The following is a 72089-nucleotide window of genomic DNA, read 5'->3' as shown; positions in this document are numbered from 1 at the left end:
TTCGAGGCAAAAAGTCAACTTTTGAAGTTAACAATTTGAAAAAAATAATAACGGATTTCAATTGCCAACACTCTGAATCACTAAAAATAAAATAATAAATCAATCTGATAACATCACATAGCGACATTCTGATCTGGCAATGGTGACATATTTTCTTATGCATCATTTTCCGACATTCATTATAAATAAGTAGTGAAAGCATTTTAGGCGCCAAAAGGAACATTTCAACATTTTTATATATTTTAAACATGGAAAGCTCTTCAATGGGTATGTAAAATAAGATAGTGTTAACAAATAATAAAAATGTTATGTGTGGTAAATGTATTTTTGAGTTAAGATGCTATGTCTTTTTTGGAGTATTTTGCTTTGTTATCCATGTGTTCTCTGGAGTATAACTTTTGAGATCTAGGTAGATCTAGGATATTATATATATGTGGTGAAAGGTATTAATGTGTACTATCATTTTGTGAAAAAATTAGCTGCGCCTAGCTGCGCCTTTTCATAAAAACCTGATTTCAGATGTCGTAATAGTTAAAAATATGGACATTTTTGTTTTGGTTGGAGAATAATCGGAAACCCATTAATGTTATCAATTGGATTTCGGAAAAATTTAATAGATGTATATAATAATAATATATAATTTCCAAGACATCGCAGACAAACTTTGGCTTTTGTAGCGGAATCTTAGCCGATTTTACTAAATTTGGAACCTTGTTTTATTAACTTATAACAAACCACAGACAAAACCATGAAATTTGAACATATGTATATAGGGGAGCTATTTCTATATCTGAACCGATTTCAATATAACTTGAAAAACTTATTTGTAGTCCGAATTCCGTAACATTTTCCAAATATTATTGTAATTTGATGGAATTTGCATGCTTGGTCAATCATTTGCCTGAAATCGGGCGAACATATATATGGGAGCTATATCCAATTCTGAACCGTTTTCAATATGATTTGCCAAAAATGTTTCTATACCAAAATCCGTCACACATTTCAAATTTCATCAAGATTGGACATACATAGCGGTATTGGTGACCAAATACCTAAAATCGGGCGAAAATATATATGGGAGCAATATCAAAATCTGAACCGATTTCAATATAACTTGGCAAACTTATTTGTAGTCCTAATTCCCTGGTATTTCCCAAATCGCATAAAAATTGGGCAGAATTTGCGTGTTTGGTAAATCAATTGCTTGAAATCGGACGAACATATATACGGGAGCTATATGTATATATGAACCGATATGAACCAAATTTGGCATATTAGTTTCTAAGCCCATTATAAACATCTGTACAAAATTTGGAAGGTCTAGCTTGCCCCAGTGATTTGTTGCCTCGAAAACCTGTCATTGGCCCCATCGTGCATTGCGTGGAATACCTTTGATCGGAGGGGACTGTCGAATGCTGCTTTATAATCGACAAAAAGGTGAAATATGTCGATCTGCATCTCTTGGGTCTTCTCTAGGATTTGCCGCAGGGTAAATATCTGGTCAATGGTGGACTTGCCAGGTCTAAAGCCACATTGGTATGGTCCAATTATTTCGTTGACCATTGGCTTTAGTCGTTCGCACAATATCCCTGACACTATCTTATATCTTACAGTCTTATCTCCTTTCTTGTGGACGGGACATAGGATGCTCAGGTTCCAATCGTCGGGTACGCGTTCTTCCTGCCAGATGGTGCTAACTAGCTGATGCATACACCGTATCAGCGCGTCGCCTTCGGTTTTAAACAGCTCGGCTGGTAAGCCATCGGCTCCTGCTGCTTTATTATTCTTCAGCCGATTTATTGCTGTCTTTACCTCATCTTGGCCGGGCGGTATACATTCTATACCATCTTCTGGGATTGGATCTGTGGTATCATCGTCTTCGTTACTATTGGATACCAGCAGATTGGAGAAATGTTCCTTCCATATCCTGAGCACGCTATCTGTATCTGTTACCAGATTACCTTGCTGGTCTCTACAGGAGGATGTGCCTGTACCAAAGCCATCTGTTTGATGTTTCACTCTTTGGTAAAATTTTCGGACTTCATTCTGGCTCCTGTACATCTCGATTTTTTCACACTCCCGCTTTTCCATTTCTCTATTTTTCTTGCGGAAAAGACGTTTCTTTTCTCTCCTTTTCTCATGATATCTCTCTCGCGCGCTACGCGTTGCTACTGATTGCAAAGTAGCTCTATATGCCGCATTTTTCTCTTCGGTAGCAGCACGACACTCCTGGTCATACCATGAATTCCTTTGTGGAGGTCTCTGGAATCCAAGTATGGATTTTGCGGCTGTTTGCATGGAGTGGGCAATATGTTGCCATTGTGTTGTTATGTTATCGGGACAAGGAGTGCTCGCGTTAAGCAATTGGGCTAGTTGAGTGGAATATGCTGTGGCTATCTGTTGTGTTCGCAGCCTATCGATATCCAACTTCCGCGTTGAGTCTGTTCGTGCTTTATTTGCAACGTTTAGACGGGTACGTACCTTTGCTGCAACAAGGTAGTGGTCCGAATCAATGTTTGCGCCTCGGAACGATCGTACATCCAACACGCTGGATGAATGTCTTCCATCTATTACAACTTGATCAATTTGATTACTTGTTCTTTGATCTGGAGACAGCCAGGTGCCCTTATGAATATCGGGATGATTAAATCTGGTACTGCTAACTACAATGTTTTTTGCAGCTGCAAAGTCTATCAGCCTCATACCATTGTCCGATGTTTCACTGTGGAGACTGAATTTCCCGACTGTTGGGCCAAAGATATTCTCCTTCCAATTTTGGCAGTAAAATCGCCTACAATGATTTTAATATCATGGGCAGGGCAACGGTCATATGTTTCTTCTAAGCGCTCGTAAAATATATCTTTGGTCTGTTCGTCCTTTTCTTCAGTGGGAGCATGAGCACAAATAAAGCTGATGTTGAAGAATTTAGCTTTTATTCGAATTGCAGCAAGTCTTTCATTCACTGGGGTGAAGCTGGATACCAGATGTTTTAGTCTCCGACTAACTACGAATCCGCAACCAAACTCATGCTTTACGTCATGACAGCTATAATACAGTGCGTCACCTTTAGGTGTTGTTTGACGCCTTTCCCAATCCATCGTATTTCCTGTATGGCAGTAATATCGGCCTTGTACTTTTCAAGTATGTCTGCCAATGCGAAGACTGCACCTTCTCTATAAAGAGTGCGAACATTCCAGGTGCAGATTCGCAGATCATGGTCCTTAAAACGTTTGCGGGGTTCATCAAATTTAGAGGGGTTTGTTTCTTTTCTTTCGTTTTTTCATAGTAGGATGTTTTTTTCTAGGGGAGGGTTACTAATTTTTTTTAAATTTTTGAAAAAGAAATTTGATTTTTTTTTGTTTTTAGTAATTTTATTGTTTATTTGTTGGTCTCTGACCACATTTTATACATAGGAAGATATAAAAAACACAAAACAACTCAAAAGTTTAAGTTTGACCTTGAATTTCACCGCTAATAAATCGTCTGAAAGCTGATTGTGTTATCTGTCTAACAAAAAAGAAAGAATTATGAAAATATCTCTACTGTGCGTCGTTCAGATGCTATTTTCGGTGAGATTTGTTGCAACCTTTTCCTCAATGAGATTGAGGAGTCTTTGTCTACAAGAACTTGAGCAGCTGGATTCGCTGTCATTGTCCATATTTGTAATAGTCAGGGGGACTGAAGTTAATGTTATTGCATCCACACCTATGTACTCGTACATCAGTAGAAGATTTATTCTTTTATGTGGGTCGTACCAAGGTGTACTGAGGAATATTCAGTTCACCTCCTTGGCTCGTGTCAGAATTTCTCCTCGTTTCTCAACCAGCCTGGAGACCGACCTCTGCGGAACTTAATGTAAGTTTAGATGGATTGTTAGATGTTGCCAATCCAAGTAAAATGTACACCTTGGGATCTACAACACAGACCTATGTATATCACTCATAGGAACTGATAGATTTTTCAGAATTCCACGTTCACTGAGCAACATAATTTTGTATTGTTCTTTGTTTATTGTACTCCTTGAGTCCTGCTATAAATCTTTAAATATTTCTCTACTTGGGTTCTGCATAAATCTTTAAAAAGGCCACGACTATTGTAATCTTGAATTCTGTTAAACATCTTTAAACAAATCCGAATTCATTGTTCTTCATAATAAAAAATCTTCAAACAAAATGCTTCATCTTTGGCCTTATTTGATCCTAGTAAAAAGTCATGAACATATAACTACTCTAAATCTCTTCGGCATACAGCTAAAAATTCTTAAATCAATTAATCCACTTCCATTAACGCCCATTTACTAATCCTATTTACATACGTTTTGACATTTATTTTTACATAACCTTTAAGTCGTATATTCATACCCCAAGATTATTTAAAACTTCTTCTTAAATCTTCTTCTTGTTTAGTTGTTTGTGTTATTCTTAGTGTGCGAATATAAATAAAGTTGTTGTGATAAAATATAAACAATATGGCCTTTAGTGTTGCTGCAGCTGTGGTGGCATAACTTGATTGTATAGACAATAGTTGCAGCATCAGACTGTAGGACGTATACAATACACATAATATATAATGTTCATATAAACATTATGCCTTGCCTCTCTGTGCTCAAATGTGAATATGCGTTGCATAAATAAGTTACGAAAATAGTTGTGGTTTGTTACTTTTGTGAACAGAGACATTAACTTGAAGCTTGGTTGCATGATATTCGCGATTGTGGCATGAAGGAGAAAGGAAGAAGCGCTGACTATCCTCCACATTCGCACAAACATACTCGTATGTACATATGTATTTCAGGGAAATTTTATTTGGCATGTTTGTATGCTTGCAACACATAGAGTAACGCAGTTGTACAAGAATCACAAAAAATGCAAACATGCGTGGTATTTACGTGTGAAGGTTTAACCGTTTATTTACATAGTACATATTGTACACTACACAAGTATTAAGTATTACAAAATTTACTGACTGATAACTACAACTGCGAGTTCTTACATAGACTACATATCAAGGGAATGCGTTAAGTATCTACCCATAGATGTGATTGTTTCTTTACTATACGAAGCAACAAGAACAAAAGTACAATCGGCTTTGCCGAAAGAGATATATCATCAGTCTGTTTGAATGGTAACACTCTATTCCCAAAAACAAAGCTTATGTATTTAGGGGGTTTTCAAAATTTTTTGGTGTATGAACTTGAAGCTCAAAAGTTTTGCGGGGGTGGTACATACCTAATGAATGGACCGACATAGTCCATTTCGGAAGTGGGTTTAATTTTGAGAGTCATTCCTTTCGATTGCGCCCACCAGTAATTTCAGACGTCACAATATAATTTAGAGCATATGGACCATTATATCAGCAAACATGGACTTTCTCACGAAAAACATAACATCACTGTAAACGGGACTACCTAGAGATTTCCAAACTAAAATGTTGAACATTTGTATGGACCCACTTCTGAACATAAACTAAGTTTGGCCAAAATATTTCGAGATACAAAGTTTGGACCAAATCTGTTTCTTGTACCATTTTAGCGAATATTTTCGTACTTTTGTGGGAAAGGTACCGGAAGGAGTGGACGAATTTCATCTAATATTCGAAGAAATGTGACATAGGGGATGGAAGATACCAAGGAACGGTCCTGACCGGCTTTAACATGACAAAGTCCAAAATTTATCTTGGTAACTCTTTCATCTCAAGTGGACACTGACCTCCCCGTGGTGTCACCTGGGTAAGCTGTCTTTAACACCCGTTCAAGGTAGTGAGCTAAAATGTGACGCGCGTTCACCCATAAGAACGTTAAAAGCATGGGTTTGTGCGCAGGGTTACCCTCCCCTAGAGAAAGCAGTCTACTATGAAAAAACAAAAGATCGTAATCTTTTCATCAGCATTTGACCCATGCAAAGGAAGTCGTGAAAGATCCGATCTTTTCATCAACATTTGAACCCAGTCCATCGATCCAATAGAGATGAATTTTGTGTTTTTATTTATACATAGGTTTCCAAATATATAAGATTAATTATTTACAATAGGCTTGATGTTGTCGGAGACTCGAAATCACAACAAACATTGTTAAAACTCTAGTCGTAATGATAATGTCATTGCAAAGGGTTGGTGAAAATGACATGACAAAGGGTTGGTGAAAATGATATGCCAAAGCATTGGTGAAAATGGCATGTCAAAGCATTGGTGTAAATGACATGCTTTGGATCCAAAAATGAATAGCATCTTTTGGGGTCCACCCTCATATAAAATTCATCGATGAAGATGCTAAAGAGATGACATGCCAGATTACTTTCACCCATGATTGAATGACATCTTTGGCATCGAACATTTTGCTGGGATGGAATGGGAAAGGCGTCACAACAACACCTAAAGGTGACGCACTGTATTATAGTTGCCGTGACATAAAGCATGAGTTTGGTTGCGGATTTGTAGTTGGTCGGAGATTAAAACACCTGTTCTCCAGCTGCACACCAGTGAATGAAAGACTAGCTTCAATTCGAATAAAAGCAAATTCTTCAACATCAGCTTTATTTGCGTTCATGCTCCCACTGAAGACAAAGATTAACTGACCAAAGATATATTTTATGAGCGCTTAGAAGAAACATATGACCGTTGTCCTGCCCATGACATTAAAATTATTCTAGGCGATTTTAATGCCAAAATTGGAAAGGAAAATATATTTTTCCCAACAGTCGGAAAATTCAGTCTGCACAGTGAAACATCTGACAATGTTATGAGGCTGATAGACTTTGCACCTGAAAAGAACATGGTAGTTAGCATTACCAGATTTAATCATCTCGATATTCATAAGGGCACCTGGCTCTCTCCAGATCAAAGAACAAGTAATCAAATTGATCATGTTGTGATAGATGGAAGACATTCATCGAGCGTGTTGGATGTACGATCGTTCCGAGGCGCAAACATTGATTCGGACCACTACCTTGTTGCAGCAAAGGTACGTACCCGTCTAAACGTTGCAAATAAGGCACGAACAGACTCAACGCGGAAGTTGGACATCGATAGGCTGCAAACACAACAGATAGCCACAGCATATTCCACTCAACTAGCCCAATTGCTTAACGCGAGCACTCCTTGTCCCGATAACATAACAACACAATGGCAACATATTGCCCACTCCATGCAAACAGCCGCAAAATCCATACTTGGATTCCAGAGACCTCCACAAAGGAATTCATGGTATGACCAGGAGTGTCGTGCTGCTACCGAAGAGAAAAATGCGGCATATAGAGCTACTTTATAATCAGTAGCAACGCGTAGCGCACGAGAGAGATATCGGGAGAAAAGGAGAGAAGAGAAACGGCTTTTCCGCAAGAAAAAGAGAGAAATGGATAAGCGGGAGTGTGAAAAAATCGAGATGTACAGGAGACAGAATGAAGTCCGAAAATTCTACAAAAGAGTGAAACATCAAACAGATGGCTTTGGTACAGGCACATCCTCCTGTAGAGACCAGCAAGGTAATCTGGTAACAGATACAGATAGCGTGCTCAGGATATGGAAGGAACATTTCTCCAATCTGCTGGTATCCAATAGTAGCGAAGACGATGATACCACAGATCCAATCCCAGAAGATGGTATAGAATGTATACCGCCCGGCCAAGATGAGGTAAAAACAGCAATCAACCGGCTGAAGAATAATAAAGCAGCAGGAGCCGATGGCTTACCAGCCGAGCTGTTTAAAACCGGAGGCGACGCGCTGATAAGGTGTATGCATCAGCTAGTTAGCACCATCTGGCAGGAAGAACGCGTTCCCGATGATTGGAACCTGAGCATCCTATGTCCCGTCCACAAGAAAGGAGATAAGACTGTATGCTCAAACTATAGGGACATACGTCTACTCCCTATTGCCTACAAGATCGTGTCAGGGATATTGTGCGAACGACTAAAGCCTATGGTCAACGAGATAATTGGACCATACTAATGCGGCTTTAGACCTGGCAAGTCCACCATTGACCAGATATTTACCCTGCGGCAAATACTGGAGAAGACCCAAGAGATGCATATCGACATATTTCACCTTTTTGTCGATTATAAAGCAGCATTCGACAGTCCCCTCCGATCAAAGGTATTTCACGCAATGTCTGAATTTGGTATCCCCGCAAAGCTCATCCGGCTTTGTAAGATGACTTTAACTGACACGAGGTCCTCAGTTAAAATAGGAAAGAACCTCTCCGAAGAGTTTTGTATCAAAAAAAGGTTTCAGACAAGGAGACAGCCTTTCGTGTGATCTCTTCAACATGCTGCTGGAAAAGGTTATACGAGAGGCAAACGTCAAAAGAAGTGGCACAATCTACACCAATAGCCACATGTTACTTGCTTATGCTGATGATATAGACATCATGGGACGATCAGTAAAAGAGGTAACTGATATCTTTGTGAAGGTGGAAGGAGAATCAGTGGTTTTGGCGGTAAACGGTGAGAAGATCAAGTTGATGGTGTCGACGCGCAATGCGTCCATTGAGATCGGACCAAATGTTGAAGTTGGTTCCTATAATTTAGAGGTAGTAAAAGACTTCGTATACCTCGGCATCACCGTTAGAGGTGGCAAACTATCGATATCGGTCCCATTCGATTTTTTCGATATTTCCGTTTCAAAATATCGATAAAATCGATACTATCGTAGATTTCCTACTCCTATTTATTTAGAATCCAAAATGGCCGACAAATGTGTTTACATTTCGCATGTCATTGAAATACGAGGCGAATTAGAAAAGTTTGCGGCCTAGGCAACACGCAGTGTCCCCAGTCGTCATTTGACTTATTTTGAAAAGTTTGACAGTTTTTACCCTAGGCGTACTCAGGACAGTTTGACATACGACCATGTGTTGTGTTGTTTACAGTGACTTGAAAAAATCTCTTTGCAAAAAATATGAACGTTTTCGTCCCATAATTTTTTACATCTTTCGACGTGGATAATCACGGCAAAGGACCTATCGCACTATGAAAAACTGGTTTAATGAATTCAATCGTTGCATACATTCGCGAAAAAACGAAGTTCTTGAGGGTCGTGGTGCCAGAAAAAATTAAGCCGTGCGTGAACAAATAATGGAAGATCGCCATGTTATATACCGTGAGATAGAGGCATACTTGGGCATTTATTCCACCTACTAACATTTGATATTGCATGAACACTTGGCGCCAAAAATGGGGTTTTTCATGTCTGATCCCGTGTTGATCGGTGCAAGAAGTATCGAAAAAATACGATCGCGGTGATTTAAAACTCGTTTATAAGAAAATGCAGAAAACAATTTCGACACGATCCGAGAGGACCTCTTAAACTTAACTTTTTCCGAATTTTCTGTGGAAGCTACCCGCAGGAGTAAGCCGATATAATCCATATTCGAAGCCGATCTATATCTGTAAGGAATAATACGATGTGCAAAGTTTAGACCAAATCGATTGGTTTCTTCGATAGTTATCGTTCACACTATTTTACAGAAAAATTTTGAACTTTTGTGGGGTAGGTACTCGAAAAAGTGGACCGATATGGTCCATAATCGAACTTAAACTAAGTTTGGGCAAAATATTACGAAATGCAAAGTTTGGTTCGAATCGCTTGATCCGTTCGAGAGTTATCGTGATGACCAGCTCTAAATGCTAAAACGACTCCAGTCTGAAACGAAATTATTCCAAAAATACTTGAGGTCTAAACCTTTATTTCGATGAGGCACATTTTTGGTCGTATCAAAGTGTATATGCCCTCGTCGTAAAAATGTTTGGCTATTGCTTCTGTGGCTTTCTTTAGTGATGGCCGATAATATCGATATAAAAAACTATTTGTCGATATTGGCGTAAAAAATTAAGTATCGATATTTCCATCGATGGTTTGCCAGCTCTAATCACCGTAAACACAACAAACGACATCAGTTGTGAAATAAAAAGAAGAATTGTATTGGCCAACAGATGCTACTTTGGTTTTAGTAAACAGTTTAAAAGCAAAGCCACATCTCGTCAAACAAAAATAACGCTCTAAAAAACACTGATACTACCCGTGCTGATGTATGGCTCCGAAGCCAGGGTTCTTTCTCAAGCAGACATGGCAGTGCTTGGTGTGTTTGAGAGAAAAATTCTTCGAAAGATCTACGGACCAATCTGCGTTGACGGTGAATATCGACGTCGCATGAACCACGAGCTGTATCTGCTGTACAACGACATCAAAGTATGGACCAACTCAGTATTCGGTTCGAGAGTTATCGTACACAGCAGCCACTACATGTGCTGGTCGTAGGCGCCAGGTACCCCAAGGAGTTGATATACATATCGTCAGCATAAATGCCAAAAGTCGTAACTAACAAAAAAATAATAATTTTACAGTAGAAGCAAAAAAACTTTATAAAATTAAAAACTATTTTATGGAGTATTAATCTTATTAAGGCGAGTATATGGGGTATTATCAATGATATAAGAATGGGAGTACATAATGAAACCAAAACCGCGGAAACGCTTCATTACAACAAAATCTACAATATTTCCCATTTTTCGAAATGCCTCGTCTTGAATAGGATCGTTATTTTTTAACATTGAAGCTTGAACTTTTGCAAGAGCATGTATTTTATTCTTATGTATTAGATTCAATAAAAAAACAAGTAAAAAAGTATCAGTCGGCTTTGCCGACAGAGATATACCCTCAGCCTGTGCAAATTGAAACACTGTTTTCACAAAAAACTTATGTATTTAGGGGGGTTTCAAAATTTTGGTCGTATGAACCGACAAAAATGTTGATTAGGATTAAAGTTCAAACATTTTGCGGAAAATGTACTTAAAGGAATGGACCGACATAGACCATGGTGGTGCCATTGGGGGTTTTTACACCCTTCGGGCTGTTTTCTCAAGAAGTATGGACTTGCTCCTGAAACAAATTTTACCATCGTAATTGAGGCAGCGAATGTAAGTTGATTCAACAAAAATCAAAGTGATTCAATAGCAGGCCTTAAAGTGAACTTGAATGTGTAAAGTATGGACCAAATAGGTCACTCCCATCAAGAGTTATCGTGCGCACAATTTTTCCGAATATTTTTGAACTTTTGTGGGGTAGGTACCTGAAGGAGTGGACCGATATGGCTTATCTACGAACTTAAAGTAAGTTTGGAAACAATATTACGAAGGCCAAATTTTGGCCGGAATCGGAATTTCCGTTCGGGAATTATCTTGCGCTTCCACCCATAAGCATAATGTCATAGGGTTTGTTTTTCAACTTTCAGGCTATTTTTTCAGGAAGTATTGACTTGCCCCTGAGGAAACTTGTACCATCGTATAGGGGACAGTGAATACAAGATGTTGCAACAAAAACCAAGGCGATTCGAGAGCAGGTCCTAAACTGAACTTTTCCGACATTTTGTGTGGGAGGTACTCGAAGGAGTTTACCGATTGAGTCCATATTGGAACCTCATCTAAGTCTGGTAGAAATTTCATAATGTGCTAAGTATGGACCAAATCGGTTACTCCCTTCAAGAATTATCGTACGCACAAATTTTCCGAACATTTTCGAACTTTTGTGGGGGAGGTACCGGAAGGAGTAGACCGATATAATCCATCTTTGAACTTGAACTAAGTTTGGACAAAATATTACGAAAGCCAAATTTGGACCGAATCGGCAGATCCGTTCGAGAGTTATCTTGCGCTCCAACCACTACACATGGTGTCATAGGGTTTTTTGTAACTTTCAGGCTATTTCTCAGGAAGTATGGACTTGCCCCTAATGAAACTTACAGCGTCGTATAGAGGACAGCGAATACAACTTGCGTAAAAAAATCAAAGCGATTCGAGACCAGGTCCTAAACTGAACTTTTCCGAAATTTTGTGTGGGAGGTACTTGAAGGAGTGGACCGATTGACTCCATATTGGAACCAAAACATAAGTTTGGTAGAAATTACACGATGTGCAAAGTATGGACCAAATCGGTTATTCTCTTCGAGAGTTATCGTGCGCACAAGTTTTGCCACAATTTTCGAAATTTCTTACTTAACTTCGAATCTGGACAAAATATTTCGATACCCAAAATTAAAACCGAATCGATTGATCCGTTCGAGAGTTATCGTGCGCACCAGCCTGTCAGACAGACAGACAGACGGACATTGCTAGATCTACTCAAAATTGTCTGAAACGGATATCGTACAAACATACTTGGGGTCTAAAACCATTATTTCGATGAGGCACATTTTTCGTCGTATCAAATTGTAAATACCCTCTTTAGCCTAAAGGCTGACTGTTTTGGAAACACGATATCGGGCATTTATGGTGATGGTATGTTGACAACTTTGGTGGAGAAGTGTTGTGACCTCTAGGAACCTGAAAAGTCAGTTAAAAATTCTAAATAAAATCCTCACAATACCATCTAAAGGTACCGTTATATGGGCCCTATACCAAAACACGGACCTATGTTGAATAAAGTTTAAAGAATATGTTTTGTGAACACTCGGAACCCCAATTGTGTTATTATAGGTAGTTCGGTCAAAAAATGTAACAAAAATCCTCTAAATACCTATAACAAAACGATATAGCACATCTTCGAACTTGACCTGCCTATGGGAAAAAACTCGCATGCAAAAATTTGTGGACGCTAGAGTAATAACAGTAGACGGACGGACATGGCTATATCGACACAGAATTTTATCCTGATTAAAAAAATATATATTTTATAGGGTGACAAATGATTACTTCAAGTATAATGAACTGAACATATGAGATCAGACTACTAATATCATTCCATCACAGTCAATTTAAACATTTTATTAAAATTTAAAATTTCTATCATTACATACTGTAATGAATACAATAATATGCTCTACTCCCTACACATGTTCACTCTTTGAATAGACATTAGCTGACAAAACGAAAACATAAAATATGCTAAGTATACGCTGTGCATTAACACTTGTCACTTTTTTATGAATAATTTACAATATGTACATATTCCCTTGTACTCAGAATTACAACTAAAATGTGTAACTTCATAGGAATAGAATTTGTGAAATGGATATGGAAATGAAAAGCCAAATGAAACAACGAGAGTGTTGAGTAGTTCACGTCAAAAAAATAGAATAATAAATGTGATGAATAAAACTACATTTTAGATAGTATGTCCAGATTCTTTGATGATTACATTTATGGGAATTACGATTTAAACATCAGATACAATTTCTTGAAATCTAAGTATTCTGAGCTAACAACGATCGTATTTTTTAAAATACATACATATATGAGATTAAAATAATGAGGTACTTTCATATTTTGCATCAAAATATGAATGTTTTTGAATTTTGCATATGTGCCAATCTATTTAAAAATAAACAAAAAACTAAAAATTAAAAATCAAAATTTTAAATTTTTAGCGTCAAATTTTGTTTTCAAAAAATTTAAATTTTTTTCAAATATTAAAAAAACTAGTTAAAAGTCATTAGGTTAAGCCGGGCCGAACTTTTTATATACTCCACCCTAAAATATTCTTAATTAAAATTGAGTAATTAGTTTTCAATTAATTGAATTAATCGACCTAACATAACCTAAGGGGTTTTCTTAGATTTCTTTCACAATTTTAGGTGGAATAAATTTTCGACCACGAATATCCCATATGCCTAAAATATCTAATCTAAACAAAAAATGTGCTCAGCCAGATGAAAGGTACCACCTATGGGGCAATATGAAAGTGTGGAACTATCTTTACAATTTGTATACCCTCCACCATAATATGGAGGGTACAATTAAAATTGTCATTCCGTTTATAACACATCGAAATATTCATCGGAGACCTTATAAAGTATATATATTCTTGATCAGGGTAAAATTCTATGCCGATATAGCCATGTCCGTCTCTCCGTCCGCCTGTTGAAATCAAGACACAGTTCGCAATTTTTAAGATGGAGCTTTGTAATTTGGTATAAAAAGTTTCTATTACTCCTCGGATTTTTGGTATTGCAAATGGGCTATATCGGTCCACGTTTATATATAGCCCCCATAAAACATTACCATCCGATTTTCGGTATTTTGAAGGATTTAGCCTCATTATTACTGGAAAAGTACAAGGCCGACATTACAACAACACCTAAAGGTGACGCACTGTATTATAGCTGCCATGACGTAAAGCATGAGTTTGGTTGCGGAGGCTGATAGACTTTGCAGCTGCAAAAAACATGGTAGTTAGCAGTACCAGATTTAATCATCTCGATATTCATAAGGGCAACTGGCTGTCTCCAGATCAAAGAACAAGTAATCAAATTGATCATGTTGTGATAGATGGAAGACATGCATCAAACGTGTTGGATGTACGATCGTTCCGAGGAGCAAACATAGACTCGGACCACTACCTTGTTGCAGCAAAGGTACGTACCAGATTAAACGTAGCAAACAAAGTGCGAACAGACACTACACGGAAGATGGACATCGGTAAGCTGCAATCACAACAGATAGCCACAGTATATTCCACTCAACTGGCCCAACTGCTTAATCAAAGCACTCCTCATCCCGATAACATATCAGGACAATGGCAAAACATTGCCCACTCCATGCAAACAGCCGCAAAATCAGTACTTGGATACCAGAGACCTCCACCAAGGAATCCATGGTATCACCAGGATTGTCGTGCTACTACCGAAGAGAAAAATGCGGCATATAGGGCTAATTTACAATCAGTAGCAACGCGTAGCGCACGAGAGATGTATCGGGAGAAAAGGAGAGAGGAAACACGTCTTTTCCGCAGGAAAAAGAGAGGGATGGAAAAGCGGGAGCGTGAACAAATCGAGATGTACAGGAGACAGAATGAAGTCCAAAATTCTACCAAAAAATCAAGCTTTAAACGGATGGCTTTGGTACAGGTACCTTCTCCTGTAGAGACCAGCAAGGTAATTTGGTAAGTGATACAGATAGTGTGCTCAGGATATGGAAAGATAATTTTTCAAACCTATTGGTATCCAATAGTAGCGAAGTCGACGAAGATACCACAGATCCAATCCCAGAAGATGGTATTGAATGTATACCAGCCGGCCAAGATGAGGTAAAGACAGCAATAAACCGGCTGAAGAATAATAAGGCAGCAGGAGCTGATGACCTACCAGCCGAGCTGTTTAAAACCGGAGGCGATAAGATGTATGCATCAGCTAGTTAGCTCCATCTGGCAGGAAGAACGCGTACCCGACGATTGGAAACTGAGCTTCCTGTGTCCCGTCCATAAGAAAGGATATAAGACTTTATGCTCCAACTATAGGGGCATAAGTCTTCTCCCTATCGCCTACAAGATAGTATCAGGGATATTGTGCGAACGACTAAAGCGCATGGTCAACGAAATAATTGGACCATACCAATGCGGCTTTAGACCTGACAAGTCCACCATTAACCAGATATTTACCATACTGCAAATCCTGGAGAAGACCCAAGAGATGCAAATCGACACCTACCACCTTTTTGTCGATTATAAAGCAGCCTTCGACAGCCCGCTACGTTCAAAGATATTCCAAGCAATGTCTGAATTTGGTATCCCCGCAAAGCTCATTCGGCTTTGTAAAATGACTCTAACTGACACAAGATCTTCAGTTAAAATAGAAAAGAACCTATCCGAAGAGTTTTGTACCAAAAGAGGTTTCAGGCAAGGAGACAGCCTTTCGTGTGATCTCTTCAACATCTTGCTGGAAAAGGTTATACGAGAGGCAAACGTCAAAAGAAGTGGTACAATCTACACCAATAGCCACATGTTACTTGATTATGCTTATGATATAGACATCATGGGACGATCAGTAAAAGAAGTAACCGACATCTTTATGAAGGTCGAAGGAGAATCCGCTAAAGTGGGTCTCGCGGTAAACGGCGAGAAGACCAAGCTGATGGTGTCGACGCGCAATGCGTCCATTGAGATCGGACCAACTGTTGAAGTTGGTTCCTATAATTTTGAGGTAGTAAAAGACTTCGTATACCTCGGCAACGCCGTAAACACAACAAACGACATCAGTTGTGAAATAAAAAAAGAATTGTATTGGCCAACAGATGCTACTTTGGCTTTAGTAAGCACTTTAAAAACAAAGCCACAACTCGTCAAACAAAAATAACGCTTTACAAAACACTGATACTACCCGTGCTGATGTATGGTTCCGAAGCCTGATTTTCATTATTTCCCTTGTATTTTAAATATTTTGAGATTTTTATCAGAACTAGATGTAATTTGCAATTTGAGGTTTTCTGTGGTCACAAACTCATTCACCAAAACTTGTCAACATAGGTCCTCTATATAACGTTTCCTCTGGCCGAATTTATCGCTTTTTTACCTGATTTTTTAGTTTCAAGAGGTCCACCTAAAATTTCAAATAATGTTGCTTCTATCGAATATTTTTTCTTTAGTACAATTTTTAAACAGTTGAGATTCCAAAGCAATCGATTATTTCATGCCATTCTTTGTTTATTATTCTTGCATTTTGCTTGTGCAATGGCACAAATCGACACCTCCAAATAATAGTATGCTAAGTCTAAAAAGTGTGTTTTGCAGGAGAAGCTCTCAAAGTTTGGAAATTTTTTTGAACTTCAGTACTATGCTAAGTCAATATTTGTTTATAACTTCTGTTAGGATTGACCGATCATTACCAAAATTGGACAGAATTTAAGTTAAGGGACGTTCGACACCTCCAAATAATAGTTTGCTAATTCTGAACAGTGAGTTTTCCAGGACAAGCTCTTAAAGTTTGGAAATTTCTTTGACCTTCAGTACTATGCTAAGTAAATATTTGTTTATAACTTCTGTTCGGATTGTCCGATCATTACCAAAATTTGACAGAATTTAAGTTAAAGGACGTTAAATATAAAAATGTAAAGAACTTGAAAACATGCTAAGTCGACTTAGCATACTATTGTTTGGAGGCGTCGAAATATACGTATCTGGAAATAAGATTTACTATCTGTCAAATATAAGGGTGTTAAATTCCATTGGGGTAGAGACAAAAAGGGGGAAAATACCAAAATCAAAATTAAACAATATATGTACCACTTGAACACATAATGGCTTTGTCTGTGTACATTATTTACATTCATTGCTTTATAAATATAAAATTTATTTATCCAACAAACACTGACTGACTGCATGAGTTTGTAAATATATGTGTGAGAGAAACTCTTCTCATGCCATGGGTAACAGACAACATAAAAATCAATTGGCGAAATAACCCATATAGATTTTGTTGTTGTTGGTATTTTTGTTTTCTTGTAAGTGAAAAATATAACCGCAATAACAGTAACAACAATTGGACAACACCACAAACAAAAACACACAAAAAACAGTGCAAACAGCAACGACCATTGCCGCCGTAGCAAGGACGAAATAAACTGATTTTATAGCTTCACAAAACGAGTCAATGTATGTGATAAATAGTTTTGTGTGTCTGTGTGAATGTTCTACAACAAAATATATTTATTTGTATAAGTTCACTATCGTGTGGCTGTGTATGTGTTTTTGCAAATAATTGCAAAATACAGCAGCAGCAATATTTACTTTTTACCCCTCTCTATTTTTCTCTATATTCCCAGTCAAATACCTTACTCCCAAAAAAACGTTTCTAATGTAATGACGTTACATAGCATGCCTTCACCCAACCCGCTTGGATGCCACTCCCCGCTTTAACATATTCGTATTCCCTTAAATGCTAACCTTTACTTTGCTGGCAAATACTGACTGACCGGACCGCACTTGGTGTCTAAATGTTTTACGTTGGTTTTTTTCTGCTGTTCCTGTTTTACTCTTCTCGACTGAGGTAAATTATGGTACTTTCAAATGGATAGATGTTTGAAACGTGTTAAGAATTTTAATTAAAAACAATGCACTCGAACACCGCAGTGTAAATGAGAATTAGAAGAAGAAGCAGCAGCAGAATATAAAATAACAAGGCAACCAGCTAACTATGGAATCAAGGACTTTTTATACCATCTAAAATGAATAGAATAGAAAAAGCTAACGGGGAAATGAAAAGATCTCAGTTGGATGTTTAAGATAAAAGCAATAAATGCAAGTAGAGGGCATTGCGTTTGCAATCCATAAAGAAATGATGCTAGAGCGTTAATTGATTGCAAATAACATGGCTGGCGGCTTAAAGAAGAAAAGCGGCCGAAGGGAATATTAAAGAAGTATTAAAGGAACTAGGAATTGATAACTATTTTAGACATTACCAAAGCTATTTTAAGAATATAATAGCCTAGAAGCTTTGAATAGTCAAGAGGATAACAACTAACAACCATTGACCGGCATAGACATCGGATCATATCGTCAGGTACTATATTTGATGTTATATGATATGCTGGGGATAAAATATACAAAGGAACGGTAAGCAGCTGCTTTAACATGGCAAAACCCATTATCCTGATTCCTTATCCTGATCTCTCAAGTATACACTGACCTTCCGTGATGTCACCTCAGGAACTACTTTTAATACCCATTCCCCAATAATAACGATAAAAAGTAAAAAAGCGTTAAGTTCGGCCTGGCCGAACTTTTTATACCCTACGCCATGAAATACATATTAGTTAATTTTCCGTCTTGTCCACAATTTTAAATAGAGAGATTTTGTGACCACGGAATCCCAAATGCCTTATAAGGTTAGAAAATGTATCAAACATTTTCTTTGATCGGTAATTCTCCACCAAACTTCTGATAATTGCTAATTTTTGGTGGAGAGGTTTGGTGACCATTTTGAACGTCAAAAAAAATAATTCGGTCAAAAAGCTGTTAAAATTTTCAAAATACTAAAAATCGGAATGTACCGTTACATGGGGGCTATACCAAAACATTGACCTATATCAAAAGGTTTTGTGTCCTCAAATGGCAAATTACGGCAAGTTTGGCTAAAAACAAGTAAAAAAGTATTAGTCGGCTTTGCCGACAGGAATATACACTCAGCCAATGTGAATTGAAACTTTCAGCTACGGACAGATCGAAGGTATTTAGGGTCTTTTCAGAATTTTGAGACCGTTTTTGAACATTGAATTTTCAGACAAAAATGTGGATTAGGATTACAGTTCAAAAGTGTTGCGGAGGAGGCACTTGAAGGAATGGACCGACATGTCCATTATGAAAGTGGATCTTATTTTGAAAGTCTAATCTTTTCGATAGATATCGCACCCTTTAGTTATTTCAGTGGGTCACCTTATTACATTTGGACCAGTAGGCCAGGAAGCTGGAACTTGTCCACGGAAAACATAATATCGAAAAGCATCGGTATACATTTCCAAAGGATCTTCGGACAGACCCTAAACTGCACTTAAACAAAAATTTTGAACTTTTGCAGTGAAGGTACCTTAAGAAGAGAACCAATATGGCTCATTTTTGGAGGTTAAACTAAATTTGGATAAAATATTAGAAGATCAAAAGTTTGGACCAAACGTGCTTACGTGCTATAAAGCCACAATATACGATGCCATGGGGTTTTTTTACAGCTTTTGGACTGTTTTCTCAGGAAGTATTTACTTGCCCCTGAAAAAAACTTGTACCATCGTAAAGGGGTCAGTGAATGCAATTTGCTTCAACAAAAATCAAAGTGATTCGAGAGTATGTCGTAAAGAGAGGAGGTACCCGAAGGAGTGGATAAATATAGTCCATATTCGAACCTGATCTATACCTGGTGGATATATTTTTGGATGTATAAAGTATGGATTAAATCGATCACTCCCTTCAATGGTTATCGTGCACAAAATTTTTCCGAACATTTTTGATCTTTTGTGGATGATGTACCTGAAGGAGTGGACCGATATGGCTTTTATTCGAACTTACACTAAGTTTGGACAAAATATTAGGAAGGCTAATTGTTGGACCGAATCGGCAGATCCGTTCGAGGGTTATTTTGTGCTCCAACAACTACACACGGTGTCATAGGTTTTTTTTTACAACTTTCAGGCTATTTTATCAGGAATTATGTACCATCGTTTGGGGGGCAGTGAGTACAAGTTGTCACAACAAAAGTCAAAGCGATTCGAGAGCTGGTCCTAAAATAAACTTTTAAAACTTTTGTGTGGGAGGTACCCGAAGTTGTGGAACGATTGGGTCCATATTGGAACCTCATCTAAGTCTGGTAGAAATTTCAGGATGTGCAAAGCATGGACTAAATCGGTTACTCCCTTCAAGAGTTATCGTGCGCACAAATTTTTCGAACTTTTGTGGGTGAGGTGCCCGAAGGAGTGGACCGATATGGTCCATCTTCGAACTTAAACTATGTAACGACAGGTTTTTCCCCTTTTTACAACTTTCAGGCTATTTTATCAGGAATTATGTACCATCGTTTGGGGGGCAGTGAGTACAAGTTGTCACAACAAAAATCAAAGCGATTCGAAAGCTGGTCCTAAACTGAACTTTTAAAACTTTTGTGTGGGAGGTACCCGAAGTTGTGGACCGATTGAGTCCATATTGGAACCTCATCTAAGTCTGGTAGAAATTTCAGGATGTACAAAGCATGGACTAAATCGGTTACTCCCTTCAAGAGTTATCGTGCGCACAAATTTTCCGAACGTTTTCGAACTTTTGTGGGTGAAATGCCCGAAGGAGTGGACCGATATGGTCCATCTTCGAACTTAAACTATGTAACGACAGGTTTTTCCCCCTTATGCTCGAGTAAGCTCGCGGGAGGTGTGATTTTGGTTGAATATTTAAAGTTCCTTTATTGACTAAGATGACGAGGTTCATAGGCTAAATATTATAATGATAATGCTTTTGGTAAGAGACTAGTATCTATATGAGTAGGATGTCCGTCCGTAACAACCGTGGTATCTTCGCTCAGTTTGGGAGTGCTCCTCCGAGAATAGAATAAGTACTAGAGCTGGGTGACAGGATACGGGACCGTGGGCTTGTGAGACCTGGATAAGTACTCTTAGCTACGTGGGAGAGGCCTGGATAAGTACTCTTAACTACGTGAGAGAGACCTGGATAAGTACTATTAACAACGTGGGAAAGACCTGGATAAATACTCCACGTCTCGCCTACCAAGACCTGATGGAAGGAGGGATAATGCAAAGGTACTACTATTAACTACGATTACGGCAAGAGACCCAAGTAAGTACTCAAGGATACCAGGGAATACTACTGCAAGAGACCTTAGTAAGTACTCAAGCAAGGATACTAGGGAATACTACTGCGAGAGACCTTAGTAAGTACTCAAGCAAGGATACTAGGGAATGCTACTGCAAGAGACCTTAGTAAGTACTCAATCAAGGATACCAGGGAATACTACTGCAAGAGACCTTAGTAAGTACTCAAGCAAGGATACTAGGGAATACTACTGCGAGAGACCTTAGTAAGTACTCAACCAAGGATACTAAGGAATACTACTGTAAGAGACCTTAGTAAGTACTCAAGCAAGGATACCAGGGAATACTACTGCAATAGACCTTAGTAAGTACTCAAGCAAGGATACTAGGGAATACTACTGCGAGAGACCTTAGTAAGTACTAAAGCAAGCATACCAGGGAATACTACTGCAAGAGACCTTTGTAAGTACTCAAGCAAGGAAACTAGGGAATACTACTGCGAGAGACCTTATTAAGAACTCAAGCTAAGATACTAGGGAATACTACTGCGAGAGACCTTAGTAAGTACTCAATCAAGGATACTAGGGAATACTACTGCGAGAGACCTTATTGAGTACTCAACCAAGGATACTAAGGAATACTACTGCGAGAGACCTTAGTAAGTACTCAAGCAAGGATAGTAGCGAATACTACTGCGAGAGACCTTAGTAAGTACTCAAGTAAGGATACGGGAGAATTCAAGGATCGAGAGATAATCGAAGGATATTTTTAGGATCGAAGGATATCCCAAGGATCGAGGGATATTCTAAGGATACTTTGGAGTCTTAAGGATACTTCAAGGATATCCCAAGGATCAAGGATTATCCGAAGGATATTTCTAGGATCGAAGGATATTCCAAGGATACCTCGGAGTCTTAATGATACTTCAAGGATATCCCAAGGATTATCCGAAGGATAAACTCAAGGATAATATACGAATGTTATGACTTACCCGGATGCCTACAGGACACTAGAAACTTTGTATTTCATGTACCGATGGTCTCGCACTGACTGACCTAATGTGAAAATCGTCCGCCTTTTATATGGTCGTAGACCACGTGTTTCCAATAGGAATAACGGGATCTTGTTTTGATCTAATTTGGCGCTATCTGTCTCTCAGCAACTCCCTTTATGGGAGTTGTGGTTTATCTCAATGGCTGCGTCAAAATCACGTGAGGCTAACGGTATATTGACAGAGACTGATGGGTTTCGTTTAAAATTAAAATAAATCCCTTTATTCATTAGAAACATAACCAAAACAAACAAAATTCCAATAAGCAAGGGTGGTGGCAAAATTGAGGGGATCCGATTTTTGCCGTTACACTTCCTCCTCTCCTGGGATGGAATTGCTCTGACTACGTGGCATCACTATTATTCGTCCCTTGCGGCCAAAAAGGATTCTAAATTTCCTCTCTTCGACACTCACCACTCTCTTGCATTGAATCCCAAGGCGATGTAAGGCCATTGCGGCCCGCAAATGTGGCTGGAGCCCTGCGACTATCTCCGGGGATAACTCGTGTTCGCAAGTGAAGGAAATTTGGGTGTCCACTTTCTTCGGTATCACCACCACACTACGGATCTGGACACGCTCCTGAATGGGCTGTGAAAGTGGCATTGGAAATTGTGGCACCGATTGAGGTAATTGGGTTCGTAGCACGTTTCAGCTTCTGAAGTCCACCGTGCTGGTACTGACGGCGGTGGGTATGGTGGACATTGGTGTTGTGGCTTGGAGTACTTGGCCCGTCGATAACGGATTCTCCTTCAGAATTCCCATTAAATAAGGCACGTCACTCCCAGGACTGCCGACGAGGGTACTACGCACTGATATAACGCCTGGAGAGGGCATAACTGCGGTTCTACCCGGGGTGATTGGCAGGCCATCTGGTTTTGTGGTACCAGGACTGGCGAGCAACCAACTCCAATCATCCTGAATACCCTTATTGGTGCGGGTATCTCTGTCGAATCCTGTCGACTTGATCGGTGATGGTGTTGCTGGTAGTGGTCGAGACTTCTTACGAGGCCTGGGTGGTGTCTCCTTCTCATCCTCCGATGACAATTCAATTGTCGCCACTGGCACTGGTTGGACAATAATACCCCGTTGTCGGAGACTCTGTAGTGTCTCATCAATTTCAGCTTGTGTTGGCGGGGTGGCAGATTCTTGCGGGCTAGTTGTCTTCACAATGCCACGAGTAGTTATATTTTTCACCCGGACTCGGCAAGGCTTTGTGGTTGGCATCGTCTTCCCATGTTTCACGGCCGCTTTGTTTTTGGCCGGGGACATCTTGTCTGGTAGTGTTGAGGGATATCCGGATGGCTACAGGACAATAGAAACTTTGATTACACTTCGACTAAGTTGCCGCAGCTTGATGTTCATGTACCGAAGGTCTCGCACTGACTGACCCAATTTGAAAATCGTCCGCCTTTTATATGGTCGTAGACCACGTGTTTCCCATTGGAATAACGGGATCTTGTTTTGATCTAATTTGGCGCGCGCTCTCTCTCAGCAACTCCCTTTATGGGAGTTGTTGTTTATCTCAACCAAAGGCTGCGTCAAACTCACGTGAGGCTACCGGGATATTGACAGAGACTGATGGGTTTCGTTTAAAATTAAAATAAATACCTTTATTCATTGGAAACATAACCAAAACAAACAACATTCAAATAAGCAAATTAAAAAAAAACCTCAACAATTATTTCCTGTTGCACGAATGGATGGTCTTTTACCTATTAATGACTAAAATAACTTTTATTCCACATACATTTAAAAAAAAAAGTCCCGCACAAACCACTTTTAATTTTTAAGATAAATGAAATAAAGTTATATAATATAAAATTACATATTGGGTATAATACGATGATAAGCTTACTGAGAAACAAACGGTTATATCATTTTGGGAGTGCTCCTCCGAGAATAGAATAAGTACTAGAGCTGGGTGACAGGATACGGGACCGTGGGCTTGTGAGACCTGGATAAGTACTCTTAGCTACGTGGGTGAGGCCTGGATAAGTACTCTTAACTACGTGAGATAGACCTGGATAAGTACTATTAACAACGTGGGAGAGACCTGGATAAATACTCCACGTCTCGCCTACCAAGACCTGATGGAAGGAGGGATAATGCAAAGGTACTACTATTAACTACGATTACGGCAAGAGACCCAAGTAAGTACTCAATCAAGGATACCAGGGAATACTACTGCAAGAGACCTTAGTAAGTACTCAAGCAAGGATACTAGGGAATACTACTGCGAGAGACCTTAGTAAGTACTCAAGCAAGGATACTAGGGAATACTACTGCAAGAGACCTTAGTAAGTACTCAATCAAGGATACCAGGGAATACTACTGCAAGAGACCTTAGTAAGTACTCAAGCAAGGATACTAGGGAATACTACTGCGAGAGACCTTAGTAAGTACTCAAGCAAGGATACTAGGGAATACTACTGTAAGAGACCTTAGTAAGTACTCAAGCAAGGATACCAGGGAATACTACTGCAATAGACCTTAGTAAGTACTCAAGCAAGGATACTAGGGAATACTACTGCGAGAGACCTTAGTAAGTACTAAAGCAAGCATACCAGGGAATACTACTGCAAGAGACCTTTGTAAGTACTCAAGCAAGGAAACTAGGGAATACTACTGCGAGAGACCTTATTAAGAACTCAAGCTAAGATACTAGGGAATACTACTGCGAGAGACCTTAGTAAGTACTCAATCAAGGATACTAGGGAATACTACTGCGAGAGACCTTATTGAGTACTCAACCAAGGATACTAAGAAATACTACTGCGAGAGACCTTAGTAAGTACTCAAGCAAGGATAGTAGCGAATACTACTGCGAGAGACCTTAGTAAGTACTCAAGTAAGGATACGGGAGAATTCAAGGATCGAGAGATAATCGAAGGATATTTTTAGGATCGAAGGATATCCCAAGGATCGAGGGATATTCTAAGGATACTTTGGAGTCTTAAGGATACTTCAAGGATATCCCAAGGATCAAGGATTACCCGAAGGATATTTCTAGGATCGAAGGATATTCCAAGGATACCTCGGAGTCTTAATGATACTTCAAGGATATCCCAAGGATTATCCGAAGGATACACTCAATGATAATATACGAATGTATGACTTACCCGGATGCCTACAGGACACTAGAAACTTTGATTACACTTCGACTAAGTTGCCGCGGCTTGATGTTCATGTACCGATGGTCTCGCATTGACAGACCCAATTTGAGAATCGTCCGCCTTTTATATGGTCGTAGACCACGTGTTTCCCATAGGAATAAAGGGATCTTGTTTTGATCCAATTTGGCGCTCTCTGTCTCTCAGCAACTCCCTTTATGGGAGTTGTGGTTTATCTCAACCAATGGCTGCGTCAAACTCACGTGAGGCTAACGGGATATTGACAGAGACTGATGGGTTTCGTTTAAAATTAAAATAAATCCCTTTATTCATTGGAAACATAACCAAAACAAACAAAATTCCAATAAGCAAGGGTGGTGGCAAAATTGAGGGGATCCGATTTTTGCCGTTACACTTCCTCCTCTCCTGGGATAGAATTGCTCTGACTACGCGGCATCAATATTATTCGTCCCTTGCGGCCAATGAGGATTCTAAATTTCCTCTCTTCGACACTCACCACTCTCTTGTATTGAAGTCCAAGGCGATGTAAGGCCATTGCGGCCCGCAAATGTGGCTGGAGCCCTGCGACTATCTCCGGGGATAACTCGTGTTCGCAAGTGAAGGACATTTGGGTGTCCACTTTCTTCGGTATCACCACCACACTACGGATTTGGACACGCTCCTGAATGGGCTGTGAAAGTGGCATTGTGGCACCGATTGTGGTGATTGGGTTCGTAGCACGGGTTGTGGCACTTGTAGTGTGGATACTAACGTTTCAGCTTCTGAAGTCCACCGTGCTGGTACTGAGGGCGGTGGGTATGGTGGACATTGGCGTTGTGGTTCGGTGGTTTGGAGTACTTGGCCCGTTGTGGTCGATACCGGATTCTCCTTCAGAATTCCCATTAAGTAAGGCACGTCGCTCCCACGACTGCCGACGAGGGTACTACGCACTGATATAACGCCTGGAGTTGGCATAACTGCGGTTCTACCCGGGGTGATTGGCAGGCCATCTGGTTTTGTGGTACCAGGACTGGCGAGCAACCAACTCCAATCATCCTGAATACCCTTATTGGTGCGGGTATCTCTGTCGACTTCATCGGTGATGGTGTTGCTGGTAGTGGTCGAGACTTCTTACGAGGCCTGGGTGGTGTCTCCTTCTCATCCTCCGATGACAATTCAATTGTCGCCTCTGGCACTGGTTGGGCAATAGTACCCCGTTGTCGGAGACTCTGAAGTTGTCTTCACAATGCCACGAGTAGTTATTTTTTTCACCCGGACTCGGCAAGGCTTAGTGGTTGGCATCGTCTTCCCATGTTTCACGGCCGCTTTGGTTTTGGCCGGGGCCATCTTGTCTGGTAGTGTTGAGGGATATCCGGATGGCTACAGGACAATAGAAACTTTGATTACACTTCGACTAAGTTGCCGCGGCTTGATGTTCATGTACCGAAGGTCTCGCACTGACTGACCCAATTTGAAAATCGTCCGCCTTTTATATGGTCGTAGGCCACGTGTTTCCCATTGGAATAACGGGATCTTGTTTTGATCTAATTTGGCGCGCGCTCTCTCTCAGCAACTCCCTTTATGGGAGTTGTTGTTTATCTCAACCAAGGGCTGTGTCAAACTCACGTGAGCCTACCGGGATATTGACAGAGACTGATGGGTTTCGTTTAAAATCAAAATAAACCCCTTTATTAATTGGAAACATAACCAAAATTCAAATAAGCAAGGGGTGTGGCAAAATTGAGGGGCTCCGATTTTTGCCGTTACAACTAAGTTTGCTCAAAATATTACGATACCCAAAATTTGGTTCGAAGCGGTTAATCCGTTCGAGATTTATCTTGCGCACCATAGCTAAAATCCTCAAAATAACGAAAATCGGGAGGTACCGTTATACCAAACCATGGACATATATTGAACATTTTTGGCGGAGAAGACTTGTGAGCACTGGGAACCTCAAATTTCAAATGACAGGTTGTTCGGCAAAAAAAGAGTTGAAATACTCAAAATACCAATAATTAGAAGGTATCAATAATAGGAAGGAAGGGGGCTATATTAAAACATTGACCTATGTTGACAATTTTTGGTGGATAAGTTTTGTGACCACTGGGAAACTCAAATGACAAATTACAGCTAGTTCGGTTAAAAAAGTTAGCTAAATTCCCTAAAAACAACGAAAGTCTGCACAGAAAAAAAAGCCACCCAGAAAATTTTGATTAAAAGCTTTATCATCATATTTTTGTCGAATGGGGATAAAATATTACGAATATATAGGGAAAATGTTTATCAAACATGAAAATGTTACTAAAAAGCGATCAATAAACGATTTCAAACAAATAATTTATTGAAATTTGTTTATGGTTATTAATAAATTTCTGTAGCTAAAATGGTTTTCAACGTTTGTCGCATGTTATCGCTCTCAAGAGCGAAAGAAACAACATTTTTAGGGCATAAAGAGAGCGCTACAAGAATGTGCTGTGTTTTTTTTTTTTCTTGAGATGTGAGTGTCGTTGCTATGTATATTTGAAAGCATGGTCATGGAATTTTTGCGGCATGAAGGGATGGAGCGTTTGTGTGGCATTTGGCTTGTTTATTTATTTGTGCTCGTTTGAAGGCTTGTATGTAAGTTTGTTACTTTTTTTGTTGCTGATTTTTATGAACCTAACAAACGAAAAGGAAAAGAAAAAAACGGTACGAGTTCTCATGTTTTTTTCTGCTTGGTGGTTTAGGAAGGCAGATAACATTTTTTGGTTTATTTTGGCAGTTCCTTTAAAGCAGTCGTTGTATGTGGATCGGTAGTACATAAATCTGTGTTTGTGTGTTTTCTTAAAGTAAAGGTGCTTTTCAAGTAAATTAAATGGCCAATACATTTTATAATTAAATTCACGAATATGAAAAAGGATACTAAGAATATTTTATTGGACAAAGAAGAAACCGCATGTGATATTGGTAATAACATCAAAACATTTTATATATTTGAAATATATATGGATGTACTATTTCTCACATTACAGATACCCATTTTCCGCTGATGATTTTCAATGTTTCACACATTTAATGATTTATTTGTTTTCTTATAGTAAAATAATGTGTGGCGCTAAATAATTATGTACTTCTGTTATTAATTATTCCATTTCGTTTTTCTTTCTTTTATCTGTTATTTTTTATGTACCTATGCGTCTGGTGTTGCTTTTGTTCTTGGCATTTCAAATAATAAATAAATAACCACCACCATTTATAAATGTGTGTATGTATATTTTTTTGTGGCGTTTGGGTTTGTATTAAAAAAAAAAACAACAAAATAATTGTAAATATGAATAAATATGCATTCAAAAAATTTTTTTTAATCGAGAAAATATTTTGTTTTTATCAAGCAAAATGTGGAATATTTTGATAAATATCGTTGTCAATATGTGAAATGTTTTATCAGTTCAAAATAAAACAATCGATAAATATTTTAATCAATATTACAATTTTATTTTATCAACATGTATTTTTACTTTGTGATCACAAAATTTGATCGAATTTTGTCAATATGACAATTTTTTTTTATTGCCGGAAAATCGATAAATTTTTGTTTGAATCTTTGAATTTCTTTATCAAATGGCTACAATTTCTTTTTCTGTGTGGAGGTACAAGAAATTGACTATGCTGTAAAACTTCTCTACACGCCGTTCCGACTCGGTGATAAACTGTAGGTCCCATATCATTGCGTTAATATGAAACGGGGTGTACTCATTGATATGAGAGAAGTCTCCCATGTCCCGCCTGGGATGTTTGTGGAACAATTATTATTATTATTATTATATTATACCAAAACATGGACCTAATTTGACATTTTTTAATGGAGATGTTTTGTGACCTTTGTGAACCTCAAATGTCACATTACAAGTAGTTCGATCAAAGAATGTTGCTGAAACTCTCAAAATCGGGAAAACCGGGAGTTTCCGTTATATGGGAGCTCTACCGAGACATGGGCCCATTTTAACGATATTTGGTGGAGCTAAAACCCTTAAAATTTCGAATATAGGGATGCTATATCGGCACAAAAAGTGGCCCGATGTAGCCTACTTTTGAACTTGACCTGTCTATGGAAAAAACCTCGTTTTAGCTCCATTATTGCGGACGATAGAGTCTTTACAACATATTTTTTTGACATATTTTCTCAAAAATGATTTCCTGTAGTGAGAATGAATGAACTTTTGCCTATTAATGCCTAAAATAACATTCATTCAACTTTATTATAAAAAAAAGTTCCGCACAAAACACTTTGAAAAACATTTTTTTGAAATCTATGAAATGAAAAAAAAACCTCAAAATATATTTCCTGTTGCAAGAATGGATGGTCTTTTACCTATTAACGACTAAAATAACTTTTATTACACAAGTGAAAAAAGTGAAATAAAGTTATATAATATAAAATTACATATGTGGTATAACACGATGATAAACTTACTGAGAAACAAACGGTTATGTCATTTTAGTTATCTGCTTATAGTGACTTCAAAAAATGTTCAAAAGTTCTGAGAAATAAAGACTGTGACAGCTTTTTGTGCGAAATCTTTTTTTTATCGAAACACTTTATAATTAAGATTTTATGTAATCTTAGGTAAAAATTCATCAAAATATCATACAGGGATGTGATTAGTTTAATGCGTTACAAACGGAAAAACAAACTTAGTATACCCTCCATTGGGGAAAGCTTCAAAACAACTTATTTGCAAGTTGCAACGCACTGTATTATAGCTGTGTTGATATAAAGCATGAATTTGGTTGTGGATTTGAAGTTAGTCGGACGTAATAGTAAGGCTACACTAGTGGTTTTTGCCGGGTTAACCCACTTCGAGAGGATTTATTTGACGTTTGCGCTATGGAATTGACATTTGAAATCCAAACCCACTGGGTTATTCCGGATAAGTGTAACTGGTGTATTAAATCATCTGGCATCCGAAAGACTTGCTATAATTCGTATAAAAGCTAAATTGTTAAGATCAGTCTTATGTGTGCCCACGCCCCCACAGAAGATAAGGACTAGCAGACAATCGAAACGATATATTTTAGGAGCCCTTGGAAAAATATAGTACATGTATCCAGCACATCTCACTCCAATTTTTCTGAGCAATTTTAATTCCAAAATTGGAAGGGGACTACCTTTGGCCCAAACGCCGAGAGAACACCAGTCTCCACAATGAAGCATCTGACAACGGCATGAGGCTGATAGATTTCGATGTGACAGAAGAGTGGTAATTAGTAGCACTAGATTTAAGCACCTCGACACTCATAAGAGTCCCTGACTGTCACCAGATCAAAAAAATAAGTAAAACATCGAATGTCAAATTACAAGAATTGGACAAGTCTAATTCCACCGATACCATGCTCGTTTTCTGTCATTTAAAACACTTTCCAGACCAATATAAATAAATTAATATTTCAATTCTATTTTGTGTTTTCAAGCGTTTTCATAGTTCTGATCTTCGTAGGTTATACATATAAAATCTCGTGTTTTGGTGAAGCATCTAAGTAGTTCCAACCACCCACCTCTACAAATTACATGTAATTCGGTCAAAAATGTAGCTTATATCTTCACAAGGCCTAAAATTGGAATGTGCTGCTATATAGAATGGAATTTACCCATATAGCAACTTGACCTGCCTATGAAACAAATACAGTTGGGCGCAAAAAGGGCTTTATAGTTAAATTCTGTGGTTTTCAAAGAAAACAACATAGTGCACAGTATTTTCGTTATCTAACCGTTTTCAAGTACCACGTTCCTAATTTTTCGGAATATGCCGTACAGAATTTAAAATATGCACCACAAAATATATTAAGATATTTTTCCGATAATAAAATTTGGTCAACTTTACCCGCTAAATACTATCCGATCATTATACAAAGTTATTGGCATTTGCCCTGATCAAACCTCTAACCTCGTGCAAAAAGATGTCAGTATTGAACTATAACTCCGACATATAGGTTGATTATGTTCACACTTCCCACTATTAAGGCTGTAGGATATCTGGATATGTTAGGCTGTAACTCAAGGTCAAGAGTTCCTCTTTTACGTATGTGGAACATATTTTCCAGGAGTAAAGCTATGGTCATTATAGTAAAAATGTTACCAATTTCCACACAAAAGTTTTGGTCAATTTAACACGCTAAATATTATCTGATCATCACGCTAAATTGCAAGCTACTTCTTTGTCGCAAACCCAAACCATACATACACAGCCGCTAAAAAATTGGATAACAATTTAGTTTTTGGTCCATTTCATCCCCAAAATATTTCACGAGATATGAATTTTGGTATACCATATAGTGGATCTACGACGAAAGACAAACTTATAATACCCTTTCCACATTGTGGTGTAGGGTATAAATATTTATTGATTCTCTTTCAAGTGAAAACGATGTAAAAATAAAAGTGATATTTTGTGTGCTATTTTATATTACTTTTCTGTTTTTATATAGTTTACTCTCGTTGCGTAGTTTTTATGAAAGCGAGGTCCAGGCCCAAGAAAACAGCAATAACTGCTGATCATCCATTTAACTACTAAAGTATTTCATTTTCCTAGGCTCTTTTTCATAGAAAACAACATAAGTATAAATGTGTCATTTTGTGCAAGAAATGCAAAGCTACATTTTTACAAAAATTCAATAAAAAATTTCGCTCTGCTGAAAATTTTGATTTTTAGACTTATGCCGTTTCCAAGAAAACCACTGAATTATTGCGGACGCTAAGGTGATTACAACAGACGAACATGCTTCTTAGGAGAGCTGGCTAAGAATTCCAGTAACTCGGCGATCTAGACGAGAACTGGATAATTTCTCGTGAAATAATAATTATCTTTCTCGGTTTTGGTGGAGACATATCGACGCCTCCAAACAATAGTATGCTAAGTCGACTTAGCATGTTTTCAAGTTCTTTACATTTTTATATTTAACGTCCTTTAACTTAAATTCTGTCAAATTTTGGTAATGATCGGACAATCCGAACAGAAGTTATAAACAAATATTTACTTAGCATAGTACTGAAGGTCAAAGAAATTTCCAAACTTTTAGAGCTTGTCCTGCAAAACTCGCTTTTCAGAATTAGCAAACTATTATTTGGAGGTGTCGAACATCCTTTAACTTAAATTCTGTCAAATTTTGGTAAAGATCGGACAATCCGAACAAAAGTTATAAACAAATATTGACTTAGCATAGTACTGAAATTCAAAAAAATTTCCAAACTTTGAGAGCTTCTCCTGCAAAACTCACTTTTTAGACTTAGCATACTATTATTTGGAGGTGTCGATATAAGAGCACTCCCTTCTTCCTCTAAGATGTGGCTGCGACAGAGACTTCGTGAAGTAGTACCTTCTTGTCTTCTTTATTATACCCTCAGCCTTTAGGCTATGAAGGGTATATACACTTTCATACGGGCAAAATGTGCCTCATCGAAATAATGGTTTTAGACCCCAAGTATGTTTGGACGAAATGTGTTTCAGACAATTTTGAGTCGATTGAGCAATGTCCGTCCGTCTGTCTGTCTGTCTGGCTGGCTGGAGCGCACGATAACTCTCGAAGGGATGAATTCGGTTCAAATTTTGGCTTTCGTAATATTTTGTCCAAACTTAGTTTAAGTTCGAAGATGAGCTATATCGGTCCACTCCTTCCGGTACCTCCCCCACAAAAGTTCGAAAATGTTCGGAAAATTTTTACGCACGATAACTCTTGAAGGGTGTTACCGATTTGGTCCATACTTTGCCCATCGTGGAGCGTGTACCAGACTTAGATCAGGTTTTAATATGGACTCAATCGGTCCACTCCGTCGGGTACCTCCCACACAAAATTTTGGAAAAGTTCAGTTTAGGAACATCTCTCGAATCGCTTTGATTTTTGCTTTAGCAACTTGTATTCACTGCCCTCCATACGACGGTATAAGTTTCATCAGGGGCAAGTCCATACTTCCTGAGAAAATAGCCTGAAAGTTGCAAAAATCCCCTATGACACCGTGTGAGGAGGTTGGAGGGCAAAATAACTCTCGAACAGGTCTACCGATTCGGTCCAAAGTTTGGCCTTAGTAATATTTTGTCCAAACATAGTTTAAGTTCGAAGATAAGCCATATCGGTCCACTCCTTCAGGTACCTCCCCCACAAAAGTTCAAAAATGTTCGGAAAAATTGTGCGTACGATAACTCTTGATGAGAGTGGCCGAATTGGTCCATACTTTACACATCCTAATATATCTACCAGATATAGATCAGGTTCAAATATGGACTATATTTGTCCACTCCATCCGGTACCTCCCACTCAAAATTTCGGATACATGTTCACTTTAAGACCTGCTTTCAAATCACTTTGATTTTTGTTGAAGCAACTTGCATTGCTGCCTCAATTGCGATGGTAAAAGTTGTTTCAGGGGCAAGTTCATACTTCTTGAGCTAACAGCCCGAAGAGTGTAAAAACCCCCTATTGCACCATATGTTGTGCCTGGAGATACACTTCCATAACGGTCAATGTCGATCCATTCCTTTTAGTATCTCCTCCGCAAAACTTTTGATCTTTAATCCTAATCAACATTGTTGTCGGTTCAAACGCCCAAAATTTTTAAAACCCCCTAAATACAGACGTATTTTGGGAAAAAATTGTTTCAATATACACAAGCTGAGGGTATATCTCTGTCGGCAAAGCCAACTGATACTTTTTTACTTGTTATATAATCCACCATTGTATGGAGTATTTATTAAGTTTTTTCGTCGTTTTGGTTCTTTTGGCTGAAGGCCAACTAAAACAATTTATTGTTTATTTTATTGTTTAGTTATTTTATTATTTTTTCGATATTTCGACTGTATTCTACAGTCATCTTCAGAGAAATAATTTGTTGAGAAAAGCGGCAGGTTTGTTACACTGTCTATGCTAAAACCTGCCGCTTTTCTCAATAAATTATTTTCCTGAAGATGACTGTAGAATACAGTGGAAATATCGGAATAATAATAAAATAAATAAACAATAAATTGTTTTAGTTGACCTTCAGCCAAAGAACCAAAACGAAGATAAATACTCAACAGGCCAACAACAACATATTAAGTTTTTTGTAATGCATTAAAATAATCATTTGCGACCCCATAAGGTATATGACGAAAACCAAAAATGTTTTACAATCGATGAATCCGAGTTTCACCCATTCAGAATTCGCGAACTTTTAACATATTCTATATAGTATGATTGAAATTCTTTAAAATGAAGCGTTTTAGGAGGAATCCCGTAAGGTCGACCATTAAAATTAATTTACGTGGAAGCTGTGTTGGCATCAATGTAGAAAAATAGGTAAAAATGGGTTGAAGCCAACAAGTTTTTATGCTCCCTTCCGATTTCTGGCTTAACCTTACATTTTATAGACATATGCCCAAAGAAAGACTCAAAGAATACTTCATGGGCAATGTGATACTGGTGTATCATTTTTCGATATATCCACTGCATCCACCTAAAATTGATGCTGACATTTTGAAGCCGGAATTTCGGGGTTTTTTAATTTTTTTAATAATTCGGACGCGCAACAAGATAATATTCAAAACTCATATAGGATTATAGAACTCTTGATTTTACATCGTTTGATGCATATCTCATGAGTGTGCTCCTTACAGCATCCTAGTAATTGGGGTCTAAAGGCCAATATTTGATGCGTGTTTTTTTTTAAAAAAACCTATTTTTGCGTTTAAAATTTACAAATGCCATTCAATTTCCTTTGTATCTCGCGTGAATTTAGTTTTTTTACGCGACGTATCTGATGAGACCTTCCGCGACCGAATCCATCCACCAAAACTGCGGATATAGATACTTTAGAAATACGAAAATCGGCAAGAATGTATTTTGACGAATCGGCGTATTAAACCGCGATTTTCTTTAAAATTTTTTACGTAAATGGAATCCTTTATACGCGATTATAATATTTGCGAAAACGCGTGTCATAAATTACAGAGATTCGCGAGTAATATGGGTTTTTTACCAAAAATAGAATGTGGAGGCACATCCGCGGTTCTTGAATAATCTGTTTGAAATATGTGTATATGTATAGACGTATTTTTGATGGGTTCTACTGAAACCGGATGTGCATCAAAATCGTATGTAAATTGCGCGTTTTTTCCCACTTTAAGGTTTTTGGCATTGTGAGATGCAACTGGCGGCACACTTTGGCCGCTGAGTGAAACATCGAAATATGCTTAAATATTGAAAGAGATTGATTCGCTGTATCCAAAAAACGGATGCGCATCAACTGATTTTAACTAATTCGCGAAATAAAAGCTTGTTAATTTCCACATTTTTTGAATGATTGTAATTTCAATATTACTCTTAGTTTCCTTCCTATAAGTTATCACAGGAAGCAGTAAAGCTTTCGCGATGGTAAACCATATTTCTTGATGAAGTTTTAGCAGTACACATTAATTATTGTATGGGATTTTAGCGAAATAGTTGGAGAACTCCGAAATATTTTTTTTCCAATTTTTCGAATCAAACCAAAAAATATATTTGCAACAATATTTTCCAACAATAAGTTTTTCTCTTTTGTTGTTGTTGCTATAATATGCAATTTATGCACCCAATCTCTATAAATTTGGTATCATATTTTTCTACGCATTGTCTAGATTCCGCAAATATTTTTTAATTTATTTTTTGAGGGTTAGTACGGACTCTGGGACAGGATAATTTGGATTTACTTCAAATTTTTTTTATTATTTGTTGATTTTCCGCAAAAATAATAATAAATTTAATAACTATTTAAACATCTACGAACAGATATGGAATGCTGTTAACGATTTGTGCATACATTTTCTCATAACAACAAATAAGATATTTTTAAATATTTTTTTCTATAACAGATTTGAAACCAGAATTATTTCTTAACCTCTATGCCAAACATTGTAGATGTGCTCGCAAAAAATTTTTTTAATTTTTTTCAAATGGATTTGCAAAGTATATATTGTTGATCAGAATAAAATTCTGAGCCGATCTCCGTCTGTTATAATCTCTCTAACATCAGCAATAGTTTAGTTAAATGCTATATTTATGCACTTTTTCAATGGGAATGTCAAGTGCGGATGGACTATAGCCCCCATGTAGCAGTACCTCCCGATTTTCGGTACTTTGAGGAACTTAGCTGCATATGTTGACAATACTATCTGTAATATTATATTTGAGGTTGCGAGTGGTAACAAAACTCCTGTATCCAAGATTGTGGACTATCTCTCTTGTCCATTATCATCGCAAACACTTTCGTCGGAGTTGTGTTAGGCTGCCAAAGAAAAACTTCTCATTGAAGTTTTTCTTTGTCACCTTTATACTTCGAGCTGACGATTGATGTTTGGGTATAAAAAGTTTCTTGTTGAAGAAGTTATTGAAAAATAACTTCGGTGGAGAATATCCACAAACAAGAAACAAGGGAACTGATGAGATCCAGTGGCGTGGATCGAAACTAGTCTTCCTTGCCTTACCCCTTGGCGAACAATGCCAACCTTTTTCCACTAATAAATTAGTTGTTTTAAAATAATAAAACAACAACAATGGGATTAAGCCAGACTATTTTGAAAAACAAAATTGTATTAGCTATCCCAATAAAAAACGACGCCACCAATGTTCGATTTTTTCAAATTCGTAATTCATACCAGGATTTTTGTTGATAGGGATAGAAGGGTTAGAAGTTTGAATGGAGCAGAAGATCCTCAATGTTGACGACACCCTCCCTCAACGTGTTAAGGAATATCATCTGCAAATCTGCACCTATCATGTCTGGGCTCTTCATAGAGTGGGAATAGCTTACGCACTAGTGGTGCGTACAAGGGCGATAGTAATGCGAGATAGACTGGGAAACACCAACACACAGGATAATGAACTCTACTATAGCTGCGAAAAGACAAGTTAACTGGGCAGTTGACTGGAACCTAAACCATATAGCTCCAGGTTCATTCCGGTGAATGAAATACCAAATGTAATTCGGACACAAACTAAATTTCTCTAAGGTCTCACAGTCCTTAATACACTTTAGACTTATCTGTTGTTCAATAGATTAAACATTAACACCAGATTTCTGGAAAAAGATTACTACTTGGCCACAGAACATCAACTACCAGGAGGGACAAAGGATGGTAAACAACTTGAACGCTTTGAACGACATGGCAGAGCAAGGAGTCAATCTTATTCCAGTTTACAACCAATTACTTACAATGGACGAGAAACAAAAATAATGAGTTCTCCAAGTAGTCAGCCGTTGCCGTCAGCTGTATTCTGATAGCTCCAAAATCACATAATGCCAGTGAGTTTACTCGTATTATATTTGTTGAGGGTTGGATAATATCGAATAGGAAATCGATAATTATTGTTTCCTCGACTATCATTTTATGTTTGTTCCGATTATTATATCAAGAAAATCCTAATTAATTAAATACAATCATTCTGTAAAACCTTGAAGCAGAAGCAACATAAAAATTATAAAACATAACACGGTGCTCTTGAATCAAAGTTAAATGGAAGGTGCTTACACCTGGAAAGTTTTTGCGGTTTCTGAAACTACAATGTTCATAGATGAGAAAAATCAAAAAACTAAATAATAAATCGCTATTAAAGTTGACATTTTAAGGGTTTTTAGGTTTTCACGATTTTGCTTGGAAACCGCAAGTCCTTACGAAATCGGACTAAAGAAGATGTTGTATCTATGAAAATTCTCTATAAGATAAACTTTTATGATATCATCGTAGTTTTTACCGTTATTGAGATATAGACGTTCAAATTAGAACAATGGATTGACTGCTTATAAAACAATGTTATATACAGTGTACCTTAACAAACTTTTCCGCAAAGACTTCCCAGGTGTAAGCACATTCCATTTAAATCTGATTCAAGAGTACCGTGATAAAATAAACCAATGTTAAAGACCGGCTGCGTCTAACATATCTATGTTTTTATTTAACCTATGTTCCATTTTCGCCCTAAAGGGTACGTAGTCACGTTGATAAAGAGGCATTGGTTTGCTTTCAAAATTTTGAGATACATCTGATTCTGATAGCTCCTTAAAGTGTAATGGTTTCCAATGTACATACCTATCTTTTCCTGAAACGTATTACTTTTTTATCCATATCCAATTAACAGAAAAAAATGTGTTCACCCCTTGAAGCGGATTGTAAATTGCACGACATATGTTTCAGAATTTTTGACAAAAATAATCACATGTCAAATGTTTTCGATTATTATAATCCTGAAGCTATTCTTCTAATAATTAAATTGTGTGTTTTTTTGTACACTTCCAGCAAAATACCTAGAAATGTTGCTTCCGAAGAAGACATGTTATTTTTAATTTTTAACTACAACATGAAAAACGATTCAGAATTTTATTGCAAAAAAAATGCATTAAAAAATACTTCATTTGTATAGATATATTATTGTGATCATCTACGTATGAACATCAGCTGCCAGATTTCCAATTTTAATGTATTTTTTAGTAGAAGCTATTAACAAAATATTATGAAACAATATGCATTTGTGTTGTTGTTTGTGTTTTTCCTTTAACTCTGTGATGCATGCCTAACTGACTACCGATGTTATCATTTTGTTTTTTTTTTTTTGGTTATGATGTTGTTGCTGTTGCTGCCTCAGTTTTAATGTTAACAACTCGACCGGTGTTGTTTTATGACCGCAAAGCAAATCACGTATCATTTTCATGTGATACAGTGGGGGCTTTACTATGGATTGCAAGATAAATATATTTTCGGTATGGAGTTAAAATGTTGTAACGTTCAAAAACTTGAGTACATACTAACACTGTGACACAAATTGCAGCTCAAGATCTGTGCAGTGAAAAGTTTTTTTTTTTTGGAGATGAAAGCCCTTGATGAGTATATTAAGAACTCAAAAAGAAACTTTCGCCATAGGTCAAGTTTCTGAATTATGGCGTAATGATTTTTTTTAATGTCTCCCTATTATGCTTGAGAAAAGAGCTTTATATCTCTTTTTGGCGCTACTGTAGCTTGGTTTTGAGATGTCATGTCTTCAGTCGAATCGAATGTAGATTATTATTGTAGAACATCGTCCTTGTAACACAATTCCTTACATGTCCTTTTCGTCCTAATTTTATTGAACCGTAGTGAAAGTACCACAAGATAACATTTTTGAACATCTACACAAAAGTTGATCAGAAGATTTTAGGCACGGCTCTCAAAGACAACTAATCGATATTTGCACGTTTTCATTGTCCGTTTTGACTTTCAACTTTGATCTTCATATTTACGCGTCATATTTACGATCTTCATAAATATCGATTAGCTGTTTTTGAAAACCCTACCTAAAATTTTCTGACCCTATTTTTGCAGAATATTTGGATATTAAACAATATCGTTTTGTGATACTTCCGTTCAATAAAATACATAAGAACAAAAAGTACATGCAATGAATTGCATTCGATTGGACTGAAGACATGTATCTCAAAACGAATATGTAATAACGCAAACAAATATAAAGCTCGTTTCTCAAGCATAATAACTTAGAAACTTGACCTATGACGAAAATTTCCTTTCGGGTTCCTCATATACTCATCAAGGAATTTTATCTCCGAACGGAATTTTCCACCGCACAAAAACACTGTTGCACATAGTAATCTAAGTCGTACAGCACGTAATGGAACACTTGGTCATCTATGAGATGATCATTTGTTCTTCTAAGAAAATACCAACTTGTCTCCTATGAGAGGCCAAATTGTTCTTCTATAATAAGAATACTTGGTCTTCTATGAGAAGGCCACTTGGTCTTCTATGAGAAGGCCACTTGGTCTTCTATGAGAAGGCCACTTGGTCTTCTATGAGAAGGCCACTTGGCCTTCTATGATAAGACCACTTGGTCTTCTATGAGAAGACGACTTGGTCTTCTATGTGAAGATCACTTGGTATTCTATGAGAAAACTACTTGATATTCTATGAGGAGACCACTTTGTCTTATATGAGAAGACCATATGAGAAGACCACTCTTCTATGAAAAGACCACTTGGTCTTCTATGAGACGACCACGTGTTATTCTATAAGAAAACTACGTGGAATTCTATGAAAATAACACTTAGTCTCCTATGGGAAGACCGCATTTGGTCTTCTATGAGAAGACTACTTATTATTTTATAAGAAGACCACTTGGTATCGTATGAGAAGACTACTACTACTACTAAAATTTGGTATTCTATGAGACGACCACTTGGTCTTCTATGATACGACCACCTGGTCTTCTATGATACGACCACTTGGTCTTCTATGATACGACCACTTGGTCTTCTATGAGAAGACCACTTGTTCTTCTATGAGAAGACTTCTTGGTCTTCTATGAGAAAACCACTTGGTATTCCATGATAAGACCACTTCGTCTTCTGTGAGAAGACCATTTAGTTTTTTATGAGAAGACCACTTGGTCTTCTATGAGAAGACCACTTGTACTTCTATGAGAAGACCACTTGTTCATCTATGAGAAGACTTCTTGGTCTTCTATGAGAAAATTACTTGGTATTCCATGATAAGACCACTTCCTCTTCTGTGAGAAGACCATTTAGTTTTTTATGAGAAGACCACTTGGATTTCTATGAGAAGACCACTTGGCATTCTATGAAGAGACTACTTTTTATTCTGTATGAAGACCACTTATTATTCTATATGAAGACCACTTGATATTCTATGAGAAGACCACTGTGATTTTTATGAGAAGACCATTTTGTCTTCTTTGAGAAGACCACTTTGTCTTCTTTGAGAAGACCACTTTGCTTCTTTGAGAAGACCACTTGGCATTCTATGAGAAGACTACTACTACTATATAATTGTTCCACAAACATCCCAGATGGGACAAGGGAGACTTCTCTCATATCAATGAGTGCACCCCTATTCATACTAGCTCAATGATATGGGACCTACAGTTTATCGCCGAGTCCGAACGGCGTGTCTTACGTCACCACTTGTAGAGAAGTTATACATGGCTGAAATACTCAGGATATGTCGCCAACATTACTGAGGGGTATTTTGCCACCGTTGAAAATAGTTTGATGTTGCTTGGTCGGGGAATCGAACCCACGACCTTCAGCGTGCAAGGCGGGTGTGCATACCATTGCATCACGGTGGCACCTACTACTACTACTACTAAAATTTGGTATTCTATGAGAAGACCACTTTCTCTTCTATGAGAAGACCACATTGTCTTTTATGGGAAGACCACTTTGTCTTCTATGAGAAGACCACTTAGTATTCTATGAGAAGACCACTTTGTCTTCTATAAGAAGACCACTTTTTCTTCTATGAGAAGACCACTTTGTCTTCTATGAGAAGACCACTTGGTCTTTTATGAGAAGACCACTTAGTCTTCGATGAGAAGACCACTTGGTATTCCATGAGAAAACTACTTGGATTTCTATGAGAAGACCGCTGTGTTTTCTATTAGAATACCACTTGGTATTCTATGAGGAGACTACTTATTATTCTATAAGAAGGCTACTTGGTATTCTATGAGAAGACCACTTGGTCTTCTATGAGAAGACCACATGATCTTCTATGAGAAGGCCACTTGGTCTGCTATGAGAAGACCACATGATCTTCTATGAGAAGATACTATGAAATGTTCGAAGCCACTAATGTATGATCCTGTCGATAGGAGTGACTCCTAAAATAAGACTTACTTACTTTTACTTACTTAGCTGGCCTTTTACAGAACATTTGTTCCATAAGCCGAACTAAGAAAAAATCTCCAATCCCCTTGTTTGCTGCTGTATTTTCCCAATCTGGGATATGTAGCTTTGTGATATCTCGTTTTACTTGTTCGCTCCAACGAAGCTTTGGCCTTCCAGATCTGCGAGAACCTCCATGCGGTCCGTATTTATACGCCTTTTTAGCGGGTTCATCATCACTCATTCTTATAACATGGCCTAGCCATCGCAATCGTTGTATCTCGATTCGTTCAACTATATTGATGTCATTGTATAGTTGATACAGCTCGATGTTCATACGACGCCGATATTCGCCGTCAACACAGATTGGCCCGTAGATCTTTCGAAGAATTTTTCTCTCAAACACACAAAGCACTGCCTTATCTGCTTGAGCAAGTACCCATGCTTCGGAACCATACATTAGCACGGGTAGTATCAGTGTTTTGTACAGTGTTATTTTTGTTTGACGAGAGGTGGCTTTATTCCTAAACTGCTTACTCAGCCCAAAGTAGCATCTGTTAGCCAACACTATTCTTCTTCGTATTTCACAACTGATGTTATTTGTTGTGTTTATGGCGGTGCCGAGGTAGACGAAGTCCTTTACTACCTCAAAATTATAGGTACCAACATTCACAGATGGTGCGGTGTTTATGGACATATTACGCGTCGATACCATCAACTTGGTTTTTACGCCGTTTACTGCCAGACCAACTTTAGCAGATTCTCTTTCGACTTTTGCAAAGGTGTCAGTTACTTCCTTTACCGATCGACCCATGATGTCAATGTCGTCGGCATAAGCCAGTAACATGTGGCTGTTCGTGTATATCGTTCCATTTCTTTTGACCTTCGCGTCTCGTATGACCTTTTCCAGCAGGATGTTGAATGATCACACGTCTCCTTGTCTGAAACCTCTTTTGGTAGTAAACTCTTCGGAGAGGTTCTTTCCAATTTTAACTGAGGATCTCGTCTCAGTTAATGTCATTCTACAAAGCCGAATGAGCTTTGCAGGAATACCAAAATCAGACATGGCTTGGAACACTTTGAACGTATAGGGCTGTCGAATGCTGCTTTATAATCGACGAAAAGATGGAAGGTGTCGATCTGCATTTCTTGGGTCTTTTCCAGGATTTGTCTCAAGGTAAATATCTGGTCAATGGTGGATTTGCCAGGTCTAAAGCCGCACTGATAGGGTCCAATAATTTCATTGATCATAGGCTTTAGTCTCTCACACAATATGCCAGATACTATCTTATATGCAATAGGGAGCAGACTTATGCCCCTATAATTGGAGCACACAGTCTTATCACCCTTCTTGTGGACTGGACATAGGATGCTCACGTTCCAATCGTCGGGTACGCGTTCTTCCTGCCAGATGGTGCTAACTAGCTGATGCATACACCTTATCAGCGTGTCGCCTCCGGTTTTGAACAGCCCGGCTGGTAGGCCATCTGCTCCTGCCGCCTTATTATTCTTCAGCCGGTTTATTGCTGTCCTTACCTCATCTTGGCTGGGCGGTATACATTCAATACTATCATCTGGGATTGGATCTGTGGTATCTTCGCCGTCTTCACTGCTATCGGATACCAACAGTTTGGAAAAATGTTCTTTCCATATCCTGAGCACACTATCTGTATCAGTTACCAAATTACCTTGTTGATCTCTACAGGAGGATATTCCTGTACCAAAGGCATCAGTTTGATGCTTCACTCTTTGGTAGAATTTTCGGACTTCGTTCTGTCTCCTGTACATCTCCATTTGTTCACACTCCCTCTTTTCCATTTCTCTCTTTTTCCTGCGGAAAAGACGTTTTTCCTCTCTCCTTTTCTCCCGATACCTCTCTCGTGCGCTACGCGTTGCTACTGATTGTAAAGTAGCCCTATATGCCGCATTTTTTTCTTCGGTAGCAGCACGGCACTCCTGGTCATACCACGGATTCTTTGGTGGAGGTCTCTGGTATCCAAGTACTGATTTTGCGGCTGTTTGCATGGAGTGGGTAATATTTTGCCATTGTGCTGATATGTTATCGGGACGAGAAGCGCTATCATTAAGCAATTGGGTCAGTTGAGTGGAATATGCTGTGGCTATCTGTTGGGTTTGCAGCTTGGCGTTGTCCAACTTTCGTGTTGTGTCTGTCCGTGCTTTATTTGCAACGTTTAGACGGGTACGTACCATTGCTGCAACGAGGTAATGGTCCGAATCTATGTTTGCTCCTCGGAACGATCGTACATCCAACACGCTCGACGAATGTTTTCCATCTATCACAACGTGATCAATTTGATTTATTGTTCTTTGGTCTGGAGACAGCCAAGTGCCCTTATGAATATCGAGATGCTTAAATCTGGTACTGCTAACTACCATGTTTTTTGACGCTGCGAAGTCTATCAGCCTCATTCCATTGTCTTATGTTTCACTATGTAGACTGAATTTCCCAACTGTTTGTCCAAAGATATTCTCCTTTCCAATTTTGGCATTAAAATCGCCTAGAACAATTTTAATGTCATGGGCAGGACGGTCATATGTCATATGTTTCTTCTAAGCTCTCGTAGAATATATCTTTGGTCTGTTCGTCCTTGTCTTCGGTTGGAGCATGAGCGCAGATAAAGCTGAGGTTGAAGAATTTTGCTTTAAATCGAATTGTAGCAAGTCTTTCATTCACTGGGGTGAAGCTGGAGACCAGATGTTTTAACCTCCGACCAACTACAAAACCGCAACCAAACTCATGCTTTGTGTCATGGCAGCTATAATACAGTGCGTCACCTTTAGGTGTTGTTGTGACATCTTTCCCAGTCCATCGTATTTCCTGTAAGGCAGTAATATCGGCTTTGTACTTTCCAAGTACGTCTGCCAATGCGAAGACTGCACCTTCTCTATAAAGAGTGCGAACATACCAGGTGCAGATTCGCAGATCATGGTCCTTAAAACGTTTGCGGGGTTCGTCAACTTTAGAGGGGTTTGTTTTTCTTTTCTTTCGTTTTTTCATAGTAGGCTGTTTTTTTTTTTTAGGGGAGGGTTACTAACCCGACGCCCAAACCCAAGTTTTTAACGTTCTTATGGGTGAACGCGCGGCACATGTTAGCTCACTACCTTTAACGGGTGTTAAAGGCAGTTCCCCAGGTGACACCACGGGGAGGTCAGTGTCCACTTGAGATGAAAGAGGGACCAAGATAAATCCTGGGCTTTGCCATGTTAAAACCGGTCAGGACCGTTCCTTGGTATCTTCCATACCCTACGTCACCCCCTAAAATAAGACACACTTCCAAAATGGACTATCTTGGTCCATTCCTTTAGGTAATTCCCACGAAAAACTTTTGAGATTTTTTCATTGTCGGCAAGTTAATACGCCCATAATTCTGAAAAGTATGTTTGAATTATCACAGGCTGGGTATATATCTCAGTCAGCAAAGTTATCTTTTTATACCCTCCACCATAGTATGGGGGGTATATTAAGCTTATTATTCCAATTGTAACTACTCGAAATAATAATTTAAGACCCTACAAACCATATACATTCTTGATCGATATATGTAGCCATGTCCGACCGTCTGTGGAAATCACTCTAGCGTCCGAACGGATTGATATAGGTGGATGAAATTTGGGTAGAAGCTATTGTATGTGCGTACGATTTTGGTATTGAAGACGGGCTATGTAGGTCCACGTTTTGGTAGTACGCGTAGCTTTAAGATATTTTGAATGTATTAGTCCCATTTGATAGGTTCTAACATGGTATTTTGTGTTTACAGAGGCTAAGAAATATTTCTACTACAAAATATTTATATAGGTCCACGTTTTGATATAGCCCATATAGAACGGTATTTCCCGATTTTCGGTATTTTGAAGGTTTAAGCTATATTATCCTACCAAAATGGCTAAAATTTGGTATTTATTCCTCCTTTGGGCTACAAAACTTCCTTTAAGATATTTGTCAGCACAGGCCCATGTTTTGACATAGACCCATAGAACGGTACCTCCCGATTTGCGGTATTTTGAAAGTTTAAGCCTCATTATTCGACCGAAATGTCTGAAATTTAGTATTAAGTCTTGTGTGGGACTATAACACCTTCTACCAGAAATTGGTTGGTAGCGGTCCACATTTTCATATAGCCCCCATAGAACGTTACCTCCCGATTTTCGGTATTTAAGGTTTTAGCCTCATTAAAACAGCGAATTGGCTGAACATTGGTATTTAGTCTTCGTTGGGGGTACTAAATTTTCCACCTGAAATTTGCCGGTATAGGTCCACGTCTTTATTTAGCCCCCATAGGAAGGTATGTACCTCCCGAATTTCGGTATTTTGAAGGTTGTGTCCTCAATATCACATTTGGCTGAAATTCGAAGGTCGTGTCCTCAATATGCCATCGAAATAACTGACATTTTGTAGTTAGTCTTCGTTGGGTGTATAAAACGTTCTTCTTTAAATTTGGTCCACGCCTTCATATAGCCCCATATAGCAGTACCACCGATTTTCTGTATTTTAAATGTTGTGGCCTCAAAATTCCGAAGAAATGGCTAACATTTGGTATTTAGTCTTCGTTGAGGGTATAAAACTATCCAGCTAAAATTTGTCGGTATAGGTCCATGCCTTCATATAGCCCCATAAACGGTACCTCCCGATTTTCTATATTTTGAAGATTGTAGCCTATATATATCCCAAATGTCTGACATATTTTAGAAGAGTAATTCTGGCTGGTTAACAGCTTCCACCTCAATTTTTTTTTTCGTCGACGTCCTCAGATAGTTCCCATAGAACGGTACCTCCTATTTTGATAGTTGTGGCCTCACATAACCCCCATAGAACAATACCTATCTGTTTTCGGTATTTTGAAAGTTGTGGCCACAATATAACAGCGAAATGACTGAAATTTGGTATTTGGACTTCGACAAGGGAGTATAAAATGTTGCAGAAGATAATTATCAGTCCATGTCTTCTTTTGAATGTTGCGCCATCAATATTCCATCCAAACGGCTGGAATTTAATATTTATTCTCCGTTGGTGGTATAAAACGTTCCACCTGAAATATTCTGGTATTTTCTTATGAAAAGTTTACCCACATTATTCACCCGGAGTAACTAAATTTTAGTATTTAGTCTTCGCTGGAGTTACAAAACTTCCCTCCAGAAATTTATCGGTAGAGCTCAATGTTTTATACAGCCTACATAGAATGGTGTTCCCGATATTCGTTAACTATCCAAATCCAGAATATCCAGGTTTTAAATTGAGTATTATCAGATGGGATATATGTACTACTCCTGCAATGAAAGGAAGAGTTTAGTATTTTCATAAAAGAAATTAAACTAATTGTTTCTATTCAATTCAAAACAGTTCGGGGGAAGGATATAAAAAGTTCGGCCCGTCTGAATATTTTTCTTTCATCTGAAAGAACACATCTTATCCTACTTTTGGAATTTTTGTTGTTGAAAACACATTCCGGGCAAGTAAGGTATACTAGGAAAAAGGAACTCTCGACCTTTCTCTTGATGCCAATTTTGTTGGTGTACATGGTCAGATAACGGAGTTACTGGCTAATATATCTAGTTATTTGTATGTAGTGTAATCGTAAACACGCTAGAGGTCGCAATTGTACCGCAATACCACGAAATTTTGCAAGAATTTACGTAGAAGAAGATGATGATATGATGATATGATATTATTGAGCGGGTGAAGTAGACCATTACTTTTGTATGAAAAACAAAAAAAATTATTTTTCGTCCATATATGAATTCTTTGAGGGTAAAGTAGCCTACATTTTCCCCGAAATGCGTTCCCGTACACCAAAAAAGTTGCAAAATGTTCAAATTTGAGCGAGCAAAAATGTGCAACATATTTGCCGGCTTCAGATTCGCTGACACGCCGACTTTGACGTTTGTTCCAGATTTTTTGACGTTTTTGCCATTTTTCCGTTCCCGTACATTTTGGAAAAATGTGTGCGTTGAACTCATTTTTGACAGTTTTCTCTTTTGAACATTTTACCATTAAAAAGTACTGGAACGAAGCTAATATGTCTGCTAGATAATGGGATTGCTGCCTAATATACAAAAGGTTTTTGTAGGAAACCACATTTTCCTCCCATGCTACAAATTCTCCCTATCATGGCAGAGAAAGTCCAGTTTTTGCATTATTGCAAATTATGTGGAGCCATAGCATATTAATGGTCCAATTGTATTTTTATACATGTATTGCAGAATGGGTCGCTTCGCCACCGTTTTTTTTTAAATGTTCTCGATGTAGCTACCGTTCTTTTTTTTTGAAGTATTAGTTTTGGTAAAGGCATAGGCAACCAATTTTAATGAACCGATTTTAATAAAAACTATCAGGAAAAGTGGATGTACATTCACAATCATTTTTATCCCAAAAGAGGATAAAACTTCCATAATGCTAAACTTTTTAAAACTCTGTTTCCCCAAAACACGAGTGGTGTGTCGGTATCTTAACTGAAAAATGAACGATCCACAGAAAATGCAAATTAACCCGCGATATTTTCAAAAATATTTTTAGCATTTTTTTTTAATTTTTGCAGTAGCCGTTTCTGCCTTTCTAGTGGATGGAGTATTACGACCTATGATTTATATTATCGGGAACTAAAATATCGCGGGTTACCAGCACACTCACATGGCTGAAATACTCATAAAATGTCGCAAACCTTACTGAAGGATATTTTGCCACCGTTGAAAATTTGGAAAAAAGGTGGCAAAGCGACCCATGCTGTAATGTATGTATAATCCAATTGGACAATTAAAACGTTAGGGCACCATGTAATTTGTAATAATGCAAAAACTGGGAATGGGCAAATGTGGTTTTCTACACAAAACCCATTATATATTAAGCAGTAGGCCCGTTATGTAGCAGACACGTTATTGCAATTTGCATCAGGGGGAAGATCAGTAGATCTATTTCCACATGTAGTCTACTTTGCTGGTATATGTCCTCCAGGAAATAAAATATAGACCAATCTTTTTTTTTAATTTTTCATAAAAAAGTAATGGTTCATTTTACCCGCTGAATATTATCAGATCATCATCCAAAATTGTAAGCATCTACTTCGACCTAAAGTCTTACCTCGTGCAAAATTTCGTGAGTATTGAGCTATGATTGCTACCTCTAGCGAGTTTATGATTACACTACAAAGAAATAACAGGGTATATTAGGATGTAACTCTGTTATCTTAGCATAACCATCAACACAATTGACATCAATAGAATTGTCAAGCGTTCCTCTTCCAAGTATAGCTTACTTTCCTTGGTATGTCACTTACAGGATTAAAGATTAAATCTGCATATTAAAACTTTTCACAATTTTCACACAAAAGTTGTGGTCCATTTAACCCTCTAAGTATTATCTGATCGCCATCTCAAATTGCATGATTCTTCTTTGTCATATACTCTTACCTTATTTAAAATTTCGAGGCGATCGGACTATTATTGTGACCTACAAAATCGGATAAAAATTATGTGTTTGGTCCATTTCACCCGCTAAATATTTCACGATCATCACCAATTAAAATAGCGATATATTCTGATGTAAAACCGACCTCCATACTAAATTTCGTGACGATCGATCCAAATCTGCGGCCTGGAGTTTGATTACAATTTATAATGGACAGACGGACGGACGAACACACATCTCAAAATCGCTTTATCTCGCCGAGATATGAAGATTGGTATACCACATTGGGGGTCTCCGACGAGTATTTCGCGGTGTTACATGCATTTTTACCAAAACAAAATTATGATACCCTTTCCACATAGTGGTGTAGGGTATAAAACCTAAAATCAAAATGTCAGCACAATCCCAACAAAATTTGAAGGAAAGTTTTCCATGGGATGACCTGATTTCATGGTATCTTTGGCATTGGTTCAAACGAAGTCGTGAAATATCCGATCTTTTCATCAACATTTTAACCCATTCCATCGATCCAATACAGATGAATTTTGTGTTTTTATACCCTACACCACTATGTGGTAAGGGGTATTATGTCTTTGTGCATTTGTATGTAACATACAAAAGGAAACGAAATAGACCCATAGTTCCTTTTGCGGATATACATATAATCACTTTCTGAGTCGATTTATGCATGTCCGTCCGTCTGTCTGTCTGTCCGTCTGTCCATGTATTTTTGTTCGCAACGTACAGGTCGCATTTTTTGTCCGATTCAGCTGAAAATTGGGGACTACAACTTTTTTAGCCATAGGAAGAACGCTATTGCTTTTGGTGAAAATCGGTTCAGATTTGGATATAGCCCCCATATATATTTTCGCCCGATTTCACGTACTTGCTGCACCAAACACGCTATATACGTCCAATTTTGATGAAATTTTGAATGTGTGATTGAATTCTGTCTAGAAATTAGTGTGCCAAATTATATAGAAATCGGTTCAGATTTGGATATAGCTCCCATATATATTTTCGGCCGATTTCACGTATTTTCTGTACCAAACACGCTATATATTTCCGATTTCGATGAAATTTGGAATGTGTGACTGAATTCAGTCTAGAAATAAATGTGCCAAATTATATCGAAATCGGTTCAGATTTGGATATAGCACCCATATATATTTACGACCGATTTCGCGTATTTGCTGCTCCAAACAAGCTATATAATTCCGATTTCAATGATATTTAGAATGTGTGACTGAATTCGGTCTGGAAATAAATGTGCCAAATTATATCAAAATCGGTTTAGATCTGGATATAGCTCCGATTTATATTTTACATATTCACAGTGGTGTAGGGTATCATATAGTCGGCCCCGGCCGACTTTGATCGTTTCCTTACTGGTTATTTATACACATTTTTCTAAATATATAAGATTAATTATTTACAGTAGGCTTGACGTTGTCGAAGACTCGAAATTACAACCAACGCTGTTAAAACTCTCGTCGTAATGATAATGTCATTGCAAAGGGTTGATGGAAATGACATGCCAAAGCATTGGTGAAAATGACATGTCAAAGCATTGGTGTAAATGACATGCATTGGATTCAAAAATGAATAGCATCTTTTGGGGTCCACTCTCATATAAAATTCATCGATGAAGTTGCTAAAATGATGACATGCCAGATCACTTGCACCCATTATTGAATGACATCTTTGGCATCAAATATTTTGCTGGGATTAAAAGGTGGATGTAACGTACAGACAGATGTCCGTTATTTGAATGTTTTTAACCAGCAATCGAATAGCAACGCATACAAGTAAGAACGGCGTTAAGTTCGGCCGGGCCGAACTTGTTATACCCTCCACCACAAGTTGTATTGAAGTAAAATGGAATAATTAGTTTCCTTTCGTGTATGAAGAAGTCTTAATACTAAAATTCAGCAATTTCGGTAAGACAATGTGAGGCACCATTCTATGGGGGCTATTTCAAAACGCCGATCTATACCGATAAATGTCTTACGGAAAGTTTTTAGGCTCAAAGAAGACTAAATACCAAATGTCCTATATTTCAGTAAGAGAATGTGGCTAAAACTTAAAAAATACCGAAAATCAAGAAGCACGCTTCTATGGGTATATAGGAAGACGTATACCTATACTGATAATAATCTTCTGGAATATTTTATAACTCTTGGAAGACGAAATAACGAATTTCAGACATCTCGGTTGGATATTGACGTCGCAATCTTCAGTATTACGAAAATCGGGAGGTACAGTTTTATGGGGGCTATATCGAAACGTGGACCTATACCGACGAATTTTAGTCAGAAATGGGGCAATATGAAAGCGTGGACCTGTACAGACATATTTCTGGTGAACAGTTTTATATCACTTTGAAGACTAAATACCAAATTTCAACCATTTTGGTGGAATATTGTAGACACAACCTTCAAAATACGAATAATCGGGAGGTACCTTTCTATGGGGACTATATGAAGGCGTGAACCTATACCGACAAATTTATAGGGGTAGTTTGAGCACCCCCAACGAAGCCTTCCTTCCACAGCCTTTTCTGTGGAATATTGAGGCCGCCACGTACAAAATACGGAAAATCGGGAGGTAACGTTTTATGGGGGCTACATGAAGGCATGGACCGATACCGACAAAGTTCTGGGGGAAAGTTTTATACCACCAACGTAGACTAAGTACCAAATTTCAGCCATTTCGGTGTGATAATGAAGCGAAAACCTTCAAAATACCGAAAATCGGGAGGTACCGTTCTATGTCGACTATTTGAAGGTGTGGACCGATACCGACAAAATTCTGGGAGAAAGTTTTGTAACCCTATAGAAGAATACGTACCAAATTTCAGATATTTTGGTAGGATAATGAAGCTAAAACCTTAAAAATACCGAAAATCGGGAGGAATCGTTCTATGGGGGGCTATATCAAAACGTGGACCGATATATCCCATTTTCAATACTAACCATCCTGCAAGTAATAAAAACTTCTCCACCAAATTTTTTAAAATTGCAAGCTGTATCTTGATTTCAACAGACAGATGGATGGACGGACGGAAGGACAGAAGGACATGGTCAAATCGACATAGAATTTTATGCTAATCAATAATATACACTCCGGTTCATCTGAATAGAACCAACCAAAATTTGTCTACAAATACCGTTATATCTGACGAAAGGAAAGGAATTGTAAATTATAATTTTGTGGACATGTAGACTATATAGTAGCCGATATTTTCAATACCTAACATGTTTCACATATGCGTTATAACGGTACTTATTACTCGCTTTATGAAAAAATGTCAAAATATTAGCATTTTTTAATGGTTCACCAGGATAGAACCACCCTAAGAATTTACACAAATCCTTTGTTAGATGTGGTAATCTTTAACAAAAAACTATTTATAATTATAAATAAATGCCGTGAGTGTTGATTGCCATCAAATATTGTGCAAAAATTTATATTAGGGTCTTGAAATTTGATGAAAATCGATGCTTAGAGCTCCCAAAAATATTTTTATGAAGAAATCGGTAGAAAGAATTTATAAAGTCAAAATTTTATGCTGAATTATGTTCAAAATTTTCTATATTACAATAAAATTACAAAAAAGTCACATTTGGTAGGTTTATGAGTCCGAAACAGAGGAAATATGGTAAAGATAACTCACATTTCTACGTTTCCAATCAAAAAATTGATATTTTATCTCAGGAAAGTGAACGCAAATCGATGGGTTCCACCCAGTTTCGTTGGCTGTGGACATCTAAAGGTCCAAAAAATTAAGAAAATTCCACCGCCGAACGCTCCATGTCACCATCAAGTCCATGGAATTTCAAAAGGTTCTAAGACATTTGATGTGAAGAAACAACTTAGCGATAGGGGAAGGCAAACGTTAATTTTTTCGAAAGGAAAGGGTTTAATTTTGATGGTTATGATATTCACACATCTTTTCCTCATAGTATAAGAAAAAAAATATTTCTGATCCGTTGTTACACAAAAAAGAGCGCCTATGTTTCGGTGCTTTCCATGTCATGCGATATCCTCTAAATCAATGCCCTTGATGTTGACATGAAGCGTTCGGCGGTAGGATTATCTTTATTTTTTGGACCTGTAGATGTCCACGGCCAACGAAACTGGGTGGAACCCATCGATTTACATTCACTTTCCTGAGATAAAATATCAATTTTTGGATTGGAAACGTAGAAATTTGAGTTATCTTTACCATATTCCCTCTGTTTCGGACTCATAAACCTATCAAATGTGACTTTTTTTGTAATTTTATTGTAGTATAGAAAATTTTGAGCATAATTCAGCATAAAATTTTGCGTTTATAAATTGTTTCTACCGATTTCTTCATAAAAATATTTTTTGGAGCTCTAAGCATCGATTTTCATCAAATTTCAAGACCCTAATATAAATTTTTGCACAATATTTGATGGCAATCCACACTCACGGCATTTATTTATAATTATAAATAGTTTTTTGTTAAAGTTTACTACATCTAACAAAGGATTTGTGTAAATTCTTAGGGTGGTTCTATCCTGGTGAACCATTAAAAAATGCTAATATTTTGACATTTTTTCATAAAGCGAGTAAAAAGTACCGTTATAGCGCATATGTGAAACGTGTTAGGTATTGAAAATATCGGCTACTATATACTCTACATGTCTACAAAATTATAATTTACAATTCCTCTCCTTTCGTCAGATATAACGGTATTTGTAGACAAATTTTGGTTGGTTCTATTCAGATGAACCGGAGTGTATATACTTTATAGTCAAATTTAATTATACCCTCCATATGGCGGAGGGTATAAAAACCTATTTAGCTTCATAGCTTCCAGGCAAATTAATTTTTTTTTGTCAAATTTTTGAGCTTTGTTCAAAAACACTTAATTTGATCAAGCAATAGTCATAGTTTCTGTCAAATATTTAGAATATTTAATAGAAATGTATGAAATATATAATTGTTGCCCAAACATTCCCTTGTCAGGCAAATCAATTGTTGAGACCCTCCGTAATATTGGCGACATTTTCTGAGTATTTCAGTCATGTAAAACTTCTTTACAAGTGGTATCTTAGGCCATGCCGCTCGTACTCGGCTATAAACTGTAGGTCCCATATCATTGAACCAATATGAAACGGGGTGCTCTCATGAGAAGAGAATTTGTTCCATAAAGGAATTTTGGTTTGTTTCAAGCTAATTTCCAGAGGTAGTGACGTAGGGTATCACATGGTGAGCCCCGTACGACTATAGTCTTTGCTTACTTTTTTCGATTTTTTGAAACTGATAAATAGAGGTAACCTCTTAACGTTTTTCTTACTTGTTAGTTGTCTTGATGTGCTCTTTCGGTAAATCATCACGGACACTGTTATGTATAAGTAATGGTTCATCAAATAAACACATTCATCCGCTCCCTAGAACATTGTGTATGGAAATTATTATAAATTAATAAAAAACATTTCCATTTTATCCCACTGTTCTGATGGATATTTGCCCAGACATACACACAGAAAAACCACAAAATCTCGTTGAAACCAAATGACGTACTAAATATTTAACTTTTCTTGCTTAATATTACTTTTGCATATGGAACCAATATTCCCATTTATTGTTATTTTTAAGTGGTTTCGTTTAATTTCAATGCCAGTTTTTTTTCGAGTTTGTTTGTATTTTTTTTTTGTTTTGTTTCATTTAAATTGAACAATATTCACATCTATAAAAAATCACTTGCCTCTTTCTGGGAATAACAACAACAGCATCAGAGCAGCGGTAGCATTGTTTTTCTATGATGGTCAATGGAAAATACAAATAAATGATTTGTTATGAATTGCATAACAAAAAATATGCATTTTCTTTTATTATTTATGGTTATAACGTTGTGTGCTTGGAATATTTGATATTAAAATATTTGTGATATGGTTGTGGTCGAGAGAGGCTTATACGTTATGCTTGTTTCGATTTCTTTATTCGTTAACATATATAATATTTTTTACTCTACTCTTGTGGTTTTTCCACGTAACATTTCCCTTTTATTGCGACTTTTTGAATGATTTTGTAATGAAAGGGAATTTAATTACAAATCTATAAAATGTTGGCTTATATATTACGTGATTTCGTACAGAGGCATACTTGAGTGAAATTGTAGGGATTTGTTAGTTCTCCTACCGGGCGCGTCCCCACCGGCGGATAGGGGGAGGAGGATGATCGTACCACTCTGTGCAATACCTATTGCATGGTGGGTCTGGGGCAGAAGGGTGGGATTATCCACCTCTGGAAACCTTGAGTTTCCCGCGGCGGTGTTCCCCTAAAACAAAAAACAAATATAGAAGGAAAAAAAAAGAAGAAAAAGTTACGGTGCAGGTCCTAATAAACCCAGTGCCGGCGGGGACCAGTGATCTGCCTACGAGTCACACCCCGTCGATATCATGCGATCGTGAGCAATCTCCCATAGATGTGGGTGCCTTGGCATCTGTGGTCGAAGGTAATGCTACAAGCACGCAACCTAGTGTAAAAACGGAGAAGGATAAAGGGCAGCACAGGGGGAGGATTAACTTAACCCAACTATCTGCGGCAAAACGAACACCACCGTTGTGGAAAATCCCATGAAAGAGGAAGTCCACAAGATGGTAGTGGAAGTGAGCGAGAGCATCGCAAAGCTCACGACGAAAAGAGTGCAGTGGTCTGGGGCCCAAAGGAAGAAATATAAGAGGAACCAGGCTAAACTAAAGAAGGAACAACAGCTGGCTGCTTTAAGGGTTACAACAGACAGTCCCTCCACTTCTTCGGAAGCGGCGAAGAGGACAAGGTCTCCTGAGAAGCAGAACGTGACAAAACCCAGTAAGAAGAAAAAGAGCTTCCCACCTTCAATTGCCCAGGACAAACCTCGTCAGGACAAAAGCCAAGGAGACTGCCAAAAGGATCCTTCAAATGATACTGAAGAGGCGAGTTCTGACAAAAAGAAGGTGAGCGCGACGTCGGAATCTTCTGCGGTGGCCAAGGACTCAGTAAAAAACCACCCAGAAGAGAAAGATGGACGCTGAAACCGGAACGGAGCCGCCATCGACTTACGCCAAGGTAGCCAAGAGATACTACAAGGACGAGCTGTGCTACTCAGTAATAGATACTAGTAAAGGATCTGGAAGGCTACACAAAGAGTACTTATCGGAGATCGAGAAATCGATCAACGATAAAATATTGGAACAAATCCTGCAAGGACGAGTCTCAATAAAAATAAACTGCTGTGAGCCAAGGGGGGACCTTCTATTGTACCACCTGCACTCACACGCAAACTCTGCAGCTCTCGGGGTGGTAGTCAGCAGTATAGCAACTCCATGGGAAGTTCACAGACTAAAACTGGTGAGGAAAGACGAAATTCCTCATCTAACCAAAGCATCGGTGAACGTCAAAGGGTATGGCTGCAAGCTCGAGACGGAGCGCATGCTCGAGGTCTTTGGCGTACAAAACGAGGCCCTAAAGGTGGAAAGATGGGAGGTCTTCCACAGGGAGGAGAAGGAAGGCGGCACTCTCCTTGTGATGGGGATCGACGATCTCTCACTAGCCGGGCTCGTCAAAACCAAGGGCAAGGCATTCTTCGTCTCGAACTCGGTCTTCTTCAAAATTGGAAAGGCAAGAGTTGGTGAGGAGGAGATTGCCAAACCAAACAACCAGGAGGTCAACCTACCAAAAGGCTTACAGGAGGGAGGAGCAGACGAAATTAGCGACTCCCAAGAAGCCAACCTACTGGAGGACCAATGATTGAGGTCATCCAGATCAACCTCCATCGTAGCGAAACGGCAACACTATCCCTGATGGACAAAATAACTAAAGGTAATATACATATTGGTTTAATCCAAGAACCTTGGTCCATAAAAAAACAAGGTTTCTGGACTTAACCATATAAATTATCAACTTTTTTACGTAAATACGGGATCCCGACCGAGGACCTGCATTATATGCCACAAAAACTTATGCTCTCTTTTTTCTCCAGAGTTGTCATCGTCGGACGTCACAGTATTGAAGCAGGGGAATGGTAAAATATACCTAGCACCATTATACCTGCCGTTCGAATCCCCGACATTACCACCTTCGTCGGAATTGCAGCAACTGGTGAGAAGGATAAAGCAAACAGGTAACGAAGTACTAGTAGCTAGCGATGCTAACTCTCACCACATCTCGTGGGGTAGTACTAACACTAACAAAAGGGGTCAAGCCCTTATCGATTACTTAAATACTAACGACCTGATTACACTTAACACCGGGAATACGTCAACCTTTGTTAATAGAATTAGGGAGGAAGTACTAGATATAACGATATGTTCAGAAAATTTAATAAACGAGGTACACGAGTAGAGGGTCCTGGAGGAACACTCCTTCTCAGACTATAAGTATATTAGATTTAAAATAGCTAGGCCATCGCCTAACCCGATAACCTTCCAAAACAAATCCAAAACAAATTGGACTAACTTCGGAAAACGAGTAAAATAAAGACTTGGGCAACCAGATGAGGAATGCCTAAGTAAGGAGGACATAGAGAGAGATATCCTAAAGTTAACTGAGGCACTAGTAAAGTCTTTCGAGGAAAGTTGTCCCCTTCGAGAGAGGAAATCCGCCTACGAAAAACCCTGGATGACAGGGGAAATTCGGAATAAAGGCAAGGAGGTCCGCAGACTTTATGATAGGGCCAAACGTAAAAAAGCAGCTGTATTCTAGGACAACTATCAGGCAAAATTAAAGGAATACAACAAAATAACAAGAAACGCCAAACGAAACTCCTGGAAGCTTTTCTGCGAACAGGTGGATAGTGTAGTTTGAAACGTCATTCAAAGATTAAAAAGTTTCTATCTAAAACCCATACACAGACCGAGCAATTGGTCGATGGAAATGGAAAAAGGATTGAAACAACAGAAGAAACTCTAGGCCTTCTGATGAAAACGCACGTCCCGCAGAATACCATGAGATATGTGTCCACCCGTCTATTACAAATTGTAATCAAAGTACAGGCCGCAATTATGGACCAATCGTCGTCGTCGGGAGGCTCGAATTTCACCGTAGACATGTGATCAAGTCGACTTCTTTTGCTCAGCGCAATCCCAGGAATCAGAAACGCGAAGAGCCCAAATAAGAAGTTATCAAATAAAGAAAATAACACCCAACGTTTCCAGAAATGACGTATATATGTCGTATATACATATCTGATATGTTATCATGTATGTATATCAACTTATGTATGTATGACTGGACGGCTAAAATATGTTGCAATCATATACAAGAAATTTTGTCAAAAACTTGTGGCCAGGGTTAGTGGGGTACGGTATCACATGGTCAGCCCCGTCTGACTATATCCCGTCTTACTGTTCAATGTCTTTATAAGTAGGAAACATTGTTATAAATTTTTATGGCATTTTTTAAGATAAAGCTTTATAATATGGCATAGAAGTTTTTTTTACTCCTATGATGTTTGGTATTAAAAATGTGATATAACGGTCCTCGCCTTCATATAGCCCCCGTAGAGCGGTACTTCCCGATTTTCGGTATTTTGAAGATCGTGGTCTCAATATACCACCGAAATGGCTGATATCTGCTTGTTGGTGTTCGTTTTGGATATAAAACTTTCCACCTGAAACTTGTAGTTATAGGTCCACGCCTTCATTTAGCCCCCATAGAACGGTACCTTCCGATTTTCGGTATTTTGTAGTTTGTGGCCCCAATATCCCACCGAAATGGTTAAAATTTGGAATTTAGTCTTCGTTGAGGGTACTAAACTTTCCACCTCAAATTTGTCGACAGAGGTCCATGCCTTCATATAGCCCCCATAGAGCGGTACCTCCCGATTTTCGGCATTTTGAAGGTCGTGGCCTTAATATACCACCGAAATGGCTGATATTTGTTTGTTAGTATTCCTTTTGGATCTAAAGCTTTCCACCTGAAATTTGTCGACGTCTTTATATAGACCCCATAGAACGATATCCCCAAATTTTGGAATCTTGAAGGTTGTGGCCTCAATATCCCACCGAAATGGCCGAAACTTTGAATTTAGTCTTCTTTAGGGGTATATAAATTTCTACCTGAAATTTGTTGATAGGGGTCCAAGTCTTCATATAGTTCCCATAGAGCGGTACATCCAGATTTATCCCGGTTGTGGCCCCAATATACCACCGAAATGGTTGATGTTTGGTTGTTATAAAGCTTTCCACATTAAATTTGTCGGTATAGGTCTTTATATCGTTAGGGAAATACAGCCTTCGTGCAATGAATAATCGGTAAAGGCCCACATTTTAATGTAGCCCTTATAATATATACCTTCCGATTTGCGGTATTTTTAATGTTTTAGACGCATTATTCAACAAAAATGCGTAAAATTCCGTAGTTAGACTTCTTTGGGAATATACAACATTCCTGTCAGGAATTGTAGTGGTGATGTAACCCCATAGAGGGTACCTCCCGATGTTCGTGACTTTGACGGGTTTAGCCACATTATCTAACCGAAATGGCTGATTTGGTGGAAACTTTCCAGCTGAGAATAGTCTGTAAAAATTCATTTGGCATATCGATGCCTTACTTCCTCAACCTCGTATCTTAAAAAATACAACTTTTCAGGAGAGACAAAAAACGGTTTATCTTTTGATACATCCGTGTTTGGGTAAAAGTGCAAAAGGCAATTAGGGAATTAGGTACATCTATGCACATTAGAATGAATAATATGTTAATTTTTTTTTTTTTAATTTAAGCATGAAACGCATTTTTTGAGATACGAGTTTGAGGCAGTAAATCAAATCTAATGTTTGTGGGCCCATTACAACGATAGTTCATGTGATAGCGACAAACGCCGAAACATGTATCTCCTCTTTTTTGGTCTTCTATCACGCTGCATGGTTATTTTGTTCGTGGTACCTCAAACATAGACACAACTAGTGACATAGATAATAAATGCTATTATTCCAATTTTTATCGTCAACTTCTGCCTTATGGTATTTGGAACCACCGTGGTGCAGTGGTATGCACGTCCGCCTTGCACTCAGATTGTCTGCGGTTCAATCCCTGACCAGAATATCAAAATTTTCGGCGGTGGCAAATCCCCTCAGTGTAATGTCGACTTAGCTTACATTTCCTCAGTATTTTAACATCACTAAAAAGCGTTGTCGTTGTGTGGGACATATGTTTGTATGTATTCCACTTTTATCCGTTCACTCGCATTTATTTCCAATTCACCTCCTTACATAAACATAATATCTCAACCAATATTATCACAACAATTTTGAAGATTTTAACTTTATTCGTTCACAAAATACCAAATTGTACACTTTTAATAAATTTTAGTATTTGTCGTAAACTTATTGTTCTAATTTCCAAAAACTCTTTAATACAACTATATTGCAATCCGTCCCTGTCCCAATTTTCCGCTCAGAATTCTAGCTCTAGTCGTTCGCGTAATACGAAAGGCAAATTTTTTTGTGAATTTCAGTACTTTTTTCTTACGAACACACCTACACTTCGATAGGAACCCTCACTCAGAATTTAAAGATTCTAGATTTAGCCGTTTCGCTTCGACGTTGATTACCAGTAAGTCAAACAAATGGTGCAAATTTTAGTACATTTAATTAATTTTCGTAACCCTTCTACAACGAATTTTAAAAGCCCAGCCAAATGGACCACCTACGCCCCAAGATTAACCCACACCCAAAATTTCGAGATCCTAGCTTCCGCCGTTTCACCTGGCATTGTTTGTCAGTCAAACATTATTGCTCAGGTTTTAAGATACGAATTTGATGCAGTTATGAAAATAGGAGTGAATGAGATACGAGAATATATTTTATTAATATTTAGAGAACCGCGACAACATATTGAGATAAAAAGTGGTTGCGGTAATAAAATACAAAAATAGCAATCGTTTGATACAAAAAAGTCAAAATCGCATTTTTTTAAGATACGAGGTTGAGGAAGTAAGGCGTCGATATAGTATACGACATGGGTATAAAATATGCATCTGTCAGGGGTAACAATATTGACGCGATACAGGGGCTTAGGTCGCAATTTCTCGATACTCGACATGTTATTCTGGACGGACTAGCAGAGCTCCGTTCTACATGACTTTTGAGAACGAGAAAGTGCGACAGACCAAAGGTTATCCAGGTAGTGATCACCTACCCATTAGAGATCCCCCCATAACGGGGTGTTATGCGTAATACTCGTGCCTATCGGTGTTTCTCAAGGTTTGCAGTGGGGTACCTATAAACTGTATTTGAACGGAGTCTCGTTGACACCTGGGCGAATCAACGGGTAACGAACTTGTTTTTATGTCAAGCCCTTGCCGTGGTAAGGAGGCAATGCCACGGATGACCTCCTGACCTTCCAGTAACTAAGTAACAAATATCAAAAACCCTTGGCCTTGGCACCCTCAGTCTTCACTTCCACTCGTTGACGATTAGGAACATGGACACGGACATTTCTCTCTCAATTTCCCCTTCCACTTCGCGTGTGCCCCAACTAGGGGTGAGATCGACAGCCCGAGTTTAGACATCATTAACGATAGTCTAAACAGACAATGTAGGGTCCTTTTGTCTGAAATTGAGGAAAACTTTATCCCACTAGCAAATTTGGAAGGCGAACAGGTCGACGATGTGAACGACTCAACATTAACCAATGAGGAAGAAATAATGGAAACCACCATTATTCTCTCCACCGGTCAAGCTGAGTCGCCACTTCTGCCTGACAAGGTCGCCTCTACAAACTGTTCAGGTGGAGAAAAACTACCATTGCTTCTTAGGCAAACTGCGGTGGATGAAGTTGTCGGAGAGTGTGACACAACCATGGACAACATGGATGAGTCACAAAAACCTTCAACCTCAAAAAGCGCAATTAAAGAAGCAATGGACTGAAAAGACTATCGTTTCGCGATTTCGTATTATAAGCGACATGTCAACAAAGTCCTCAGAATAATCACCGAAAGGGGATTTAAATTAATTCGGAAAAACCAAAAGTTTGTGAGGTGGTTCGAAAGAAAATATCTTCACTTACCGATTAAGGATTTTCGAGGTTATGAAATTCCCACGTCGTGTGAGGGAGGGAATCCTGCCGTAACCCACATGAAAGTAACGACAGAATGCCCTCCTGCTCTACCCGCAGTTGACCTGGCTAAATCACAGCCCGCACAGGCTGTGAAGAAGCCAAAAAGGTCAAAAACCAGGTCCAGAAAACCTGCTGCCTCCCCAAACCCCTCCGTCGCCCCTCCTTCTAAGCCCCTAAACAAGGTGATGGAGGTGGTTCAGCTGTTGGGCAGAGGGAAGCTCGCAAATCGAGATTACAAAAACCTTGTGAACCAGCAAGCAAGACTCAAGATAAACCCTGTACATCCAGGCAAAGTGACAATGATGTGCGACGGACAGTTCCGGATGACCTGAGAGTGGCCATCATTGACAGGGCTGATCCCAATGGAAGGATCAGCACAAGTCACTGGTTGCAAATCGAGGGTGATCTTAGAGACGTCCTTATCTCAGACGAGGTGGATCGCGGCAAGGTTAAACTCGGTCAGTCGGCCCCCTACAAAGGGGTCAAGGTTATCAACTGTGAGAGTAAGGAATCTGTCGATTTCCTTAAATCCACAGTTAATAATCTTGGTCCTCTTTGGGAGGGGAGTGATCTGGCGGCAGTTAGCATTGCTGTTTCATTCGAGGGGTGAACGATTACAATGAAAACGCGAATATTTACCATCAAAAATAGTTTTATTGTTGTCTTAAGTAGTCTCCAGCGTGATTTATATGCTTTTTCGTGGGGTCAAACCAATTGTCGAATCCCTTTTTCCACACCGAATTAGGCACCTCCAAAACATGGTTTTTGAACGCTTTTATAGCATCTTCTGACTACGAAAATCGTTGACCATGCATTTTTTTTATTGATATGCTGGAATCAGATAAAGTCATTGGATTGCCAGTCAAGGTTGTACGGCGGATGACCCCAATTCAACGTTTTGTCCGGTCAAACAGGCGCTGTTTTAAATCGATTCGTCTTCTTTTGTTCGTTTTTCGAATTTATCAGGAGACTTCTGGCAATCAAATTTTAGTATAGTGTTAAAAATTAACCATCGTACATTTCTGAAGCCGTTTAGTCGCCACACTCTCAGTTTTTCCGAAGAAACAGGCGGTCATTTGCTTCGAAGTGCTTCTTACATGAACTACTTTCGTTGGATTTGTCTCGCTTTCGAAGATCTAAATGGTCGATTCCTGTTTTGTTTCGGGCTTAGATCGTCTGTGACGATATTTTAAACATCGTTTGAAGCACAACGATTGTTTTTATTCACAATTTCTTTGCACCAATCCACAAGATTTTATTGAGCGATTGTTCAATTTTGCTGGATCTGACGAGAAAAATCCACTTCTGCGGCCAGGTGTTCATGCAATATCGAATGTGCGTTTGTGGAAGAAGTGCCCAAGGGTGCATCTATCTCATGGTATATAACATGGCGATTATGGCATTATCCGCTCACACATGGCTTAATTTTTTTTTCTGGCACAACGGCTGATATTGGGCTACCCTCACGACCATCGTTTTTTGGGGGGTGTCAGCCACGATTGAATTAAATAAACCAGTTTTTTATAGTGCTATAGGATGGCCCTTTATAAACATACACATTTTTCATTTGATCGATGCACTCTTGCCGTGATTATTCACTTCGAAAATTGCGAAAAATGATCGGACGAAAATGTTCGCAAGTAAATTTCATTTATTTTGAAAAGTTATTTTTTCAAGTCACTGTAAACAACACAACACAAGGTCGTATGACAAACTGTCCTGAGGACGTACAGGCCAAAAGCTGTCAAACTGAGCGAAAAATTTCAATTTCAATTGGCGCCTGACAACACGCTGTGTTGCCTATTTCTCCAATCTTCGAACATCTAACCAGATTATCCAAACTTTAATATAAGTTGATAAAAAAACTTGATTTTTATATTTGAACTCTTGCTTGTCAAGCGCTAAGAAGAAGTTTAATTTTTTGATTCTGCATCTAAATTGTTAATTTAGCACAACCAAATCACATAAGACCGAAAATAATTTTAAACATTCTTAAACGCCCATCTCTCGCAAAACTCCAATCACTCAGAAAAAAAAGTACTCGATGTGTGTAATTTGAATTTGTTTCAATTTAAACTTTTTCTCATATAAACACAGCAGCAATGCTATAAAATTCCGCCACATCCTTTTTCAATTCAACGAGAAAAGGAGTTAACCAAATCCGCGGAATGAATGAATACATTGTATGGCTTCTAAAGTTTGCAATTGGAACAAACGGTCGTTGTCGTAGTGGAAAAGGATATCTGGAGAGCAGAGAAAGAGTGCTACAAATTGGAAGCTAAAAACGGGAAATGATTTCCGTTAACTATATAATATAAATGTAAATTCAAAATGTCAGTGTACCAAAAACACACACATGCATACGTATGTGTTCATACGCTATGAATGCAAATATGTGTTTGTGTATGTTTATAAAGCAAAAAGTTCACCCTGTTCGTTATTCAAAAAACGAACTCAATGTTATAACATGAATCCCTACAAATAACACAGATACATACATACATTGATATGCATACGAATGTACTGTGTTTGTATGTATGGCAAGAAACGTCTATATTTCTGTAGATGTAGGTGTGATTTAGTTCGTGTGTGTGCTCGCTCTATAGAGTCTAACGGTTGCAATGGCAAATGTGAGAATTACTATTCTAATAAAAGCTAACCATGTATGAAATTACCCTTTTGTGTAAGTTTTTAACTTGATTTTAATAAAAACACACAAACACACACACATTTGTACATACCGACATATTTAGACATTCACTCACATGCATCGTGTTCTAATATCTATTCTATTCCCTCATACAAATAGGAAATGCCATGTTCCATATTCATAGAGATTTTTGTTTGTAATTTTTAGAAAAGAACTTTTAGTTCCGTTCGCTGTTTTGTTTTCGTCTTCTTGTTGTTGTTTTTCCCTGTCATAGGTTAGTAGTTATGGAAATATAGAGGGAGAAAAAAACAAGAAAGCTTGCAAAAATAGCAGCCACAGCAGTAAAGTTTTCTATAGCATGAATTAGGTTAATGAAAAATAAGGTTAGTTATCTGTTTTATGTGGAAGTTGTTTTTTCTGTGACAGTGTCTTTATTAAATAGACACTTGTATAATGGAGCATATATATGTCATGCGAAAGGGTTGGGTGACATATTTTATGAACACAAAAAACATATGGACTGAAAAGTCTTGTTATGTCGGGATAAGGGGTTAATTTATGCTCTATATGAATGAAAATTGCTCGAACATTGAATAATTTCAATGACTATTGAAAATTGGGCTATATTTCCACACTTCTGTGCGGAATGAATGTTTTCAGTGTGTATTGGAGTTGATTCTGGTAACACCTCGTTGAAATGGTTGAAGACTCAACCTTTAGTATACCAATTATCATATTTCGAAAATAGTTACATATATCTAGTCATAGACGATTTTGATATGTTTCCATCTGACTATCGTAACATGTTGCAAATACAGGCCAATTTAAGTGACATTTTACATTTTAGATTTGAACAACCCAGCCACTCATCATAAGATGGAGGGTGTAATAATATTTGTCATTCCGTTTGTAACACATGGAAATATTCGTCGTAGACCTGGATTTCTATTGCAAAAAAAGATTTTTGATTTCCTTTATTATACCCAGCATAATTTGAAGGATGCGATGCGATGACGTGATTTCATGGGATCTTTTGCATTGGTTCAAACTGAATAAATATAAATTTGATGCCGCAGCATTTAACAGACAGCCGCAGCTCGTCTGTAAAAAAATAAGGATAGACTCGCGAGTCTTAACACAAAGAGTGGTTTTAAGTCACTGATATATTTCAATAATATTTTAACTGTATCAATACAAAATATTTCTTAGACTACTTTTACATTATAATTCTTATCACTAAACTCTATGCTCTAAAAATACAAACATTTCATTTCATAGCGCACACACATACCACTATCGATATCATCTACCACTGCATGGGGGATCCTCAACTCTTGTCTTAAAGCACTTCCATTATCAAATCAATGGTTACAAAATAACCAGATATTTCGAGCGACATGCCCTTGTTAAAATAATGGGTGGGAAAGGAGGTTTGTAATGAGGATTTTTGCTGGGATGTCAATATTTTTTGTTTTCATTTGTATCTACAATGTTTATTGGTCCATTCAGCAGTTCTGCACCATTAATTTTGTTAATAATGTCTTTCAGATCAAGTTCAGGTCTGCACTGCATTACAATTTTTAACGTATTTTGAAATTTGCACCGCAGCATCTAAAAATGTTGCACTATATGTAAATCACCAACATTTAGAGGTCAAAACTATGAAAAATTGCGAGAGGTATCTTTATTTTACAGAAATTATCATTGTTAGAATTAGTGAGTCCAATTCTTCAAAACACAGTCAACAATGGCGTTCATTGTCGCGTTTACCTTCCACTTTTGGAAAATGCAACTGAATGAAATTCCCGAAGTCTTTTTAGAAAATCTTGAATATCTTCAAAGACCGCGCGATACCGCACCAGTTTTATAGCTTTGCGAACAGAGGAGAATCCAATCTTTCAGATTATATATATCTTAACACGTGAATGTACGTAATTCACTTTTGAAATGACCACGGAAAATAAAAAATTACAATTTTGAAAACTTCAAAAAATCACTTCTTTTCGACTAAAATTGCACGAAAACAATAAGGGTTTTTTGCATTTTTTTAAAGTGTAAAATATCATAATTATTTTGTAAAATATTAAGAAAAATAAATTATGGCATACTGACTTACCATTTGTCCGCGCCACTCCATTTTTTAATGAATCAAAAATACATTTCTTACAAAAAAAAATTAAAAAACAAAAGTGCAACTTTAAGTGCATTTTTAAGCCGTTTCGTGAAGTAAATCGCCAAACTAGGTATGAATCATTTGCAGTGGAGTACTTAGCTAACGAATTCAATAAAAGTTTAATTAATTTCATGTACTTTGAAAATCCCTTAAAGTTCCACTAAACTTCTCCAATTTCGCACTGTGCAACGTTGTTAAAACTCTCGTCGTAATGATAATGTCATTGCAAAGGGCTGGTGAAAATGACATGCCAAAGCATTGGTGAAAATGACATGTCAAAGCATTGGTGTAAATGACATGCTTTGAATCCAAAAATTAATAGCATCTTTTGGGAGCACATATAAAATTTATTGATGAAGATGCTAAAAAGATGACATGCCAGATCACTTGCACCCATGATTGAATAGCATCTTTGGTATCGAACATTTTTCTGGGTAACCTACTCCACAATGTGGAAAGGGTATTATAAGTTTGTTTTGCTAAAATTCATGTAACACCGCGAAATGTTCGTCACAGAGCCCTAATCTTATATACCATTTTCATATCTCGACGAGATAAAGCGATACAGCGATGTGTGTCCGCCTGTCCATTATAAATTGTAATCAGTGTGGCCATTTTAGCATTTTTGTAGCTAAATTTAACATTATTTTTTTGTATTTAGCCGCAAAATTTCCATTTGACATTTAGCATTTTTCTTAGCATTTTTCCATTATAAATTTAGCATTATTCTATCCACGAAATCTGAGATATTTTAGTACTTTTCTATTAAAAAATCTAATAAATGTTGGTTGAATTGAATAGAACAGCTGTTTGAACAGCTCAAAATACCAGATTTTTCCTTTTTTGCTCTGATTTAAAGGAATAAAATTGTGAATAAGCAAATAAAATAAAACAAGTAAAAAACGTTATGTTTGGCCGGGTCGAACTTGTTATACCCTCCACCACGAAATATTCAGAACTGATATGGAATAGTTAGTTTTTCTTTTTGCTACCAAAGTACCAATACCACTATTTTAGGTGGAGAAGTTTTTTGACCACTGGGAACCCAAAATACTTAATAATTCAGTCATCTAAAACACTTGAAACCACCTGAAATCGGGTGGTACCGTTATATAGGGGCTATAGCAAAACTTGAGCCTATGTACTCAATTTTCGATGGAGAAGTTTTTAACCACAGCGAACTTTAAATACCAAATGATATCCAATTTTGCACGAAAATGTAAATAAAAAAAAATAATAAAACCGATGGTGCCATAAATTTGGCATGTGTCCTTGATTTATGATGAATAAGTTGTTTAACCACTTTGAACCCAAATGACACCCAAAATAACTTTAATAAGCCGGTACCTTTTTATGGGACCTATTCTAAAACGTGGGCTCTATGTCCACATGGTGGAGAAGGTTTTTGGAATCTTAAATACCAAATCATAGCTAATAAAATGTAAAATACAACCGTTTTATAAGGGCTGTAACAAAACATGGACCGATCTAGTTCATCTTCGAACTTGACTCGATTGCAAACAAAAGACGCGTCTTTCAACAAATCAGTGCCATATCTCAGTTTTTGTGAATGCTAGAGTGATTACCACATAAGGACAGACATGCATAGATCGACTAAGAATTGTATCATTAATATATACTTTATGATTAGTTCAATGCGCTACAAACGGAAAAACCAACCTTATATACCTTCTATACTGTGGTGGCGGGTATAATTGATTAAAAAATAACGTTTTTAAATTTAGCATTATTTTTTGGCATTTTAATATTTATTTTAGCATTTTTTAGCATTATTTTAATGCTGATTTAGCTGCAACACTTTTTCAAATCTGGTCACACTGTTTGTAATCAAACTCCAGGCCACAATTACACTGTACAACATACAAAAAAATTACAAGATAATTCGGCCAGATTATGAAAGAGGACCGAAAAAAAGAAGATACCTGTATCGGCCTTTTGAAAGTTTACGTCGAGAAGTAACCTAAATAGGCGTGGCAAGTTCCGCCCATTTCTACAGGTTTTGAAATATTCGACATCAGATTCCTTGGAATCCTTGCATTTTAGGTATAAAGTGTCTTTGGCAATATTACTGACAACAATGCGGGGTATCTTTTTATGAAAAAAAATAAACCCTCATGCGAGTTAATAAAGGGGTCTTTTTGGTCCATTTTTTCAAAAACGTTTAAAAAGTCCTTTAAAATGAGATCGTATCATATCAAAATATTCCACAAAATTATTTGCCATAAAATTTTACTATAGGTCCCCGAATACACCAAAACTCTAAATCGTACCTGATTGCCAGGAATCTGCCAAAAGCAAAATCACGTTTTAGGGTTAATGTTGTACTTTATCTGAATTTATTAAGTTTTGTCCCACAAAACTTCATTTTAGATAGAAGACGTCAAAGACAAAAATAATCTCCATCAAATGTCAATATAAGTCGCCGAATAAATGATATATTTATTTGCAATATATATCAAGAAAATATATACATCAAATTTGCCAACAAAACACCCAAATATTTTTTTGAATAAATTAGTTTTGTTCTTTTTTCGGGTTGGTGCATGAAAGTAACATGAAATTTAGTTCTAGACGAAGTGTGGTAAAAGAAGAAACATTCTACACAAAATTTCACTATAAGTCCCAGAACAAACTATATATCTAAGTAAAATACTTTGCTAAGAAAATGACGTTACAAAATTAGATATTATAGGTAGAAATTATTTGTTAAACTTTTAGACTCTTAATTAAAATTTATTCCATACTGAGTCAAAATCTCCTAATATTCTTCACATTGTGGGGATTGTGTCAAAAGAAGAAATATTCCAAATCAAATTTCATTATGAGTCTCTGAACAAAAGAAATTTGAAGATATACTATTTAACATCTCCCAAAGCTTTCGCTTTTTATATATGATTTAGGACCATATTCTACAGTTTTTACTCACATTTTCGTTATCTGCGGTCAGAAAATATATTTTATTGATGTTTTTTCATAATAAATTCTTTCAGAAGATTATGTGTGCTCGATCCCAACTGTTTTTGAAATATCTATGGTGAATATATATTGACAACCCAGATCGGACTTTGTAAAATTACGTATTTTAGTACTATAAACTAAAATAAAGTCATCAGGGTAAGTCGTAGGTTCCTGATATTGTATGTGAAAATTCGGGGATAGTCTACGGCTATTGTCCAGTGAATATATATCTGACATATGAGTCCTAACATTCATGATTTTGGCAGGGTCCTAAATACTATAATGATGACAGCTACTTCTGCTCTGATAAAATTGAGTGAAAAATGGATCAAAAAGACCCCTTTATTGACTCGCATGAGGGTTAATTTTTTATAAAAAGATACCCCGCATTGTTGTCAGTAATATTGCCAAAGACACTTTATACCTAAAATGCAAGGATTCCAAGAAATCTGATGTCGAATATTTCAAAACCTGTAGAAATGGGCGGAACTTGCCACGCCTATTTAGGTTACTTCTCGATCCTCTTTCATAATCTGTGCGGGGTTTATTGTAATTTTAAAAAAAGTTCAATTTTGTTGTACAGTTTTATTTACCGATCGTCACGAAATTTGGTATGTAGGTCGGTTTCACATCAAAATAGATCGCTATTGTTATTGGTGATGATCGTGAAATATTTAGGGTGTGAAATGGACCAAAAGCAAAATTTTTATCCGAATTTGTATCTGCTCTGTAGGTCGCAATTATAGGCCGATTAGCACGAAATTTTAAATTAGGTGTTAGCTTATTGCCGGAAAGAAGCTTGCAATTTTTCATGATGATCAGATGGCGGGTGAAATGGACCGAAACTTTTGTGTGAAAATTGGAAAACATTTAAATATATGTCTTATATCTTTATTCCTGGTATACACATTCCGCCCACGTGAGTTATTTTTGGAAGATGCCAACAATTTTGGATAATGAGCGCATGATCCTTAGCGGGTGAACTTTTGTGGGAAAAATATCCAAATTCAATGTTTGGTCTATATTATATTTCTAGGAGACATATTTCGGCTATCTACTAAAATAAACTTGAAACCCAACATTAATATAGCGGTTAGATAACTAAACTGCAGCATAACATATACATAAGTGGTTTTTTATTGTTGTGATTTTCTTGCATTTACATTCCATGTTACAAAATGTCGCAATCATTATAGAAAAGTTTTAAAATCATGAAAGAAGTATTCCCTTGTTTTCAAATTGTTACAAATTACAATGCTGTCCGGGGTCTTGAAGATTTTGTGATACCTTTGTAAAAGGTAATGTATTAGTACCTCGAAATATTTGTCTTTTTTCATTGATCAATCCGATAAAAATCACCAAAACTATTTCTAAAATTCTTTTAATATTTGCTTATACCCTCAACTTTTAAGCTAACGAGATTATCGAAATAATGATTTTAGACCCCAAGTATGTTTGGACGAAATCCATTTCAGACAATTTGGAGTCGATTTACCCAAGCGCGAAGTATCAACCTATTTGGTTCAAATTTTAGGTGTCGTAAATTTTGACCAAACTTATTTTAAATTCGAAGATGGGCCATATCGGTCAACCCCTTCCGTTAATTACCCCCACAAAAGTTCGCTTTGATTATTCGCACGATAGTTACGGAAGGGACTAACCGAATTGCTCCAAACTAGGGATGTGGAAATATTACTTCGGTGTATGTATATATCAGGTTCGAATATGGACTATATCGGCCCACTCCTTTGGGAAAATTATATTCTAACAGACCTTCACGAACCGTTTTGCATTTGTTTGAAACATGTTCGCCTTTCGGCCCCTTTTACGACGGTGCAATTTTTTTTTTGGAAAGTCCATACTTCCTGAGACTACGCCAACTAAACTGACTAATGTCTAAGATAACCTTCGAAGGGAGAAACCGGTTTGGTCTTAATTTCGTACATCGTATTATTTCTTAGAGACTTGGATTACGTCCGAA

Source organism: Musca autumnalis, unplaced genomic scaffold, assembly GCF_047663935.1.
Source record: "Musca autumnalis isolate F117 unplaced genomic scaffold, ASM4766393v1 scaffold_2, whole genome shotgun sequence".
Lineage (NCBI taxonomy): Eukaryota > Metazoa > Arthropoda > Insecta > Diptera > Muscidae > Musca > Musca autumnalis.
This window is presented reverse-complemented; position numbering follows the sequence as displayed.